The following is a 60443-nucleotide window of genomic DNA, read 5'->3' as shown; positions in this document are numbered from 1 at the left end:
ATCATCATTACATGTAAACGCTCAGAAGACTCGTGTTGGCTCTCTGGTGGTTCTGGATAGTAGATAAAGTGGCTGTATCTGTGTTGTAGACATGGTGACGTCTGGTTCCCATCACCACCACTGTAAAGACATCTCAGTAAGTTTCTCTACAGTGAACCGTTTCACACCAAACCACCCTGAATGACTTTGTTTGCAAAAATAAAAAAAACTTCCCCTTTTATACCCAGTGGTTCCTCGATCTATGGATGCCGTATTTTTAATAAATAAATAAAAAGAAAGTCTGAAGGGCAGCTGTGCACATATGTTCAGGCTGAGAGCATTTTGCACATAGTGACACATGCTCATGCATTTAACTGGGACATCTGCCCTATAGTCTCTCTCTCTCTCCATCTGTCTCTCTCTCTCTCTCTCTCTATCTCTCTGCTCGACTCCAGGCATGACATCACATGCCCCAGATGGCAGGATGACCAAATTAAAAAACAGAAGAGAGAAAAGCTGAGCTGATCTGTGACACGCATAAACCAATCTTATATTAAATCTATTTACTATTTATTTACTTTATTAACTACTTTTATTTACTGTTATCTGTTTATTTGCTCACAGACCACAGACGTTGATATATATATTTCCAAAACTACAGTTATTCTACACTGAAAAAACAGAACTCCTAACAACCACCTGGAAGAGCTGACAGACACCAACACTGCCCCCATCAGATAAACAGCACGTAAAGCTTTCCTCTCTGAGAGAGAGGAGAAGATCAAGCTCCACTCTGGATTCAGATCTGAAAACATCCACAGGAGCTTCTGTCCATCCTTCCACTGAGAGACACTCAGCACTATGAGTCTGAAAGGATGTGGAGCTGTTAAGAAGCTCTTACTGAGAAAAGGAGATGCATCAAACAGAGAAGCTGAACAATGGACTGACCACCCCAGAGTCCAGACCTCAGCATCACTGAATGTGGTTGGAATTATTTGGATGGTGAGAAGAAGAAAATGTTAAACCAGCTTCTAAGACTGAACATTGGAGGTGTGAAGAATATATAACTGAAGAATCATTCCTTTATGTATGTTATTGTGTTTGGAATGATGCTGACCTACATTCGGTTTGTACTGTCACCATCGTTAAAAACACGACGATCTGAAGTCGGCCTACCAGAGCAGGTCTGACCTGTTTAACTCGTGCGCCACTCACGCACAGCTAACACAGGCAAGCCAACATATTCACAAGTTCATCGCCAGAGCTGTGTAGCCGTACCCCAGCATTAGACTCCACTTAGTCTGATGAAATTACAAGGACCTTTACAGTAAAAGTAGCAGGACAAAATGATCAGTTTAAAAACTGCTGAAGTTCTGTGTAAAAGCTGTGGATCTTCCTCCTGCCTTCAGTATCTATCATTAGTAGAAAGGAAGTTTGTTAGACTCTTCTGTTCTTCTAGTTCTTCTGTTTTTGGATCCTTTTGGTCTAAAATAAAACATTCAAAGTCAAAGGCATGATCTGTAACGAAGCAGTGCTTATGCTGTCACCAACATAATGATATACAACCCAAAGAAGGAAACGCTGTTTAAGAGCATGGTTATAAAACACACTGGGCCTCATTCACCAATATCTTCCTAGGTTTTTGCTTAAGTGCATTCTTGACAAATGTCCTATAAAAAGTCTGTCAGATTCATGACGCAATCTTAAAGCACAGAGTGTGTGGATTCTGTTCTTACCTAAGACAAAATCCCAAGTAACAAAACACTGGTGGATGTCAGAGTCTTCGGGAAAACCAAACAAGTCGGCTTGAAGAAGAAATTCGTCGCTGTCCAAAGAAAAGCAAGAGTCTCCATTTTCATCGATTGTGTTTTCTACATCATTTGAGCGCGGCAGCCGTCCTTCACACTGAGTGAAAATTTCAGGCTTATTGGACCAATAGAAATGCTCTGGGAATAAAATACCTTTACTTTAACTTACATTAAAAGGTAAGATAAGTTTTTGCCTTCTCCTGTAAAGTTACACTTTGGTACTGTTTGGACAGTAACTAATGTCTTCATTAAAACAGTTTGTAGGGCTCCCGAGTGGCGTAACCGTCTAAGCGTTGGCCGTGTCATTAGGAGATCACGAGTTCAATCCCTGGTGATGCTACAGTCGTCCGTAGCCGGGATTCCAAGAGAGCACAATTGTCCTCGCTCTCTTTGGGTGGGTAGGATGGCCCCTCCTTCTCCCCCCATCACTTAACATGATGCTAGTCAGCACAGGTGTCTGTTAGCTGACGTAGCAGATCTGGCGGTTGGCGCTTTCCTCCGAGCGTGTTCGGCTGTCCCGTGGCGTTGTGTTCTTTAAGGTTTCCTATAATTACTACTTAGTATTAGACAGTGTTACAAGTTTGGCTGTTCAGTAGCAGGAATGACGTCAGCTGGCCGGCCAAGTGTTTGAGAAATGGAAACTGAAAGTAAAAAGTAGATTCCTTGCCTTACTAATATACTTTACCAGAAATATTACCATTTTAAAATGCAACATGAAATAATCAAAATGTTTCAAAATGTGCACCCAAAACAGAGTAAACCGAACTACTGTTCAAAAGTTAATTTTTAAAATAATATAAATATTTAATAATATAAATTTAACCTGTTTGCAGACAAATGTACAACATCATAATTAATAATATGCTTCTTTTGTGCCAGAAATGTTGGATTGTATCCAGAACGATGAACAGACCTGTAGTCGATTCTAAAATGAAAAAAAGCTGTATAAAATATAGAGAATGAGGTTCTAATAACACGCATATCAAGAATGAATGATTTTTGAAAAGCGGGGATCAAATAGTGGAGATTAAATCTTGAGGCAGATTTTATTATTTAATGAAATGACTATAAACACACAATTACAGTACATTAAATACTACTGTACACTAAAGATTGAAGTAATACACATCATAATACCATTTGCTAGTTTATTGCATTTAAATCTGCACTGTATTTTTCTATTTCTATGTACATTATATAACAAGTTTACTTATGTTTATATTTTATCTTTGTTACATATATAGTAGTATGAAAAAAAAACAGACAAAAGACGTTTTGTTCATTTTCAGTGAAAATAAGTTACACATCCTCTACAGAGAACGCACTACTGCACATTTTAATACACAATTAGTTTGTTTACTGAATTTAACATACAAACAAAATTAAAAATGTTTTATTTTGAATGTTCAATGTGCAGAAAAATGCGGTTTTTAAGGGGATTTCCGTCATTTTTTCAACCTTTTTGCATAATTCCGTTATTGAGATGTAAACATTCAGAGTCATTAGAGTAGTTTGCCATAAATTGTCAGTCGCAGAAAAAATTACATACTCAGATTTCTTCACAGTGGTGGTGATGGGAACCAGGCGTCGCCACGTCTACAACAGAAATGTAGGCATTTTATTTACTATCCAAAACCACCCGTGAACCTACACGTGTCTTCTGAGTGTTTATATGCAATGTTAATAATGGCAAAATAGTGGAAAATCTGAGAAAATATGTTTTCTTTCGGGACTATTTTGCCTTGCAACTCCCTGCATGTACCCTTCCACCACAAATGGGTTAAAATAAACCGATTAACAAGACGTTTTAGGCCAAAGCTGTATCATTAAACTATTCAGATGTTTACATCTTAACCATTTAATTATGTGGAACTTTAGAAAAATTGGTTTCCCTTTAGGTTGCTCTCTGTAGAGGACCTGTTTTCACTTTGTGTTTACTTGTTTTCTTTTGAGCAGGGGCTCCCAAACTTCTGTACACGACTGGGCATGCCTGTATGTTTTTAGTGAAAACTTGGGACCACTAGGGGGCGAGAGGCACCAGCTAAGCGGCCAGTAACACCTGTCAGGACAGGTAAAAGGTCGGCTGGCCAGAACATATTGTTCCTACTATGAGTTCCAAGAACACAAAACATCTAGCCTTGAATCTGTTTGTCTTGCCAAATAAACTGAACAGTAAACACTGACAAACAGTAAATAGAAATGAATAGAGGCACCAAAAGTGGCAAACACTGGCAAGAATTCACATTTAGCCTAATGAAGAAACCGTAGCCCACCTCTTTTTTTACATAGCCAAACTTAGAGTTTGTAATGAATAATAAATTATATGTATTTTGAGTGCATGCGAACACCATTATAATAAATATATAATCAGATTATATTATAGATTAAATTATAATAAATCAGATGCGTATTGTTTGTTGTGCAGCTGAGCTAACATTAGCATGGCGGCAAATTCAACCTCATGTTGTCGTTTCCAGCCTACATGGTTTTGATCCCATCCGACATTTACTGCTATTTGTGTTGACTTTAGATGTAAAAACTTTTAGATGAGTTTAGATGTAAAAACTGATTTGAAAAAGGAAACGTCAGCGTTTTTTGGTATCAGTCTGGTAGTTTTAAATAGCTCCTTAACTTTTTACCTGTGTCATCTAATATTACGATATAACACAACCTCGTATCTCCAAAAACCGTAACTTTACAGGAGAAGGAAAAAACCTGCTTTACTTTTAATGTAAGTCAGTGGAACCAGACGTTTTTCCAGGTCACTCTGGGCCAGTTGTTTTAGTTCATTCATCATGAAATTTACCACACAACGAAAAACGTAACAGGCGTTTTCAAATTATGTCAAAAATTGAAAAACGTGAAAAATGAAGACACAAGGTTTTATTCTTACGACAACAGTGATTTGTTAATGTTATATGCTCTATGTAGCATTACATATTAGCTTACATTAGCATTATTAGCAGCGCCTGAAAACGGCTGCCGTTGTGCCAGATCACTACAAACATTCAAAATGTGATGTAAGATAAAACGAGAGCTTATGAGCTTTTAAAGAAAGTATCAGTTCATGATCAACAAGCCAACTGCCTTATGGAGAAAAGCCTCATTATATATTAGCCTACATTAGCATTATTAGCCTCGGTTATGTCTAAAGATTCCTGGCTAATACTCGCGTTAGATCACTACAAACATCCAAAATCTCATATTGGATAAAATCATGAGATTATAAGCTATTAAGCACAGAATTAATTCATAATTAAAAGCTTCTTTGCCTGATAGGTAAAAGCCCTTTGCCTGCGTTATATATTAGCCTACATTAGCATCATTAGCAACAATTATTTCTATTAAAAAAAAAGGCTTGCAGATCACGACAGATTTTCAAAATGTAGCTCATATAAGACAGTATGAGATAATGATAAAAATCCTTTGCTACCCAGATGAAGACAAGCTGGAGGTTGTGCATGACTAAGTATTTAAACCTTGTGATCCTGATGTTTCTTATTGAGCCGTGGTGCAGATACAGAGTTGTTTTAGTGCAGTAAACTGAATGAATCTCTGTGAAACTGAATGTGTTGTTGATGCTGAAGATGTGGAAAGATCTATAGAAAGTAAATATGTAGGAACTACTTCTCCTTCGGCTGAGACACTGACTGAATATCAATAAACCGCGTGGAGTTATTTCACTCCCGCGAACAGGCTTTATTTAAGAACCGAATACTGATTTGAAGGCTGCCAGAGACCCTTTTGCTGCCCACATATCCTGGGAAATAACACTGAATTCCCCCTTATATAGCTGTAGCATCGGCTGTTCCTCCTGCACAGTAGCAAAGTACCACTCAGTGAGTGGTATAGAGGTGGTCCTCTATAAGAAACCTTGAGACGTTAGCATCCAAGAGAGGTCTGCCCTTGACTCTGAGGCCGATTCTGCCTTTCTGACTCTCTTTTGTTCATCCTACCATCCCCCCCATGCCCTCCATATCTGTTCATTTCCACTCTGTCTTCACTTTTGCCCCCCCACAGTGTGGCAGACCCCACTTTCCAGACCCCCCCAAACAGCTGTCACTGATGACCCCTGTCCTTTTGTTACTCAGCAACCGAGAACAAATAAAGCCACGCGTAGGCAAGTGTGCAGACACCCATCCACACTCCTGCATTGTTGTTGACCCTGACCTCTCCGCAGACCCCGCACTAAACACCTGCCTCTTTGTGTGAACGTCAGCATGCCGGCCCGAGAGAACCGAGACGAAGCATTCTTGACTTTTGAATGCTGACACTTGCGGCCGTGTGCAAAAGTTTTGGTTAAATTTTATTTATTTTTTATTTTTTTGTTAACACATGTTTCACAGGGAACAACCTGGAATATGGCATTTTCGGCTAATTTTAGTCCAGAATTTCTAATACATTTAAGTTATTGGGAAAAAAAAAACAGAAAACATGAACATAAAATGTGCCATTACTTTTTTCACAGGCTACATTTATAAATGTTTTACCCCTCAGTATGTTATATTCAGTAAATTAAGGGCAATTCTCTACTGTGTGGGCTGTGTTCACTTACCTAGAACCTAGAAAACCCAGAACCAAAAAAAAACTAACAAAAACCTAGAAAAGCAACAAAACATCATTTGACCAGGGGCACCTAAACTTTTGCATACGACTGTATATGTGCTGCAGACTTGTTCAGATGTTTTGTGCCTCACTGCACACTTTAGAACTGCTAGTTCTCTGCATATTTACGCATTACAGCCATGAACAAATGTTACGCAGTGCCATGGCGTTGGCTCCGACTCCTGGAGATCATGTGGATGGAGTTTCTAGAACGTCCTGTCTTCAGTTTGATTCTTTAGGGCGCCTAATGGATTGTGATTTCTCTGATCTCCATCCATTTTGTTGCTCATCATCCTCTTCCTCCCTTTACCTTTAACCATTCCAAGCATAGAGGTCATTTCCAGTTGTTTTTTCTGATAATATGGCCAAAATAATTATAGGCTAGACAGAAATATCTGGTCTGAGAGTTGAGGCCTGATTTGGTGAATGATACATTTGCTTGTTTTCTTTGCTGTGGAAGACTTTCTCCACCAATCTAATCCAAACTTGGGATTATCATCCTCCTGCCCTCCAACCCTTCAGCTTCTTTTATTATATATTCAGCATACAGGTTAAACAGCTGTGGTGATAGTGGATATCCTTGCCAATGTGGAACCGGTCTGTTTATTCTGTCATCTATCATGCCTGTGGCTTGTTTATCAGCCCTCATTAGCACTATATGAAGTATACTCACTTTCGTGAGCACTTTCCATAGGTTTACATGACCGACACAGCTGAAGGCCTTGCTGTAGTCGATGAAGCTCTTTACATCCTTCTTGAATTTCTCAGCTTTTTCAATGATCCACTGTACATTAGCAGTGATTTCTATTGTTTCCCTGCCTTTCCTAAACCCAGCTTGCGCATCAGGTTGTTCTCTGTCAGCATTTGGCTCTCAATTGGGGTCAGAGATTGACAGACCTGCACTTTAACTTTTGAAGTTCAAATGAGCTCCCAGGAGCATTCACTTAACCAACTAAACCTTTTATTCTGTGAATGAGGAGATTCAGATGGGAGCTCGTACTGTAGCAGCTGTGATGACCCAATGACGGCAATGATGTTTGCACCCTCTAGTGGTCAAACGAGCAAATGACTCAAACCAGGCAAGACTGTGTAAATAGACCTCCACTGTTACAACCTGCCCCAATTTCAACCCTGTAGCTCACTTACAATGAAACTGGGCGTATAAAAACTTAATACATGTTGCAACCTTACTCGGTCCCCACTGTACATAATAAAGATTTAAAAAAACAGTGGTTTCTTTGGGGTGATGCAACAGAATAACAGTTTACATCCATATATATTACATATTGCACTACCAGTTTGTTAATGCATCCATAAATATTCCATATTGCACAATTGTTAACATGTTATCGTTTACAGTGTTTAATCACTCTGTGGGCGTGACTTACACCACTGCATTGCCACCTGCTTAATATTTATGTGACTTATTCATGTACTGTACATTATATTTTATGGTCGTTTTAGTTTATTTTATTATACACTGCTCAAAAAAATAAAGGGAACACAATATAACTCCAAGTAAATCAAACTTCTGTGAAATCAAACTGTCCACTTAGGAAGCAACACTGATTGACAATCAGTTTCACAGCTGTTGTGCAAATGGAACAGACAACAGGTGGAAATTATTGGCAATTAGCAAGACACACTCAATAAAGGAGTGGTTCTGCAGGTGGGGACCACAGACCACTTCTCAGTACCTTTCTGCTTTCTGGCTGATGTTTTGGTCACTTTTGAATGTTGGTGGTGCTTTCACACTCGTGGTAGCCTGAGACGGACTCTACAACCCACACAAGTGCAGCTCATCCAGGATGGCACATCAATGCGAGCTGTGGCTACCAGGAGACGTGGAGGAGGCCATAGGACAACAACCCAGCAGCAGGACCGCTACCTCCGCCTTTGTGTAAGGAGGAACAGGAGGAGCACTGCCAGAGCCCTGCAAAATGACCTCCAGCAGGCCACAAATGTGCATGTGTCTGCACAATCGGTTAGAAACCGACTCCATGAGGATGGTATGAGGGCCGGACGTCCACAGATGGAGGTTGTGCTCACAGCCCAACACCGTGCAGGATGCATGGCATTTGCCAGAGAACACCAGGGTATGCAAATTCACCACTGGCGCCCTGTGATCTTCACAGATGAAAGCAGGTTCACACTGAGCACATGTGACAGACATGACAGAGTCTGGAGACGCCGTGGAGAGCGATCTGCTGCCTGCAACATCCTTCAGCAGACCGGTTTGGCAGTGGGTCAGTAATGGTGTGGGGTGGCATTTCTTTGAAGGGCCGCAAAGCCCTCCATGTGCTTGCCAGAGGTAGCCTGACTGCCATTAGTTACCGAGATGAGATCCTCAGACCCCTTGTGAGACTATATGCTGGTGCGGTTGGCCCTGGGTTCCTCCTAATGCAGGACGATGCTAGACCTCTCGCTCCATCCACCAATGCCATGTTGCACCACAGACTATCCAGGAGTTGGCAGATGCTTTAGTCCAGGTCTGGGAGGAGATCCCTCAAGAGACCATCCGCCACCTCATCAGGAGCTGCCCAGGCGTTGTAGGGAGGTCATACAGGCACGTGGAGGCCACACACAATACTGAGCCTCATTTTGACTTGTTTTAAGGACATCACATCAAATTTGGATCAGCCTGTCGTGTGTTTTTCCACTTTAATTTTGTGTGTGACTCCAAATCCAGGCCTCCATTGGTTAATAAATTTGATTTCCATTGATTTTTGTGTGATTTTGTTGTCAGCACATTCAACTTTGCACAGAACAAAGTATTCAATGAGAATATTTCATTCAATCAGATCTAGGATGTGTTATTTGAGTGTTCCCTTTATTTTTTTGAGCAGTGTACATCTTTACCTCTATTTATATACCACAGTACATTTGCTTGTTTTGTTCTTTACTAGTTTGTGTTACTCTAATAGACAAATTTCCCTCTGGGATTTATAATCTATCTGTATTCCTTAGATATTTCAGTGGATGGTTCCTTACTTTTAAGGTTGCTTGTATGTATATACTATTTGCAAAAGCTGTTGTCGATTTGTGAAAATAAGTTGACACACCAAGGATAAATATGGCATTTCCTGCTAATTTAAGTGCACAATTGTCATTAGCTATTTTTTTTTTTTATTTCTGATTTATTTAAAGTGCCACACATTGTGAAAGCCACTGTGTTTTTTTTTTTTTTCCAATCTATTAAATTTAGCAAATAAAACAGTAAATGTGCTTTGAAGTGTGCAGAAAAGGACATTCAATTTTATTTTTATATATATCCTTTACAACAAACCACACGCTGTGTCCCTCCAGGGCTGGAAACAAACGCCCCACATGCACCAAACACATGACAAGCATCCAGTTAAAAGCATTTTTATTAAACATTTCCATTATATTATTACGTAGGCGAGAACACTATCCAAAAAAGGCCAAAAAATAGAGGAACCAGCAGGGTTCCCTGACAAAATGAAATATTGAAGCGAGTTTATTTCAGCTTACCGACCCATCATCATGTCATTCGTTCAGACCACTTTGTTTGCCTCTCAGATCGAGTTTTCTTTTATTTATATATGCATCACCTCATCTACACGCTGTTCAGGTGGATCCTGTACCGCTGCTTCTGTGAAATGACTGATGTGGACAGCACCTAAAACAAAATGTATATTTTCACGAAAAAAAAACAAGGAATATGTTCACTGAAGTTGTACATTAAAGGCACACTAAGGAAAACTTTAGCATCCCTTGAAAGGTTTTATTGAACAATACAGACAAACTTCATTTGGGAAGATGACATCTGCACCATAATGTATGAAGTACAGTATGTAAGGCAGGTCCATGAAGAAACTAATTTACCACCATCAGTGAGCGAAATCCACGTTATGGCTTTGTGCTCACATCACTAAACTCCCCAAGATAAGGCGGATGCATATGAAGGACTTCAGACATACAAGCTTTGAGTTTTGAGGAGTGTTGTTTACAGAGAAATAGCTGAATGGATAAAAGGTTTCATTGGAGGCATTACTGCTGTACAGTGGACGTTGGATGTTTCCAACCCAACCATAAGGTCCCTACGGCTAATCCACATTTACTGCCCAACTCTCTGCCCATATAGACCGTGTTTCCCTTTTAATCAGGTAAATCACATCTAGAGCAGGTGTGCGGAGAGCTGGACAACTGTCTGGATCAGCCAGGGTGGTCAAGTGGACCGTGTTGAAAACGTTTCCCAGCTTGGAGTGCATCTCACAAAGCAGGATCTCAGTTAGCCAGATAACTTAAGCCTGTCCACTAAGAGAAGAGCTAGGGACACTTCTGTGCTGAAAGTGAGGATTGTCCAGTAGAAGAGTGCTCTGGCATTTGGTTTTTTTTCAGTCTAATTTTTGCCTGCAGGATCTGTAGTGTATGGTCAGTTACAATAGACAATTACTTCAACACATTACCCTATACTTAAAAAAAAAAAAAAAGTACAGACTCATATTGGCAGCTGCTGGATGGTACGAATACATGTTCATGCATTTCTGAAGATCTTGTGTCAAATGTATTTGTAAACTTGGCAGCGAATCAGTATAATTTGTCGCTAGTGGCGTCTCTTACTAGTGAAATCTGATTAAACCATTTTATTTTTTACACTGAAATTACTGTGTGTGGTAACTGACCATATGCTACAGATGTGGCAGATGGAGATTAGGTTTAAAAAGTGCTAGCTAACAGAAGAATATTAATTTATGAGACACCCACTGTTTTCCATGGTCTCGCAAGTTAATCGGCAAGGTCTTTGAGTAATGAAATGACACTACTCTGCAGTGTAGGGGTCCAGGAATGGGACTGGGAAACATTTCTACACAATCCAGAGGACAGAACATAAAGGCCTCCCATACACTGACCATGAGGAACCCCCCCCCCCCCACAAAAAAAATAAAACAAACACACACACACACTCACGCGCACACAAACAAACCAAGAACAACCAAAACCAGAAATCCAACCTTCTGAATGAGACACCACAGCAGCTGCAAGGAGAGAAAACAAAGAGATGTCGTCGTAGCAACGAGAAATAATGGCTCCATTATGACATCACGGAATCCCGCCATTATGACATCACTGCATTCTGCTCTCCATGCCCAGCTGTAGCAGCGTAGATGGTCGGCGCTGCTCCACGAGTCTTTTCTCCGTTCGTTTCGAAGGATCTACCTACGTCAGTTGGGCTTCTTGGTAGCTTCTCACAATCTGGAGGAACTCATAGACCTATTTAACATGGGTGGCGTAACTGTCTATTTACTGAATTTGAAGCTCAAGACTGTTGGAAACGTTTAGTCTGGCCATGCAGCTTCGTGCATGCATGATACATTAGGCAATGTTTAGTTTATAACCCTTCAAAGCTCACACTGTCACCCTCTCCATAAGGTACGTACACACATACAAACACAAACACACACACACGCACACACACACTCCTCTTTTCCTTCCTTGTCCTTCTGCTTAGGCATATGGTAGTAGGGAACATCTCAGCCGTTTGTTTGTTTGGGTGCAGTCGTAAGGTCTCAGCAGCAACCCCCAGTGGAGGTTTTCACAGGCGTGCTCTGGATTTTGACGTTAGATTTCTCAGAGCCGCCGGCATTGGCCCCTGTCCCCATCCTCTTTTTAATCTCCGCCGCCATGGTCATGAAGGCCTGCTCCACATTAGTGGCATTTTTCGCACTGGCCTCCAGGAACGGAATTCCTAGAGAGTCTGCAAACTCCTGAAAGACAGAGAAAAATGTATTTGTATAGAGATATACTACAGTAAAAATAACATTAGCGATGATAACAATTTCGCATTATGTACTAATAACAAAGTCATCTGTGGGATATCAGAGCATAAACTTCGTCTTCTCTGCAGACCAATTTCTGCTCCCATCATGTTGAACGGTATAAACTTTCACTATGACGGGACACACATGCAGAACAGACTTAAACTTTCCGATAAAGAATGTAAGCAGATACAGGCGTTTACCTGGATATTGTTCTTCAATTTAACGGATTATTTACAGGATTACCCACCTCAATCAGTCAGACAGAAATTGTATTTCAAATGGCCTAGACTATTATCGCACTAATAGGACTAGACTATTTCATCTGAGGTGGAAAATTCGTAGATTGTTTTAGAATTACCACTATTTTGCCATCATATAACATTACATATAAAAACTCAGAAGACTACATGTAGATTTGCTGGTGGTTTTGGATAGTAAATAAAATGGCGGTATTTATGGTGTTGTCATGGTGACCCCTGGTTCCCATCACCACCACTGTAAAGAAATCTGAGACTGTAAGTTTCTCTACAGTGAACAATTTAATGTCAGACCAGTCCGAATGACTGTTCACATCTGAGCAACTGAATTATGCAGCTGTCTAACCTTTGCTGTCGTGTAGTCCACCACTTTCTTGGTGGTCAGGTCACACTTGTTCCCCACCAGAAGCTTGTTGACGTTCTCACTGGCATAGCGGTCTATCTCCTGCAGCCACTGCTTCACATTGTTAAAGGACTCCTGAGGAAAGAAATGGAGGAGCAGCATAGTAATCAGAGCTTAAAGCAACAGTTTGGTGAAAAATCTAATCTACTCAATATTCCCTCTGACCCCAAATGTGGTCAATGTGGTAGTCTCTAATAGATATGAATACGTGGTTTGACACTGTATGATATATTCGGATGTAAATACTCAGTTATCTGATTATTGAAATATTCATATAAACAGAACACTGATTTCTTAGATGGCAGTAAGGTCTAGAAATCCAATTAAGAAATCTAATAAAGAGGCTGGGTTTTAGCTCAGTAATCAGATTTCTTAGTGCATGTAAACTCTTAGTCTGATTTCTTTCAGATTTCTCAATCTGTGCATGAGTGAAAACAGACCGGAGTACCAGAAATAAGCGAGCGGTGCTGTTCTTCATCTTCTAGATGACGTATATTCATATTTTCAGGTAAAGTGGGGCGAAGTTTAAAAAATAAATTAACTAATTAATTAATTAAAAAACAAAGACGCATCACAAAGTTTGAGTTTTACATTCTGTTTACGTCACGTCTTCTGTGAGTTTACTGGCTGTTTGTAAAGCAGAAATCCAATTACTGCCTGACTCCTGTAGTCAAAAATCAGATTTTCTGCAGGTATCCGATATTAAGTGCATGTAAACTCAGTTTCAGTATGCCAACCTCCTGGTCAGATTAGGATACTCTGCATTACATGTTGAGAACAATGACAAAAGGTGGGTCCTGCCATTAAGACGTATGTTTATCACTGAAAACTGACTTATTTGAAAATATGATTTATCAGTTAAATTGATAAGAGAACCAAAATACTAAGCTCTGGACACTTCAGTGAAAAGAAAAAAAATGTGCTCTGTGCGAATACAAATGACCGTATCAGACAACTTGCAGCAGAGCGGTACAAAAAAAATTGTCCCTCAGATTTAAAACTATTTTACCATCATGAATATTACATATAAAAACTCACATGTAGGTTCTCTGGTGGTTCTGGATAGTAAATAAAATGTCTATATTTGTGTTGTAGAAATTAAGACCCCTGGTTCGCATCACCACCACTGCAAAGACATCTGAGTCTCTACAATCAACTTTGCTTACATCCAAATGATTGAACTATACTATAAGTGGAAGAAACAAGAAAAATAATTTTGTCCATAAGAACTGTCCACGAGAGCACCTGCTCCAGAGAAACACCTGGGCTTTCTCTTCATTAGAAATTGATAGGACTGAAATCCAAGTTTCCCCTGGGAAGGAAGAGGATGCGTGAATGGGCCCAGAGATCAAAGCTGTAGCCATTAGTAACCGAACAGAATGCAACAGAGCAGCACCGTCATGGTAACGGAACAGTTGGCCCACCTGGTCTGTGACATCATAAACGACGATGATTCCGTGGGCTCCTCTGTAGTAGCTGGACGTGATGGTGCGAAATCTCTCCTGACCTGCAGTGTCCCACTGAGAACCAACAACACACAGCAAATCAAAAGGGCTGCACATCTCTGACACAGATGTAAAGACCTAGATGACATTTTGGGTCCAGCCCAGCACATCACAGGCGCCGCCGTTTTGGGGCCGTCAACATCGGTGCTGGACTGCATTCAGTACCATTACAGAGCGGCAGTTTAAGAAAGATACTGCCCAAAACTATAACAAAACAAATTTGGTGAAAATCAGTTGCGTAATAAGGAAGTTGTGGCCGGTTTAATCCTAAGAACACATCGTCTCTCAGTACAAGTAGATCTGTTCACAAGCGGATCTTGACTGCTCCAACATCCACGTGCAGACGTTTCGCCTCAGATCGAGAACAACAGACAACACGGCATCTAGGTGTGAATGTCTATGACCTGTGACCTTACAGTTACATGATTTCAGAAGATTCTGAATTTCTGCCAAGTTTAAGCCTCATTTAAACCGAGTTTGGGCTCAAAGTTTGGACCCTGGTTTAATCCTTTTTTTTTTTTTTTTTTTTAAATTGCCCTCACCCACTTCAACTCACCAATGAGACGTGTCACACCTACGTTACACTAGTGTGCACTCACAGCAGAAGCGAAGGAGGCGGCAGTGAGGAGCAGATTATTCAAATGGATGCGTGCACCCTCAGCAGCTTAGCCTCAGTGAGCTAATCAGATAGCCATGCAAAGCGTTTTCTAAGAAGTGTGAGCCTACCGTACGCAACGTGAGTGATTGCTCTGTCTGGCTGTAAACTTGGGGCAGAGCTGTGCTGCGATGCCTTTCTTTTTGCTCGTTAGTCATGTAGCCTTTAGCTTGCTAATGTGCCAGCTGGCAGAGAAAAGTGACAAAGTTCCATCAGCGGTTTAACAAATGAAGTAATTCATACCTGAATTACCCCTCCGAGGGCTCATCTAACACCTTTCACTTGAGTTAATAAGTAATGGAACAGCCCTTAAGATGGTGCTGGAGATTCCTCTGAGATGAAATGATAAGGCCAAGTGGCTAAACAGCCACTAAACGGGGAGGGTTTGTGCAGGAATCACTAGCAGTCTGCTATAAACAGTGTATTACGCAGTGTATTACGCAGTGTATTACGCAGTGTATTACGCAGTGTGTTACTATGTACAGCACTGTGCAAAAAAATTCATTTTAAAAAGCTATTTATCCAGGAAATAAGAGTTTAACCATTTCCAAAACTTCCCTCAAAGACGTCCAGTATTATTTGTACTTTTCATCCAGGTTTGGCTCGATCAGAGCTTCTTTCAGTTAAATGTAGGTGTGCTGGTGGAATCTAACAAATCTATGTGACGTCTGAGGCCATCAAGGAGAAATCTGGAAGGAAACTTCTACGCCATGAACTATGTAAACAAGCACCTCCTGTGACCCTTTACTGCATTCATGTTTATTTATATTTGTTCTGAAGTTAAGAGTCTACAAGCTCAAACACACTTAATAGTTTTACTCAATGTGCCTAAACCTTTCGTAGAGTAGCTGGAGATCATAATGTAAGGTTTTCATTACATCACTCTTCAGACCAGTACAACCAGTAAAAGGGCCATTTTAACAAATATTCACAAATTCGTGGGCCAGTAAAGAGCTGTAGAGGAACAAATAGATGGAGTTGTAGAAGGATAGATAGATAGATAGATAGATAGATAGATAGATAGATAGATAGATAGATAGATAGATAGATAGATAGATAGATAGATAGATAGATAGATAGATAGATAGATAGATAGATAGATAGATAGATAGATAGATAGATAGATAGATAGATAGATAGATAGATAAGCTGCAGATCACTGTTAAACCTCTATAAATGTCCCTGATGTATAGCAGGCTTCTTAAAACTGCCCATTCGCCTGAACTGGACACCTGACACCTTTTTTGGTTTATTTTTATGGTGCAGTCCCATAGATCATTGTTGGGGGGAGAGGATTGGAACACATTGCACTGCAGTGCAAGCTGGGAACTGTAGTGCAGCTCATGGTGAAATGGGCCAATATTAACAGAATATTAAAATGATTTTGCAGGCCGAACAGGACCGTGTCGCGGACCGTGACTCGGCCCACAGGCCTTGTGTTTGACACAGGGGCTTTAGACTGTGGCTTCTGGAAATGTTTTAAGGCTTAGTTTTAAGACTACCCTCTGCTTCACTCCCCAATCCACCCACCTTCACCTCCGCATCATTTAAAAGTTTTAATTTCTTGTTTTCTCATAATCCTTTATCAAAATGTGTTGATTTTGCCCCTCCTCTAAAACACCTCATCATCATTACATCATCGTGCACCAGCAGGCGAAGAAAAATAACACACTTACAATCTGTAGTTTGATGGTCTTGCCATCCAGCTCTATTGTTCTGATTTTGAAGTCGACGCCGATTGTGCTGATGTAGCTCTCGGTGTACGTGTCGTCCTGTGAACGGAGATAAAGAGAGAGAGCGAGAGAGGGAAAAATGAGGGGATAGTGAGACTATAAAACCGTACAGGATGGCTGAACAGGCTCTCTTTGATGGCCAGCTTGGCTGAACATCCGTGACAGAACAGCCACTGTCTCACAGAGTGATAAGCAGTTCATGAAGGTGAACAAGTCAGCAAAACCACCAGCCTACATAACCACAAATACCCTCTATAAAGCCCAAGCCATGTGACCACTCACTGCAAAACGGAGGAGAAGGCAGGATTTCCCAACCCCAGAGTCTCCAATCAGCAGCAGTTTGAACAGGTAGTCACTGAAACAGAAAACACATCAAACACACCACATGAATCAAACACGATAAGAATGAGGTCCGGCTCTGGACCGCTGCAGCAATTTGTCTTGGCAGTGCGTCACGATCCAGTAACACAGAGAGTAAATAAAAGAGTGGAACAGAGGAGAAAGTATAATAAAGTACTGGATACTGAGAATGTCTGACTCTCACTTTCGCAGTTTGTAGGCTTCACATTAAGCCACATATACAAAACGCAATAACCATAACACATTGACTGAAATGAAAATATAACAGAAATATAGCGATATAATGGAAACTGAAGCTTGCAGAGGATTTTAATGCTTTTAATCCTCATACTAAACACCCGAGCTTGAAAAAGTAGCACAAACTCAAATATATAGGAGGCATAAAAGTTACAGCTGTTGAAGCTCCCTCGAAAAAAAATGTTGGGATTGTAAACCAATGGAATTCACTGCCTTGGAAGAGCCGCTAATTGATTTCTTATTTATTTTATTTATTATTTATTTATTTTATTATATTTAGTTTATTCATTGTCAGCTTTTTTCCCCAGTTTTGGGCTCTGATTTTGGGCCAAGTGAGTCCTGAATTTTGGCTACAAAGTATACCGGTTATAATAATAATAAATTATTATTATTATTATTATTAGTGATGGCACAATCCCACTTTCTTTTCTGATACCGATATAGAAACTTGAGTACTGGGCCGATACAATCTAATATTTCTTCTTTACAAGCTGCTTAAGCTCTAAAGTTATCTTCACTTAAGATGAACACACGCTACATTCATTTTTATTTCTGTATGTGTAATCCAGCATTTTCTGCTGACATCAAGTCAGTGACATCTCTAACAACAACAACAACAATAATAATAATACATTCTCTTTAAGTGACATCTTCCTAAAGCTCAGGTTCACTATTGAACATGTGATCAATAATAACGTTGAAGATAATAATAAGTGAATAAAGCGGGATTCATTTCAGATTGCTGCAATTGCTGCTTCCAGCTAAGACCACTTACAGACTGACTACCAGCATCACAACCAGCTGCTGCCACAACTGACTGAAAATGAAAGTGAGCGTGATCAGTCAGTGTTGATAAGAGAGACGGACGGCACAGATAAGCTTCCGATCTGAAGCATCCCAACATAAACACAGTCATACAGCCAGCACAGTCACGTCCCCCTCCACTCACATCACTGATCGCTGCTCAACACTGACCAGAAGGATGTTACTAGAAATCAGGTCACCCAGATGTGACTCAAAGCGTTGCAGTAAGACTGAAAATGAAACAATGAACGGTGGAAAAACGTTGACAAATGCTTTTAATGAAAAAAATAAAAATAAGTAAACAAAACATCTTTGTTGAGCCTCTTTAGCTTTAGGAATTCATTTAGAAACACAAGCAGCTCAAACATTCCCAGAAAACAGAGCCTTATTCACTAGGGCTGTGGACAACAGCACCGACATGGCTTTATTTTTGTAGAGAAATGAGTGAAAGCACAGCAAAACACTGACATTAGGCTGAAAACGACTTTATACTGAGGCCTAGCAAGAAACACCCGGCCACAAGACAGCAGGCCTCAGTGACTGAACACATTGTAAACACTGTTTTATTCGTGTTCAAGTTGGACACTTCGGCTCAGAGACCCTGTTTACTGCTAGGCTGCATTTAGGCTCCTGTTCCCCTGCTTTTTGTTGGAATTGACCCGATCCACCTTAAACGGTGCGGCATTTAAGGTGGAACTGGAAAACTGTTCTAAGAAGCTGACCGGCGTCGTCTGTTTACTGTGGCAGGGAGCCGGCTAAAGCTAACGACGTGGCACATTTTCAAGCCAAAGGTCTGACAGAAACTGACTATTAAAGCTCGGGTTGGACCGACTTAAGCAACAGAAACTTAAAATACATTTTATTTCAACCGATATTACGCAGAAAAAAACGGGGTTTTGGGGGTGGAAAGTTAGTTAGTTAGCTAGGTTATATAGCAAGCTAGCGCTAGCCGGATTGCTAACAGCTGCCACCTCAAGTGAACTTATAGAGACACTGAAATGCCAGGTAGTTTAAACTGCTGTCTTAAGACCTTAAGACGTTTTTATGAGCTTTTATAAGCTAGAACATCTGTTCTTAGACCTCAGCTACTCCGAAAGCGTAGCCTTCGTATGTTTACTCTCATTCTTATCATTATTATTCAGAGATAACTTGGTTATTTAGTGAGAAACCACGAAATGGCTAAGATGTTCCCCACATATCGCTGCTGTCACAGCAAAAACCTCGCATCTCGATTTTTTCGGCTTTTGACATAATTTGAAAATAACCGTGGTCCTTTACATCGTGTGTGAATTTCATGATGAATGGACCACAAGAAACTACTTAAAATGACTTGCAAAGACGTCTGGTTCCATTGAGTTACATTCAAAGTAAAGCAGGTTTTTTTTCTCCTTCTCCTGTAAAGTTACCAATTTGGAGATGCGAGATTTTGATCTGACAACAGCGATGTCATGGTGTGAACATCTCACTTCTCTTTTCCCAGAACCAAAGCCCATGTTCTCCAGGAAAAAGGAACCCATCCAGCTCTCACTGGTGGGGCCATGGTTAACCTTGGTTAAAGGAGAATTCCACCCATTTTTCCAAATTTGTGCACAGTTAAATGGCTTGGCAATAAACAGAGTCACTCAGAGCGGTTTGGTGTGAAACGCCCTGTACTAGAGAAATCTAGAACGTCAGAACTGTTCACAGTGGTGGTGATAGGAACCAGACGTCTTGATGACCAGACGAGTTTAATGCCTCTGCAAGCTCCCTCGCTGAAAGATATCACCTGAAACGGTTGTGATACTTTGTTCTATGACAGTTTTGCGATAAAATTCTTGCCTTAGACGTCATTTTTTCAAACCGTTCACGGTGGAGAGATACATGCAGGACGATTTAAGGCAGAACAGTCCCCAGAGAAAACTTACTTTGTCAGATTAACCACTATTTTACCATCATCATCACATTTAAAACCCAGAAGACTCATTTTTTGGCTCTCTGGTGGTTCTGGATAGTATATAAAGTGGCTGTATCTGTGTTGTAGACATGGTGACGTCTGGTTCCCATCATTTACATTACATTTACATTAACAGCATTTAGCAGACGCTCTTATCCAGAGCGACTTACAAGAAGTGCTTTGTCAATCTAGAGAAAGTATCTTTGCTAGTTACCATCACCACCACTGTAAAGAGATCTGAGTCAGCACGTTTCTCTACAGCGAACCGTTTCACACCAAACCGCTCCGAAAGACTGTTTACATCTCAGAGATGGATTTATGCAGAACGTCTGGAAAATCTGTGGGATTCCCCCTCTAAGGTGATAGGAGCTGCACTGTAGGGTCTCCACTTTGGACAAAAATTGACCTTTGACATCTTTAAGCGTGTTACTCACTAGTAGCCATATCAACACGGGCTTCAAAAAGAGTGCTATAAGCCCTTTATCTTCCAGCACGTGAACTTATTATGAACAGAGCTGATGATAGCTGATGGGTGCTGTATTTACATCAGGAACGTAACCTAGCAACCCGTCACTTTTGTGGTTGCCTAGGTAACCCCTGGTCCTTCTCCGTCCGTCCATCTATCTGTCTAACTCTAGAAGCTCTTCAGCCCCAGGAGGACGTCACTTTATCAGGAGTGAAACGTTAAAATATGCAGTGCAGGTGAAGAAACCAGGTTTCGGTGCTCTTACACGGTCACTTTAACCTCCTTCACCACTTGTTCACTAGTTTGGGTGGGCACCGAGTGTGAACACTAAATTCTAGTGTCCTGTTTTTCCTGCTCCAACACACCCGATTCATCTCCAGAAGGACCTGATTATTAGCTAATGATGTGGCTCATGGATGATGGACAAGGCTGAACACGCGGCTCTCAGATCCACACACACCTCAGTCTTAAAGGGGAACTCCACCAATTTTTCAAAAACTCTACATAATTAACAGGGCGAGATGTAAGCACGGCATTCGGAGCGGTTTGGCGTGAAATGCTACGTTCTGGAGAAACCTGTCGTATCAAGATTGTTCACAGCAGTGGTGAAGGGAACCAGACATCTGAAGAGTTTAACGCCTCTAAAAGCTCCAACACAGAAAGTTAGCGGTTATGAATGCACAGACAACTGAGCCTGTGAGTGCCTCCACACTCAACCATCTAACGTCAAACCACTCCGAATAACTCTTCACTTCTGTTTTTGTGAATTATCAAGACAATTTTGAAAATTCTGGTGGAATTCCCCTTCAAGTAGCCTTAGTTCTACAGTGGCGAGCGGAAGAGATTCACCGCAACACTTATTAACCTGCGAGGGCGACGTTTTATCTGCCCTTACAGGTCAAAATACCAGCCACAAAACACCTACTCAGGTGTTCCCCACCTGCACTGGACAGGGTTGGGTTCTTCTACAAGTCCACGCCTGATTTTGCTTGATATAGACCAGATCATCAGCTAGAACACCTGCCCGAGCAGAGCAGGTGGGCTACCAGACTGGAAGTGGGAAAACTGAGGACAGAGCAAAGCTGCCGTCAGCGGTTCTAGCTAAAGTTAGTTTCCTACATACTAAGCATGGTTCTTCAAGGGTTCTTCAGGAAAGGCAATGGTTATATATAGAATGAAAAGTTGTACAAAGAACCATTTGACACTTAAATGGTTCTTTGCCTGGTGAAATGGTTCTTCAGACTGATTGGGAACATGCTGTATACGGCACTATATAGAACCTTTTCGAACATAGTTCTATTTAGCCCCAAAAACCGGTTCTTCTACTGTTACAAGCTTGAACTTCCTAACAACAGAACACTTTTGAAGAACACAATTTAAAGAACTTGAAGAACCATTTAAGCATGAAACGGTTCTATACAGAACCCACGGTTCTAAACAGAACGATTCCCTTTACTAAAGAACCCCAGAGGAACCACCTTTTTTCCTTTTTCATTACAGAACCAGAAAGGGTTCTTCTATTGTTAGAACGTCAAGCATGTAACAACAGAAGAACCCTTTCTGGTGTGTGTGTAGAACCATTTTCAAAAAAAGTTCTACATACAACTCGTTCTCAATCAATCTGAAGACTTGACTTGAAGAACCATTTAGGCGTGAAATGGTTCTACGCCGAACCAATGGTTCTAAACAGAACCATTCCCTTTAGTAAAGAACCCACAGAGAACCCTGTTTTTCAGGGTGTATCTAGTCAGCGTGTTGACTCCGATCAGCTGAAGTGTGTCTGGTCAGAGAGCCAAGGTTCTCCGGGTTCTCTGTCCGGCTGTTCTGGGAGCTTCGCGGCTCCGATACTCACTATTCGGGGTTCATGGCTGTTGAAGTCGGACTCCCCGCCGCTGCTCAGACCGGCGGTTTCCTCTCCGCGGAAGGGAAGGTCGGCGTTATCGGGGGATTTCGGGATTTCGTGGGAACCGAAAGGTTCGGCTGTGTGTGAACAGAGAAACGGCTCTCCGACCGTGAAGGTCTCCACAGTGGAAACGACCGGAGTCCGTATTTTAACGGACCTGTCAAAATAAGAGGCCCCAACAAAACGAGCTGTGTTCATAAAGTAGTACAAGGAAAAAGAATTAAATTATTATTTATTATTGCTGTTATTATTATTTAGGTTGTGCAGAACATGCTATTTCATGTTAATGTGTTATTATATTATCCCTCAGAAATAATCAATAATAATAATAATAATAACTACTGTCAATTAAATACATGTTTAAAAATGCACATTTATACATGGGTTTTAAAAATGCTGTGCTATTTCTCTAAAAATCTTACATTTATTTCTAAAGTACACTTTATTCAGTTCCTATATGCAGCGGTGTAAAATTCAGGTCCAGAAAGTAAAAATCCTTCCCAGGATTTTGTTCCAACCGCCGGAACAGCGCTGCTGCTGGTTTGGTCTAACGAGAGAAGCCAGCTCTTTGGAACAAAATCCTGGGAAGGAGTTTTACTTTCTGGACCTGAATTTTACGCCTCTGCCTGAGTGTATGTAATATACGTTATTTAAGAAAATTCACACTGATATGTAATTAATAATATGCCATGACGTAATTTTTCGCATTTAATTTACACTTAGATATTCATAGTGCCATTTAATAGCCCATTTAAAATTTATCAAATCATTTTATAATAATACAATATTTTTATATCTTTGTTGTTTTCAAAATTATTTAGTATATGTCATATTTCATGCACATTTTAGAGGTCGTATGTAATTTTATCTTCTTCAGCCGCATTTTCAGAGACAGTTTTATCGGGGTGGTCGCGGGGGTCGCGCGAACACAGCTTCTGTCAGGAAAGTGCTCTTGCGCTACAGCAGAGATGATACATGACGCCCAGAGCCGCCATTTCATAATGTCTCTGGGAACCAGGTGAGGTTGACTTCGGCTGACACGGGGTTCTCCGTTCCTCTGAAGGTGATCACACGACGAGCTCTGCCAGCAGGGCTTCCGGTGACTTTTAAAGGTTACGGGCAGCTCGTGAGTGACAGTCTGCTTTAATCAGACCAGAGACAGAAAGTGAACACTGAACTGCGCTATACTTCATCTGCTGTGCTTCATCTGCTGTACCTCACATGCTGTGCTTCATCTGCTGTGCTTCATCTGCTGTGCTTCATCTGCTGTGCTTCATCTGCTGTAACTCATCTGCTGTGCTTCATCTGCTGTGCTTCATCTGCTGTACCTCATCTGCTGTACCTCATCTGCTGTGCATCATCTGCTGTGCGTCATCTGCTGTACCTCATCTGCTGTGCTTCATCTGCTGTGCTTCATCTGCTGTGCCTCATCTGCTGTACCTCATCTGCTGTGCTTCATCTGCTGTGCTTCATCTGCTGTGCTTCATCTGCTATACTTCATCTGCTGTACCTCATCTGCTGTACCTCATCTGCTGTGCTTCATCTGCTGTACCTCCTCTGCTGTACCTCATCTGCTGTGCTTCATCTGCTGTGTTTCATCTGCTGTACCTCATCTGCTGCTGTGCTTCATCTGCTGTGCTTCATCTGCTGTACCTCATCTACTGTGCTTCATCTGCTGTGCTTCATCTGCTATATGTCATCTGCTGTGCTTTATTTGCTGTATGTCATCTGCTGTGCTTCATCTGCTGTACCTCATCTGCTGTACCTTATCTGCTGTGCTTCATCTGCTGTACCTCATCTGCTGTACCTCATCTGCTGTGCTTCATCTGCTGTACCTCATCTGATGTGCTTCATCTGCTGTGCTTCATCTGCTATACCTCATCTGCTGTACCTCCTCTGCTGTGCTTCATCTGCTGTGCTTCATCTGCTGTACCTCATCTGCTGCTGTGCTTCATCTGCTGTACCTCATCTGCTGTGCTTCATCTGCTGTGCTTCAACTGCTGTACCTCATCTCCTGTGCTTCATCTGCTGTACCTCATCTCCTGTACCTCATCTGCTGTGCTTCATTTGCTGTGCTTCATCTGCTGTACCTCATCTGCTGTGCTTCATCTGCTGTGCTTCATCTGCTGTAACTCATCTGCTGTGCTTCATCTGCTGTGCCTCATCTGCTGTACCTCATCTGCTGTACCTCATCTGCTGTGCTTCATCTGCTGTGCGTCATCTGCTGTACCTCATCTGCTGTGCTTCATCTGCTGTGCTTCATCTGCTGTGCCTCATCTGCTGTACCTCATCTGCTGTGCTTCATCTGCTGTGCTTCATCTGCTGTGCTTCATCTGCTATACTTCATCTGCTGTACCTCATCTGCTGTGCTTCATCTGCTGTACCTCCTCTGCTGTACCTCATCTGCTGTGCTTCATCTGCTGTGTTTCATCTGCTGTACCTCATCTGCTGCTGTGCTTCATCTGCTGTGCTTCATCTGCTGTACCTCATCTACTGTGCTTCATCTGCTGTGCTTCATCTGCTATATGTCATCTGCTGTGCTTTATTTGCTGTATGTCATCTGCTGTGCTTCATCTGCTGTACCTCATCTGCTGTACCTTATCTGCTGTGCTTCATCTGCTGTACCTCATCTGCTGTACCTCATCTGCTGTGCTTCATCTGCTGTACCTCATCTGATGTGCTTCATCTGCTGTGCTTCATCTGCTATACCTCATCTGCTGTACCTCCTCTGCTGTGCTTCATCTGCTGTGCTTCATCTGCTGTACCTCATCTGCTGCTGTGCTTCATCTGCTGTACCTCATCTGCTGTGCTTCATCTGCTGTGCTTCAACTGCTGTACCTCATCTCCTGTGCTTCATCTGCTGTACCTCATCTCCTGTACCTCATCTGCTGTGCTTCATTTGCTGTGCTTCATCTGCTGTACCTCATCTGCTGTGCTTCATCTGCTGTACGTCATCTGCTGTGCTTCATCTGTTGTACTTCATCTGCTGTACCTCATCTGCTGTACCTCATCTGCTGTGCTTCATCTGCTGTGCTTCATCTGCTATACTTCATCTGCTGTACCTCCTCTGCTGTGCTTCATCTGCTGTGCTTCATCTGCTGTACCTCCTCTGCTGTGCTTCATCTGCTGTGCTTCATCTGCTGTACCTCCTCTGCTGTACCTCATCTGCTGCTGTGCTTCATCTGCTGTGCTTCATCTGCTGTACCTCATCTGCTGTGCTTTATCTGCTGTGCTTCATCTGCTATACTTCATCTGCTGTACCTCATCTGCTGCTGTGCTTCATCTGCTGTGCTTCATCTGCTATACTTCATCTGGTGTACCTCCTCTGCTGTACCTCATCTGCTGTGCTTCATCTGCTGTGCTTCATCTGCTGTACCTCATCTGCTGTGCGTCATCTGCTGTAGCTCATCTGCTGTGCTTCATCTGCTGTACCTCATCTGCTGTACCTCATCTGCTGTGCTTCATCTGCTGTGCTTCATCTGCTGTACCTCATCTGCTGTGCATCATCTGCTGTAGCTCATCTGCTGTGCTTCATCTGCTGTACCTCATCTGCTGTACCTCATCTGCTGTGCTTCATCTGCTGTGCTTCATCTGCTGTACCTCATCTGCTGTGCTTCATCTGCTGTACATCATCTGCTGTGCTTCATCTGCTTTACTTCATCTGCTGTACCTCATCTGCTGTTCCTCATCTGCTGTGCCTCATCTGCTGTACCTCATCTGCTGTGCTTCATCTGCTGTGCTTCAACTGCTGTACCTCATCTGCTGTACCTCATCTGCTGTACCTCATCTGCTGTGCTTCATCTGCTGTGCTTCATCTGCTATACTTCATCTGCTATGCTTCATCTGCTGTACCTCATCTGCTGTGCTTCATCTGCTGTACCTCATCTGCTGTACCTCATCTGCTGTGCTTCATCTGCTGTGCTTCATCTGCTGTACCTCATCTGCTGTGCTTCATCTGCTGTACGTCATCTGCTGTGCTTCATCTGCTGTACTTCATCTGCTGTACCTCATCTTCTGTGCTTCATCTGCTGTGCTTCATCTGCTATACTTCATCTGCTGTACCTCCTCTGCTGTGCTTCATCTGCTGTGCTTCATCTGCTGTACCTCCTCTGCTGTACCTCATCTGCTGTGCTTCATCTGCTGTGTTTCATCTGCTGTACCTCATCTGCTGCTGTGCTTCATCTGCTGTGCTTCATCTGCTGTACCTCATCTGCTGTGCTTTATCTGCTGTGCTTCATCTGCTATACTTCATCTGCTGTACCTCATCTGCTGCTGTGCTTCATCTGCTGTGCTTCATCTGCTGTACTTCATCTGGTGTACCTCCTCTGCTGTACCTCATCTGCTGTGCTTCATCTGCTGTGCTTCATCTGCTGTGCTTCATCTGCTGTGCGTCATCTGCTGTGCTTCATCTGCTTTACTTCATCTGCTGTACCTCATCTGCTGTTCCTCATCTGCTGTGCCTCATCTGCTGTACCTCATCTGCTGTGCTTCATCTGCTGTGCTTCAACTGCTGTACCTCATCTGCTGTACCTCATCTGCTGTGCTTCATCTGCTGTGCTTCATCTGCTATACTTCATCTGCTATGCTTCATCTGCTGTACCTCATCTGCTGTGCTTCATCTGCTGTACCTCATCTGCTGTACCTCATCTGCTGTGCTTCATCTGCTGTGCTTCATCTGCTGTACCTCATCTGCTGTGCTTCATCTGCTGTACGTCATCTGCTGTACGTCATCTGCTGTGCTTCATCTGCTGTACTTCATCTGCTGTACCTCATCTTCTGTGCTTCATCTGCTGTGCTTCATCTACTATACTTCATCTGCTGTACCTCCTCTGCTGTGCTTCATCTGCTGTGCTTCATCTGCTGTTCCTCCTCTGCTGTACCTCATCTGCTGTGCTTCATCTGCTGTGTTTCAGCTGCTGTACCTCATCTGCTGCTGTGCTTCATCTGCTGTGCTTCATCTGCTGTACCTCATCTGCTGTGCTTTATCTGCTGTGCTTCATCTGCTATACTTCATCTGCTGTACCTCATCTGCTGCTGTGCTTCATCTGCTGTGCTTCATCTGCTGTGCGTCATCTGCTGTAGCTCAACTGCTGTAGCTCAACTGCTGTACCTCATCTCCTGTGCTTCATCTGCTGTACCTCATTTCCTGTACCTCATCTGCTGTGCTTCATTTGCTGTGCTTCATCTGCTGTACCTCATCTGCTGTGCTTCATCTGCTGTACGTCATCTGCTGTGCTTCATCTGTTGTACTTCATCTGCTGTACCTCATCTGCTGTACCTCATCTGCTGTGCTTCATCTGCTGTGCTTCATCTGCTATACTTCATCTGCTGTACCTCCTCTGCTGTGCTTCATCTGCTGTGCTTCATCTGCTGTACCACCTCTGCTGCTGTGCTTCATCTGCTGTGCTTCATCTGCTATACTTCATCTGGTGTACCTCCTCTGCTGTACCTCATCTGCTGTGCTTCATCTGCTGTACCTCATCTGCTGTGCGTCATCTGCTGTAGCTCATCTGCTGTGCTTCATCTGCTGTACCTCATCTGCTGTACCTCATCTGCTGTGCTTCATCTGCTGTGCTTCATCTGCTGTACCTCATCTGCTGTGCTTCATCTGCTGTGCTTCATCTGCTGTACCTCCTCTGGTGTACCTCATCTGCTGTGCTTCATCTGCTGTGCTTCATCTGCTGTACCTCATCTGCTGTGCGTCATCTGCTGTAGCTCATCTGCTGTGCTTCATCTGCTGTACCTCATCTGCTGTACCTCATCTGCTGTGCTTCATCTGCTGTGCTTCATCTGCTGTACCTCATCTGCTGTGCATCATCTGCTGTAGCTCATCTGCTGTGCTTCATCTGCTGTACCTCATCTGCTGTACCTCATCTGCTGTGCTTCATCTGCTGTGCTTCATCTGCTGTGCCTCATCTGCTGTGCTTCATCTGCTGTACATCATCTGCTGTGCTTCATCTGCTTTACTTCATCTGCTGTACCTCATCTGCTGTTCCTCATCTGCTGTGCCTCATCTGCTGTACCTCATCTGCTGTGCTTCATCTGCTGTGCTTCAACTGCTGTACCTCATCTGCTGTACCTCATCTGCTGTACCTCATCTGCTGTGCTTCATCTGCTGTGCTTCATCTGCTATACTTCATCTGCTATGCTTCATCTGCTGTACCTCATCTGCTGTGCTTCATCTGCTGTACCTCATCTGCTGTACCTCATCTGCTGTGCTTCATCTGCTGTGCTTCATCTGCTGTACCTCATCTGCTGTGCTTCATCTGCTGTACGTCATCTGCTGTGCTTCATCTGCTGTACTTCATCTGCTGTACCTCATCTTCTGTGCTTCATCTGCTGTGCTTCATCTGCTATACTTCATCTGCTGTACCTCCTCTGCTGTGCTTCATCTGCTGTGCTTCATCTGCTGTACCTCCTCTGCTGTACCTCATCTGCTGTGCTTCATCTGCTGTGTTTCATCTGCTGTACCTCATCTGCTGCTGTGCTTCATCTGCTGTGCTTCATCTGCTGTACCTCATCTGCTGTGCTTTATCTGCTGTGCTTCATCTGCTATACCTCATCTGCTGTACCTCATCTGCTGCTGTGCTTCATCTGCTGTGCTTCATCTGCTGTACTTCATCTGGTGTACCTCCTCTGCTGTACCTCATCTGCTGTGCTTCATCTGCTGTGCTTCATCTGCTGTGCGTCATCTGCTGTGCTTCATCTGCTTTACTTCATCTGCTGTACCTCATCTGCTGTTCCTCATCTGCTGTGCCTCATCTGCTGTACCTCATCTGCTGTGCTTCATCTGCTGTGCTTCAACTGCTGTACCTCATCTGCTGTACCTCATCTGCTGTGCTTCATCTGCTGTGCTTCATCTGCTATACTTCATCTGCTATGCTTCATCTGCTGTACCTCATCTGCTGTGCTTCATCTGCTGTACCTCATCTGCTGTACCTCATCTGCTGTGCTTCATCTGCTGTGCTTCATCTGCTGTACCTCATCTGCTGTGCTTCATCTGCTGTACGTCATCTGCTGTGCTTCATCTGCTGTACTTCATCTGCTGTACCTCATCTTCTGTGCTTCATCTGCTGTGCTTCATCTACTATACTTCATCTGCTGTACCTCCTCTGCTGTGCTTCATCTGCTGTGCTTCATCTGCTGTACCTCCTCTGCTGTACCTCATCTGCTGTGCTTCATCTGCTGTGTTTCAGCTGCTGTACCTCATCTGCTGCTGTGCTTCATCTGCTGTGCTTCATCTGCTGTACCTCATCTGCTGTGCTTTATCTGCTGTGCTTCATCTGCTATACTTCATCTGCTGTACCTCATCTGCTGCTGTGCTTCATCTGCTGTGCTTCATCTGCTGTACTTCATCTGGTGTACCTCCTCTGCTGTACCTCATCTGCTGTGCTTCATCTGCTGTACCTCATCTGCTGTGCGTCATCTGCTGTAGCTCATCTGCTGTGCTTCATCTGCTGTACCTCATCTGCTATACCTCATCTGCTGTGCTTCATCTGCTGTACCTCATCTGCTGTGCGTCATCTGCTGTAGCTCATCTGCTGTGCTTCATCTGCTGTACCTCATCTGCTGTGCCTCATCTGCTGTGCTTCATCTGCTGTGCTTCATCTGCTGTACGTCATCTGCTGTGCTTCATCTGCTGTGCTTCATCTGCTGTACGTCATCTGCTGTGCTTCATCTGCTGTGCTTCATCTGCTATACCTCATCTGCTGTGCTTCATCTGCTGTACGTCATCTGCTGTGCTTCATCTGCTTTACTTCATCTGCTGTACCTCATCTGCTGTTCCTCATCTGCTGTGCCTCATCTGCTGTACCTCATCTGCTGTGCTTCATCTGCTGTGCTTCATCTGCTGTACCTCATCTGCTGTACCTCATCTGCTGTGCTTCATCTGCTGTAAGAGCAGCACTGCAATGTGCTGCCATCACTTTCATGTTGTTTCCACTAGAGGGCGACACAATGCAGTGTACGAGAGTGAGAGAGAGGTGTGTGAGAGGGAGAGTGTGTGTCTGAGAGAGAGAGAGAGAGAGAGAGAGAGAGAGAGAGGTGTCTGAGAGAGAGAGTGTGTGTGTGTTTGTGTGTTTAGCCCAGAGTCGGGTTATGAGGAGCCTGACCACTTCCTATTTCCCCCGTTATATCAAAACAGGCCTGCTGAACAGCAGAGGGCGCCCCCGAGCGAGTCCTCGATGAATGGGAGTGAATGGAGCTCTCTCGCCCAGAATGTTTCTTTAATGTCAGAAAGCAGAAGGATGTATTTCACTCTTTCTACAGCAGGAGGCGGGCTTTACTGCTAGAGCGTGGTGATTGATTGGCGAGCGGAGCAGCTGATTGGCTGTTCGCACTCACTGACGTCATGAACGTACATGAGGCGCCGTTTTAAACTCCTACAGCTCTTAAAGATATAACAGAAGTGTGAAAGTGTTTTATGCTGCTCTGTGTCAGGAATTTTTTACATTATGTTTAAGCATTTATAAACTGTGATTTTGCTTAAAGGCTCCATATAAACCCATTCATTCTGGACTCGATCGGGAGCGCCCCCTAGCGTTGGAGGAAACCGAAAGACGCTGCAGTGTGATGACTCTCCTCTCTAGATAGATAGATAGATAGATAGATAGATAGATAGATAGATAGATAGATAGATAGAAAGACAGACAGACAGATAGGTTGACACATAGATAGATAGATAGATAGATAGATAGATAGATAGATAGATAGATAGATAGATAGATAGATAGACACATAGACAGACAGACAGACAAATAGATAGACAGACAGATATATAGATATCTTATATATTTTTTTGTGATCAAAATGAAAGCCGTTTTCATTCTTTTTCATTCTTGCATTTAAAATCACTTCGCCAAGGCAGGTGGCACGCCTCAAAGTAGGACCCCCAAATGTTCAGAAATGGCCCTGCGGCGGCGAACGTACAGCCCCGTTTGGATGAAGGTCTGGCTGGCGAGGCCGAGCCGTCACTATCATAAACACTGGAGTGGCAGGAACGTTAAACAGGAAGGTGGCTGAGCTCGGCCCTCACTGAGAGGCTAATACGGTTCCTGTGTGGGTTGATTATTGTTTTTTGTCGTTTTTTGTTTTCCCCCTGGTCGTTACGCAGGACTATCTGGATTACACTGATTACTGAGAAGTTCATTCAGGAAATGAGAACACAGATCAAGAAAAAAACTGGCAGAAACTCTTCACAAACACTGCGCTACACTGGCGCTGCAGGAATGTCTGTAGTGCTGCGTAAACTTCCATAATAAAGTTTAACATTTCCTCCTCTGTATAAATGATGCAGTGCTGTTTAACAGTATATGTAACGTGGCACACTGTGAATATTAGTGCCATATCATTAATAACATTAGCTGCATAAGAAATCCCATTGGGGCGCAAGCTGAAATTAGCAATGATGTAGTCTCTTGTTTTTCCCTCCTTTTTTTGACCTAGTTTTGGGATGTATGGCCCAAAACGAAGTTCAGCTCCTACAGTCATGGTTTACCACTGAAATTACTATAGTCTACCACAGAATATCAGCATTATACATTAATATAAAACAGCACGACAGTAGTGAAGAGAGCTAGGGCTGCTGGTAGAATGCCAACGATAAGCTAACGGAATTTGTTGGTCATTCTAGATTAAACATGGACATTTAAAGCTTGTATAAGACTTCCATGTGTTTTATCTCAAGCTTGTAACAGACATGACCGTATATTTGACCTTGTTTTCAGCAGTTTAGCACAGAGTCCTGTTTCCAATCCTAATAGCTAACTGAAATCTGGCTAAGATAACGTCAGAGCACCATATTCCGTACACTTCAGTATTCCGTACACTTCAGTTATGCGTACACTTCAGTATTCCGTACACTTCAGTTATGCGTACACTTCAGTTATGCGTACACTTCAGTATTCCGTACACTTCAGTAATCCATACACTTCAGTATTCCATGCACTTTAGTAATCTGTACACTTCAGTATTCCATGCGCTTCAGTATTCCATACACTTCAGTAATCAAAATCAGGCCAAAGAGGAAAAGGACTGTCCGGATTGTTATCAGCACAAAGCTCAAAAGCCAGCATCTCTGATGGTGTGGGGGTGTGTTAGTGCCCATGACATTGGTAACTTGCACATCTGTGAAGGCACCATTAATGCTGAAAGGTACATACAGGTTTTGGAGCAACATCTGCTGCCATCCAAGCAACGTCTTTTTCAGGGACGTCCTGCTTATTTCAGCAAGACGATGCCAAGCCACATTCTGCATGAGTTACAACAGCGTGGCTTCGTAGTAAAAGAGTGCGGGTACTAGACTGTCCTGCCTGCAGTCCAGACCGTCTCCCATTGAACATGTGTGGCACATTATGTGCAAATTACGACAACGGAGACCCCGGACTGTTGATCAACTGAAGTTGTACATCAAGCAAGAATGAGAAAGAATTCCACCTACAAAGCTTCAACAATTAGTGTCCTCAGTTCCCAAACGCTTATTGAGTGTAGTTAAAAGGAAAGGTGATGTAACACAGTGGTAAACACGCCCCTGTCCCAACTTCTTTGGAACATGTTGCAGGCATCAAATTCAAAATGAGTGAATATTTGCAAAAAACAATAAAGTTTATCTGTTTGAACATTAAATATCTTGTCTTTGTAGTGTATTCAATTGAATATGGGTTGAAAAGGATTTGCAAATCATCGTATTCTGTTTTTATTTATGTTCTACACAACGTCCCAACTTCATTGGAATTGGGGTTGTATATACACACTTTACTTTTAATGTAAGTCAGTGGAACCAGCATTTCCATTTCTTTTGGTCCAATCATCATGAAATTTGCACACAAAGTAAAGGCCAAAGAATATTTTCAAATTAGGTCTAAAACTGAAAAATGACAAAAATGGAGATACGAGGTTTTATTTTGACAGCAACGATATGAGTGATATGAGTGTACACATGTACACACACACACACAGACACACATATGTATATATAGTGATCATTTCTGTATGTACATATATATAAAATACATAAAGAAGAATAAAGAAAATAGAAAAACTAACAAACAAACAAGCAAACTCTCCCACACCCTGATGTGTAGGTGTAGTGTAGTGTCGTCTCTGCACGTACGCACTCAGTCTATCTGTGTTATCACTGAGCCTTCATCAGTCCCGCAATCAGCAGAGACGCCATTCAAACACATGACCTGCCTCTCTCTCTCTCTTTCTCTCTCTCTCTCCATCTCTCTCTCTCTCCTTCTCTCTCTCCTTTCTCTCTGACTGTCTCTCTCTCTCTCCATCTCTCTCTCTCTCTCTCCTTCTCTCTCTCCTCTCTCTCTGACTGTCTCTCTCTCTCTCTCCATCTCTCTCTCTCTCTCTCTCTCCTTCTCTCTCTCCTCTCTCTCTGTCTCTGAATGTGGGGTGGGGGTCAGAAAGGTGGGGGTATGTGGGGTGGGGGTCAGAAAGGTGGAAGAATGTGGGGTGGGGGTTAGAAAGGTGGTGGTCAGAAACCAGTACGGATTACTGAAGTGTACGGAATACTGAAGTGTACGGAATACTGAAGTGTACGGAATACTGAAGACAGAGAGATGTTTGTTATTGTCATTGTTTTGTTATAGCTACTGTTGTAATGCCTCGCCGGTACTTGAAACAGTCATGCTAATAAAACTGAACTGAACTTAACTGAACTGAGAAAGTGAGGATGAGAGACAGAGAGAGAGAGAGATAAAGAGACAGAGAGATAGAGACAGAGAGAGAGAGAGAGAGAGAGAGAGAGAGAGAGAGACAGAGAGAGAGAGAGAGACAGAGAGAGATAGAGAGAGAGAGGCAGGTCATGTGTTTGAATGGCGTCTCTGCTGATTTATATTCAAATTATATTTATGATTTAGTTGAAATCTTACATTTGATAAATTTGAGTATCAATCAAAATATTTCTTTCCCCAAAGACAAAAAATACTTTCAAACTAAGTAAAAAGATTATTTGTCATTAAGAACATTTTTTAAAGAACCGTTTTTCACTTTGTTACAACTAATCTTTTTATTAAGGAAAAACCTAATATTTACTATTACATCCAAGTGTAGTTTTTACTTTAGAATAAAGTGATTAAAATGCTCCAGTTTGTTACAGGTAATTCTATTCATTTTTCTCAAGTTAATTTTCTGATTCAGTATAAACAAAATTTCTAATTGTTCCTTTAATCAATGTATTTTATTTAGTCACAAGCATAAAACTTAGTAAATAATTTTTTTTTCTTGAGACTTTTTTCACTTTAGATAAAACTAAAACAAGTGTGCTAGTCACTGTTTGATTTACAACAAATGAAGACAATTCTATTCTCTTCAAAAGACCGTAATGATTGTTTTGATCTTTTAAAACGCCTTTTCTGTAGATATAAAAAAGAAAACACCAGTAAAATTCTAGTGAATAAATAAAATATTAATACCATAAGAAAAAATGAATATTTAAGCCAGTATGTGTTTCATCAACACAGAAACAAAACATACTAAATATGAGATGAAGTAAATTATGGCCGATTCAGTGTTTTTTCTTTTAAACTTTTTCTACACGACTGGCCATTTCACTAAAACCTCCTCCTTGGTTCTACATTCATTGTCCATTTTATCAGCTCCACTTACTGTATACACTCACCAATTGCTTGTTAACACAACTAGCCAATCAGCCAATCACACGGCTGCAACTCAGTGCATTGAGGCCTGTAGAGGTGGTCAAGACAACTTGCTGAAGTGCAGCCCGAACATCAGAACGGGGAAGAAAGGGGATTTAAGGGGCTTTGAACGTGGCGTGGTTGTTGGTGCCAGACGGGCTGGTCTGAGTATTTCAGAAACTGCTGATCTGCTGGGATTTTCACACACAACCATCTCTAGGGTTTACAGAGAACGGTCCGGAAAAGAGGAAATATCCAGTGAGCGGTCAGTCGTGTGGACGAAAATGCCTTGTTGATGTGAGAGGTCAGAGGAGAATGGGCAGACTGGTTCCAGATGATAGAAAGGCAACAGTAACTCAAATAACCAACCAGAATCTCTGAGGAACATTTCCAACACCTTGTTAAAAGTCTGCCACGAAGAATTAAGGCAGTTCTGAAGGCAAAAGATGGTCCAAACTTTTACTAGCAAGGTGTACCTAATAAAGGGGCTGGTGAGTGTAGAAGTGCAGTTTGAAGCTGGAATATTGTTGTTGTGTAATATTTAGAGAGAGTGAGATTAAGAGAGTGATGGCTTGTGGGAAGAAGTTTTCAGTTTTCATTTTTTTTTCTTGGGAATGTTATTTGCTTTCAGGCAAACTGAATGTAGCATATGTAACGCAGTCTAACTCACAGTCTGTATTATTCCTTATACCACAGTAGTGTTCACTATGAGGAACATGTCAACCATAGATGCACTCATGTATTTATTTACAAAGATGATGTGACCTCCTATTCCTGGGTGTGTGCAATAAAATAAATAAATAAAACAGAATAAAACATTACAGAGCAGGGGCGTAAGTGAGTTATCTCAGACCAATGAGCCACATTCAGATTCACAAATAATAACTCGCTGGATTATTGGCAAAATGCACAAATGCAAAAAAACACCAAAACTAAAGTAGCGCCCGTCTGCAGCAGTCAACTCAGATTCAGGAGAAAAACAATGAGGTACTCAACTCAGCTTAACAGTGTGTGTGTAGACACGGACCAATATGTAATATTATCATGCAACCTTACATTTCAATGATTCCTTCTTATTTCATTACCGTTTTTGGAGATACAGATTTCTTATTTACAAAAGTGATTAAATATATTTCTTTATCATGTATTTATCAATTATTATGTGCATCTTTATCATATATTTCTTTCATATCATTAATCATGCTTCTAAGTGCATTCTGCAGTTTTTGTCCTTGTGAGGTCACCAGGGACACGCATATGCATGCATATCTGCAGACATGCATATATGCACGTAAACTCACACACACACACACACACACACACACACACACACACACACACACACACACAGCCATGAAGGCATGCATGCACGTACGCTCAAACTCTCAACAGGAATATCACACCGCGAAGAACAATAATGTCTGACACTAACTATTATTAATAGATCAGTCTGCTGACTGACCACACACACACACACACACACACACACAGAAAGAGGGGAACATGAATTATAGAGAGATGCCTTTTTTATGTTTAATAAAACAGATCTTTTATTGTTCTGTTGCTGTATTCCAGCCCTATTTATCTTAATTATTTGTTGCTTTGGTAAAAATATGTAAATGGTAATATTCATACACATGAAGCACTGCAATAACTAGAGTTTATATATATATATATTTTTTTTTTTTTTTAAAGAAATGAATCATGCAATAATGCTTTGTATAAAGAAACAATAAACTGATCCATTTTATTTTCAACCTAACAAATAATGCTGTTAAATTATATTCATTATTGTTCCTTGTGGATTTAGTTTCAAGTAGAAAATTACAGTCACAACATTCTGCAGTGTGTGTGTGTGTGTGTGTGCGTGCGTGTGTGCATGTCTCTCAGTTACCATTTTGCTCTGTCATTGTTTATCTTTTTAACGTACTGAAACGTTTATGAGAAAGGAATAAAGGCATTGAGGAATGAAATAAACGTCATCAAACCCAACTGATCACCATCCAAACTCATCTCAGAGAATCACCAGCTTAAATCTAAAACCACTGAACCCTAGCAACAAACATGAGGGCTGCCAAGCGAGTCTGAGCAGGACAGAACAGCTGGCACTGAAATATTACTGCATTACTTATAGAGTACACTAATACCAAATGATGAACTGTTATTACTGTATAATCACTGTTTTATTACCAAACAATACTGTAATGTTACTGTACTATTACATCACCATTACTGTACTGTTACTCTAGCATTATCTTACCATTATTATACTATTACTGTACTATTATATCACCATTACTGTAGTATTACTGTGTGAAGATGCTTCAGCGAACTCTGTGAGGAGACACGAAGTCACCAGGTAGGTTGTAGCTGAGTGGGTATGAGGAATGCAGATGCAGGTTGAAGATGGACCGACTCGGAATGATTCTTTGCGAACGGCATGATTTATTTACAAAAGTGAAAACACAAGACAACTGTAGAAACACCAAATAAACGATGGTTAAAATGTTGACCTGACTCAACAGCAGCACAGGTAAGTATAGGTAGTCTTAGGCCACATAGGACTAAACTGTCAAGCATTGCTCTACTCCTTTCTCCTCAGTCTCCTCACGATCTGAGGTGAGTATCTCTGAGCTAGCCTACTCCCGGAACCTTTCCCCCACTTCTTATAGGGTTAGCCCCGCCCCTGCATTACCTGAGCTCTTCCATTCCCTTCTGCAGTGGTATTGCTGTCCCACAAGAGTGGATTAAAAACAAGGATAAATAAAAGCATAACTGATATCACAAGGCCTTAAGATCCCATTACCGGTAAAGTGTCTAGCTGCAGTGTGCACATTTGCTACCCTGTCTTACTCTGTTTTCTGTGACCGAGGTTACAAACATCAGCCCTCTCCTGAGAGGCCCTTCAGCACATTCATGAATGAGCTCTTTCTGCTCTGCCTCCCTTTTGTTGCCTCTACAAGGTAACTGTCAACAGGTGAGTATCACAGGTAGGTGTTCATGTAAGTATTGCACACACACAGTCTCTGGTGATGGGCAACGCATCTGCCTCATTACATACTGTACTATTATATTATCATTATTGTGCTATTAATGTACTTTTACTGTACCATTGCATCACCATTACTGTACTATTATATCATCATTAATGTACTATTAGTGTACTATTATATCATCATTACTGTGCTATTACATCACCATTACTGTACTATTACTTACTATTATATCACCATTACTGTACTATTGCTGTGCTATTACTGTACTATTATATCACCATTACTGTACTATTACATCACCATTACTGTACTATTATATCATCATTAATGTACTATTAGTGTACTATTATATCATCATTACTGTACTATTACTTACTATTATATCACCATTACTGTACTATTGCTGTGCTATTACTGTACTATTATATCACCATTACTGTACTATTGCATCACCATTACTGTACTATTACTGTACTATTATATCACCATTACTGTACTATTACATCACCATTAGTGTACTATTACTGTACTATTATATCACCATTACTGTTCTATTACATCATCATTAGTGTACTATTACTGTACTATTATATCACCATTACTGTGCTATTACTGTACTTTTACTGTACCATTGCATCACCATTACTGTACTATTATATCATCATTAATGTACTATTAGTGTACTATTATATCATCATTACTGTGCTATTACATCACCATTACTGTACTATTACTTACTATTATATCACCATTACTGTACTATTGCTGTGCTATTACTGTACTATTATATCACCATTACTGTACTATTATATCATCATTAATGTACTATTAGTGTACTATTATATCATCATTACTGTACTATTACTTACTATTATATCACCATTACTGTACTATTGCTGTGCTATTACTGTACTATTATATCACCATTACTGTACTATTACATCACCATTACTGTACTATTACTGTACTATTATATCACCATTACTGTACTATTACATCACCATTAGTGTACTATTACTGTACTATTATATCACCATTACTGTTCTATTACATCATCATTAGTGTACTATTACTGTACTATTATATCACCATTACTGTGCTATTACTGTACTATTACATCACCATTACTGTACTATGACTGTACCATTATATCACCATTACTGTACCATTGCTGTGCTATTACTGTACTATTGTATCACTATTACTGTGCTATTACTGTATTATTACATCTCATTTTATGTATTATTACTGTGCTATTACTTACTATTATATTACTTTTACTGTACTCTTGCATCACCATTACTGTACTATTACTGTACTATTACTGAGAGACAGAGAGCATGTGGCATGTGTGAGAGAGAGTGAGAGTGTGAGAGTGAGAGTGTGAGAGTGAGAGTGTGATACAGAAGAATGAAAGAGTAAGAAAAGGAGAGAGTGCATGTGCATATTTGATTGAGAGAGTGATACAGAAGAATGAAAGAGTAAGAAAAGGAGAGAGTGCATGTGCATATTTGATTGAGAGAGTGATACAGAAAGAATGAAAGAGTAAGAAAAGGAGAGAGTGCATGTGCATATTTGATTGAGAGAGTGATACAGAAAGAATGAAAGAGTAAGAAAAGGAGAGAGTGCATGTGCATATTTGATTGAGAGAGTGATACAGAAAGAATGAAAGAGTAAGAAAAGGAGAGAGTGCATGTGCATATTTGATTGAGAGAGTGATACAGAAAGAATGAAAGAGTAAGAAAAGGAGAGAGTGCATGTGCATATTTGAGAGAGAGAGAGAGAGAGAGAGAGAGTGTGTGAGTGATACAGAAAGAGAATGAGAGAGAGAAAAAGAGAGATCAGAGTGAGAGTCAGAGAATGAGAGGGTGAGTGAGTGAGTGACCCAGAAAGAGAATGTAAGGGAGTGTGTGTGTGAGAGAGAGAGAGAGAGGGAGAGAGAGAGAGAGAGAGGTGGAGGATAATAAAAAGTGGGCGGGGTTTAATACGCTAATAAGTAAAGAGGGAATGTTTGATTGACATGTGAGGGGAGCTGACGTCATTGGTGGCTGGTATAAAAAGTAAAAGTCAGAATCGGTGACATTGTGGAGTCGGTCTGGAGACACAGTCACTCACACACACTCGCCTGAGAGAATCCTGAGGTAAAGTACCCGTGTGTGTGTGTGTGTGTGTGTGTGTGTGTGTGTGTGTGTGTGTGTGTGTGTGATGCTGTTGTTCTGCAGGAGCTCAGATTCACTTTAAGGCTCAGACTGGACAGAGCTCAGTAACAGTTTTCAGAGCTGCACCTGCTGCTGTTAGTGCTGATTAATTATGCTGGTTTGTAAGTTTGAGTTAAACAAATTGTGAAAGTTAAAAAAATAAATAATTGCATGTTAATGAATAACTGGTGTGTAATTAATGATCCACTGATTTTACTGTGATTACTGGAGCAGTAAATTAAAAAAAATCAGCATAATATTGTCCCAGGGCGTCAATTCGTGTGTCTGACTATGTGACTACGCTTCCAGTTAGTGCGACATGGACCAGCGGAGATACAGTAACTCAGCTCTCTCCTCTGAATCCTCAAGGTCATTCAACTTCTGAGGAAGTTTTGTTCTGGGCAGAGAAAAACTTCTATAACTTTTTAAACATGCTTTTTAAATATATGTGACTGTATTATGATGCACTGTAGCACAAAAACAGTCCTTGTCCGTAATTTGACTCTAGGGGAAGTTTTCTTTTGGACAGACAAAGAATTATAAAACTTTTATAATTCGCTTTCTAATATAACTCTTATGCACAACAGCAGAAAGACTGTATTACGATGCGTTACAGCACAAAAAACAGTCATTTATCATTTAGTTCAGTGCATTAAAGTTATGCTGTTTCGGCAGACGTTTTTTTGTTAATGGCTACATCTTAAAAACATAATATTCTTTTATGTTTAATAGTAAATTCAACGTATGCCAGGTATATAAGTGTAATTAACAGCGTGCACTATCATTCAAATATTTTCAACTCTGCATTTATACCGATATGAAACCAATTTGAGCAGATAAATGTGTAAAATGACAATGTATTCATCCTGTGTAACTGCGCAGCTAAACAACTAACTGTAAATTAAAATTTATGAATATTTGATGCATCCATATCAGCTAAGTTGCAATAAACTATAACGGCTAAGTTCTAATAAACTTTCCGTCCATAATTCATCATATTCCAGATGTTTCTGATCAAATGCTCACGGCAGTTACACATAAAAAAGTAAATTGTTGATTTGCTTCGTCAAATATTATATAAAAAAACCTACAAAAACCTTTGAGTAAAAAGTTTAGCACTTAAATCCACATCCAAGGCAGTGTTGCATGAGCTAATACTATTATGAGTAATTACCAGTGATAAACGAGCGTGTGAATGTTGTGGTTTACAGTAGAAGTACAGTAAGACATGCCACCACTCTGGCAGACGTGTTGTGACATTATCTGCCCTCCATCGTCTTCCTGTGGGTCATTAAAGTCGTGCGTACGTGTGCATCCACACACACGCTCGCATGCACTATCAATAGTGCGCGTCATTCATGACTGAGATGTATATATAAAGAGGTATGCACTGTAAAGAAATGCTGCCGATATTATAATTATACTATATAATATTATATAATATTAATATTATTATATACAGAGGTGAGAATGCCTGTATATACGGATTGAGGCAGTGTGACTAACATTTTCTCGTCTCTGTGTGCAGACGATGGCTGATTTCGACGCAATTCTGAAGATTTGGGGCAAAGTGGAGGCCGATTATACCGGATATGGAGGACAGGTTCTGGGCCGGTCAGTAACACAGTGGACAAAGCCTCACCAAGACAGAGTATACTACAGCATAATTCATCATAGCACAAATAGAGGCGACGCACTGTTTAATGCATTACAGTACAAAGATACTCACATACTGGAATACGTATTAGTACAAATATTTTCATATACTAGAGCACAATACAATACATCATCTACTGTATTTAAATGTGTATTTACCACAGTAATGAAATGTGTTATATCAAATAAACAGAAAATATTTGGATATATTGTAGTATAATGTAGAACAAGTATAGCCATATATATTGTGTTATAATGCAATATAGAGCAAGTATAGCCATTTATGCTGTATTATAATGCAATATAGGACAAGTTTAGCCATTTAGATTGTGTTATAATGCAATATAGAACAAGTTAGGCCATTTATATTGTGTTATAATGCAATATAGAACAAATACTGCCAAATATACTGTATATGTCCACTGTATATACTTCATACATGCTCTGCGGCTTCAACACAGCAAGATTTGCTTTATTATAATGCAATGTTGCATAAGTACACCCACATATACTGTAGTACATCTATAAACTTTATAAATCATATCATTTCAAATCATATTAAAATCATTATTTTATTCAGCGATAATCTTAGATATTCAAGTTTTACTAAAAAATTTGTGCCGCATCGAGATTTTATGGCATTATTAAATATGAGCAATTCTACATATTAGCTTGATCATAGCTTTATTCTGCAGTATTGTATGAATCATCAAATCCAGTAGATGAGCCCGTATCACCGTCTCCAGTAGGTGATACAATCTCAACACTGTGAGCGCTTTTGCGAATTTCAATGATCTCCATCAAAACTCAAACCAGTCTGAACTGGACTGGGCTGTTCTGAGGAAGGAGGGATGCGGCCAATGGAAATCAGCCCATCTACCTGCCTCTCTCACTCTGAGGTAACAGGAGGTAACAGGATGCTGATGCAGGCTGAGCTCATTGCTCGGACAATACTTTCTTTCATTTCCCTCGTTTTTCCCCTCCACTCTCTCTCACCCTCTCTACCTGCTCTCTGAGGAGCTCCGACTATTAGAAAGCTTAGATCACTGTCTCGATAACAAAGCTTTTACGACTCTGACTCTCTCTCTCTTTCTCTGTGTTCTCGCTCTATTCAGCTTAGTCTATTCAATTTCTGATGAAAAAAGCCTTTGTCTGTTTTAAAAAATTTATCCCTACTTAAATTTTACGTTGCAGCTCTTCATAAATCAAAAATCGTTTTTTTACAGTGGTTAAAAAAGCCCGCTGATCTTTTTGAACATTTTGTAATGAAAGGACCAATTGAAATGACCCAAAATGGCCTAAGATAAAATCTCGCTACATTAACGTTCACTAACACGAGGAACCTTTTTTCACGTTCTTCTGCAAAGTTTACGTTTCGGACAGTAACAACTTAATATTATTGTAACATTGTTTTCCTTTCTCTCCGTAGTCTGTTCGTGGAGCATCCTGATACCCTGAAGTACTTCCCCAAGTTTGCGGGTATCTCTCCAAGTGAGGCCATCTCAAACTCTGATGTCGCGGCCCATGGCGTGACTGTCCTGAAGAAACTGGCAGACCTGGTGAAGGCCAAGGGCAACCATGCAACAATCCTCAAACCACTTGCCACAACTCACGCCAAACAGCACAAGATCCCCATCAACAACTTCAGGGTAAAGCTCCAAACTACTTTATCTCTCTCAGACACTCTCCACAGTCTACCCTCAATATCTGAATGTACACAACACACAGCTTCCAGTGGCTCAGCACTACAGTGACACCTACAGAACCACAGTTCAAATAGGCAGCTCCGTTACAACGAAGCTTATAGACAATGCACAAAAAACTCAGGGGTCGCCAACATGAGGCACCTGTGGCTGCTTGTCACCATAGCAACGCAGATAATAGTCTCATTTAGTGTCAGTAGCAACGAAAAGACACAGAGGTGAACATCAATAATTTGGAAACAAATGGACTTATTTGCATTTATAATCTCATTTATAACCATTTATAATTGTGTCTCCCAAAGTGGTTTGATTTTTGTTAAAAGGACAAAATGTCTCTTCTTAACATTTGGGTTTCCGACCCTGACGTAGCTTATAAATAGTAGAAAAAACAAACTGAAAACTGAAAAGTTACTGAAAGGTTTGATGAAGTAGATGTTTTTGAGCGCACTGTAAGCCAACCTCTCTCTCTCTCTCTCAGCTGATCAGTGAGATCTTGGTGAAGGTTCTGGCCGAGAAGGCAGGGCTTGATGCCGCCGGTCAGGACTCTCTGAGAAGAGTGCTGAACATCGTCATCAATGACATCGATGGCTACTACAAGGAGTTGGGCTTCGCCGGTTAAGTGGCTCCTGACCTCTCGGGCCCCACTACCCAAGACTTCCCCGGGGCCAACGAGCGAGCGTTTATATAGACAATGGGAGCACTCTATAATCTAAGCACTTATCATTGTTACTGTCTTTTTCAGCAGGGGATCCCTATTAAGGTGGACCCGGCTGCGTTATAGCATGCAGTTTAACTGTGGAACGCTGTGCAAAAATCAACTTCCACCTTAAAGATCACAGCAGCAGCGACGAAGCCAAAAGATGAAGCGTAATGAAGGGCCACTGAAGTAACTGAAATGATTCGTTTAGGCCTGAATGTTATGTTTCTGCGTAATTTTATAAAATGACATGTGTCAATGTGTGGAGTTTGATGTTGATGGTTTCGGAACACTGGAAGTTGTGTCCTGTTGATGATGTCAAAGCTTTGGTCCTGTTAGGGTCTCAGGATGGCCAAAATAATGGAAACACACACATACACCAAAAAAATAAAAAATAAAAAATCCCACAAAATTGTTCACTGACACCAGCTGTTAAGGTCTGTGGGGTTTTACTGCGACAGTGTAAGGAATGTACTGAGGAGTGAAGCTCATCACTGCCATGATCAATATTCAACTCATTCATTCTGAAAAAGTTGCTGAAATTAAAACGTAGAGGATGTGAAATGGGGAAAACAATTGGAAACGACGAGCCGTAAGATCAGAGTCCGAAAGCTCAGTCCTGCTGTTCTGCGTGTGTCTCTGTCCATTTGATTCACCTCACTGTCTTTAACCTGCTTTAGAGCGCTAATCGCTTCTGTTGATTGTTTCTGCATATTAATCACCGATCATTAATAAAACTTTCTCTCTCGACCCAGACTGCCTCGTGTCCCTTCTTTCCCAATCAGGCGCACTCGTCATCCACTTCCTACAAGGATGAGAAACATTCATTCATAAATACAGGATTGTTCCATAAGCTGGTCCACTGTTTCTTTCTACTGGACTCGCAGTTTATTAAGTCAATAAAAATAAAAAAATGAGCAAATCATCAAAGAGGCACAGCATCCCACAAGGATAAGTGGCTTAGAAGGTGGATGGATGGATGAATGGATGGGGAGTCATTCACATCTGTGAAATGTGTGTGTGCAAAAGTTTTGGCTTAAACGACACGTTTGTTTTCTAAGCGAAACTAAGTCGACGCGGCTGCAACAGAAAACTCATTTTAGCACACAGTTACTGTCTGTTTGCTCAGTAAAATGTGGCGTGCGCAAAAGTCACAGCGCATCTCGCATTTTATGCTTCCGTTTGTTTTTAGCGTAGAAGATGTTTCATCTTATTTGCACTTGACGGAACACACAACTGAAACCGAAATAGGATTTGTGCATTTTAGGAAGCTAAAGAGTCAAAAAGGCCATGAAACAGATTTTTTTTTTTAGCTCAGCTTCAAACGTTCCATGCAGAAATGAATAATTCATAGATACACTAGAAACGCACCTTCACCTGCAAGCATTTTAGAGGCACCGCCCCTGCAGAACTGAAGACTTGACTTAATAATTCATAGATACACTAAAACGTATGAACACTGATCTTTATGATAATCTAACTGCAGTGCAGACTGTCTGTGCTTGTTTTAGAGTGTAGGTTGTATTCTTATGTTCTGTTTACATATTTTCAGAACCTGCAGTGATGCTGTATTTTCATTACAGTAAGCGGAATCACTCCAGTCAACAACTGCAGGCCTTTTTGTGGACGGGGACTCAAAAATACCTGTAGGTAAAAGTGCAAAGAGGGGAAGTGTGTGCAGAGATATAGGCCAGTTATCAGTGGTGGACAGTAACTGAGTAACTGAGTAAATGTAATTAGTTTCTGTACTTAAGTATTTTTTGGTGTATCTGTACTGAAGTTTCTCTTCTGGGCGACTTTCTCCTTTCACTCCACTACATTTCAGAGTCTAATATCCGACTTTTTCCTCCTACATTTTGAGAAATCTGTCGTTCCTTTTGGTTTCTGTGTGTATAAAAACGTAACATGTCAAAACGAAAGAAGCGCAAAGCCAGAGCACCAATCAGGGCCCAGCGGTCACTTTGTTTAGAGCTGGTTTTGACCTGTTGGTCATACCGACCCAGTGCAGCACGCGGTTCAACGTCAGCGCAGCAGCGTAAAACTTTGGGAGAGTCTGTTCAACATAAATGATGAACTAACCTAACTTTGTGTAAATAGAGCTCAATATAGAAATATGTCCACATATGCAGTCGAGACTGACGCGGCTTTGTTCTGAATTTCTACAAACACCATTTCATTTTATAGTAAATGAGTTTGGGCTGGTTTATGTTTATGAACAGAGGCTACAGATCAACATAGTAAAGGAGCTCATCTGTGATCCTGAGTTTAAAGCCAGTTTTTATTCAACTTAAACTTGGAACTAAGTTGTAAATAAATCTGAAACTGAAACTTTGCTTGTGTGTAAAAAGTGATTTCAGAGCCACTCGGTTCTCCCTGATGGAAACTGTTTACCTTCAGTGTTTTGTGCTTCTGATCATTTTAATAGACGTCAGCGTCACTAATTAATGACGTTCTATTAAAAGACTGGTTTACCAAGAGAGACGCTGGAGGACTTTCACCTGAAATGAGTTCATGAAGCCAGTCTGGTTATAAAAATGATAACAGGACCAGATCAGAGCCAGAATTACTCTTTTAGTACTTTTACTTTATACTTAAGTACATTTGAAGGTAAATACATTAGTACTTTTACTCAAGTGGAGGTCTAAAGGGAGGAACTTCTACTTTTACTGGAGGAATATTTTACCTTGGGGGTCTCGACTTTAACTCAAGTACATGATTTGTGTACTTCATCCACCTCTGCCAGTTATGAGCCCCACTGCAGCCTTTTATTATATTGACTTTATTGTTTTTAAGCCTAAAATAATAATGCAATGACATTTTTATCCCCATTATATCTCCCATTTAGGGTTAAATCTCATTGAGTGACACGATCGATTATGTATCTGTAATCTGATTGGTTGTCACGGTTTCATTTGCACATCTGATCTGCTATGTCAGTTGCATGTATGCACTGCTGTCTCTTGACTGATTATTGTGTGTTATGGCACATTCTGTTTGATGTAAGTGATTAAAAAATGCAATGAAAAAAGACAAACCATATTGCATGATGTCATCCTTCACAACTCATATATCGCTGCAGTCAGAACAAAACCTCATATCTGCAAAATTACAACTTTTCAGGAGAAGGAAAAAGTCTATGGAACATCTATGGAACCAGACGTCTTTCCAAGTCATTTTGGGAAGTTTCTTTTGGTGGGTACATCATGAAATTTACACACAATGTAAAGGGCAACAGGCATTTTCAAATTATGACAAACTTCATGTAAATTTCACCGTTAACTCAAAACACCTTCTTGCATATTCTTGTATTTTTGTTTTCTTTCTTTCTATGTCTTAGAATTAAACAGGCTATGTTTGCTACTGTGCCTTTAAGACTGACATATGTAAATGATCTCTGGTCTCATTGGCTGTCTTGGATCATTCCTCATTAAAATAGCAGTCTGGGCTGAAACACTCCTTATAACTTCAGAGTGAGTGGGCGGGGCTAACCTGAAGGCTGAATAGGTGGATGTCAATTAGGTTAGTGAATTAAAAACAGGTTGTTTATGCAGTTTAGCTTTAATATATGGACTGTACGGACTGTGACTGAGTGGTATTGAGTTTAATAGCATTAACATACTACACCAAAACCTCTTTTATTGGAGAAATTCACATACTGGCTATTTAGAGTGAAATCATCACTGCCATCCAGTCAGCCTGTGCTTTGTCTCCTGTTTAGTCTAGCTCCACCCCTGCATCATTGTCTTCACCTGTGTTTAGTTTATGACCCTTCCCGTTAATTATTGCCCCCAACTGTGTCTCGTTTCCCATCTGTATGTTTACAGCCCCTATTATCCGTTTGTTTCATTGCTTTGCAAAGCTGTTGGTTCCTTGTGTTCATTCACTTTGATGTTGATCTGCCACTGATAGGAGGAACAAAGCTTTCTGAAGCTTTGAACCACTTCAACCAATCGATTCACTGTTTTGAACTGAGCAACACACACTGGTGTCACCTGCTGGTCAAACGTGTGTAAATGCATTATCAAAACCCCCCAAAACACCTAAAACCCAACAAATCGGAAGTTACAGTGGGTGGCCAAAATAACACAACGACCACACAAAATATTGATACTCATCGGCCACTAGAGGTAAAACAGCACAACTGAGCAAACAAAGGCTCCCAAATAACTGCATAAGCTCAGTGGCTAGGAAATGCTCTATTGGGCTATTAAAAATGGGACAGTCCTAGAATGCCACATAAAGGACGAAAGTCCAAATAGGCAGCTTTGTTACATGGTAGCTTACGCGAAAATAGTTACGAACATTTCTAAGTTAAAGTTTAAGGCATTTGTTGAGTACAGATAAATTATTACGGTTAATTAATACGTTTATTGAGGTGAGCTGATCTTGGCTTAATCATAAAGTATGGGAGATTTGGATTGTTGACCCCTCTGTTGCTCTTTGCAATCACTAAACTGTCACATGCTGATGAGGGCATTAATAGTGATTGTGGAGAGGTGAGTTCCTAGAGTTTTACCAAGAAAGCCAGAAGCTTGACCTCCAAACAAACCTGCTGCACTCTGTTTAATGTAGGAAGCCACAGGAAGGACATTTGCTGTTCATTCTGCATTTAAAGCACCTTAGTAAAACTGCAGCGCCATTTAAAGTGAAACATAAAATTCAAATTCAAAGCTGGTGAATAATCAGCTTTACATAGATGTGTACGAGTTTACTATTTAAGAGCTCTGGCAGCCACTTGTATTTGTTTTTTGTAAAATCTCACAGATATGAAGACTATATGGGTCCAGTACACCAATCAAGCTGGTTTTCTCCTTTTCTGGAGTAACATCTAAAACATCCACATATGTTTTCATGTTTTTAATGGTCATTTTGGTCTATTTTGGTTGTAGCTGCAGTAACAGTGATGGGATGAGTGCACAGTCAGAGTTACAGCTTTCCTGCCAACACGGCAGTGTAGTTTTCTCAATGACGCAATCGAATTCTTCCAAAATTCATAAACGGCCTCTGATGTGAACGACCAGCATCACCACAAGAACTGTGAGTCAGGAGCTTCATGAAATTTCATGGTCAAGCAGCTGCACATAATCCTATCCTCAGCCGGTGTGGTGTAAAACATGCCACCACCAGATCCTGGAGCAGTGGGAACATGCTCTTGGAGTGATGAATCACGCTTCACTATCTGGAAGTCGACCGCTGGGATAGGCTCCAGCACCCCCCCGCGACCCTGAGGGAGAAGCGGCTTAGAAAATGTGTGTGTGTGTGTGTGTGTGTGTGTGTATCTGGAAGTCCGAAAGATGAATCTGGGTTTGATGGATGCCAGGAGAACACTACATACTGGAATCTATAGTGCCACAGTAAAGTTTGGTGGAGGAGGGATAATGGGCTTCCATACATGGAAGACTGTTTTGAGTTTGGTGCTTTAGCTCCGCCTACTCACACTGAAGATGCAAGGAGTATTTCAACGTGGACTACCTTTTTGAATGAGGCACAATACAGGGAAGCCAATCATAACATAGCTCATTTACATATTTCAGTCTTAAAGATACAGACTGCTTAATTCTAAGGGATAAAGAGAGATCAGATCATGTAAAAATGAATTATGACTGTTTTTGATGTATCATAAGTGGCCCTCAGGGAAAATAATAAAATACATGAAAAATCTAGGATATGGGCTTTTTTTAACATCGATATTTAGCACAAAACACAAATTATATGATGGGCCAGGTGGAATGAGCACTGACCCCCACCGCCCAGTGGAAATGAAATGCCACTGGCTCAATCCAACTGTTTTTGGCATTAAGTATGGGAGATTTGCATTGTTGACCCTCCTGTTGCTCTTTGCAATCACTGAACTGTCACATGCTGATGAAGGCATTAAGAGTACGTGTGGAGAGGTGAGTCCCTGGAGTTTTACCAAGACAGCCAGAACCTTGAACTCCAAACAAACCTGCTGCACTCTGTTTCATGCAGCTTCAGTGTAACCTGATCTGATCACCTCAGAAACCCCACGATCCGACTTTACTGTATGAAAATAAACACTGAGAGTTTTCACAGTGAATCCACTCAAGACACACAAACACTGATAAGAAAAGACCCTGTGGCTACTGTGCTGCGCTGTGAGATGTTCACAGGTGAACCGTAGTCTCTCCTAGACAACAACAAGATCAACTGCAAAGATGAAGGAGACTCTCCTTCTTCTCAGATGTTTCTCCTGAGCAAAAGAGCCCAGTAATATGTTTGGTGATCTCTTAAGTCACACATTGTGCTCAGATTTACAGAGATACTAACACTCGTCTTCATCTGCTAAATAAAGACAGGAGGCACCAAATCATTTTTTTCTCTCACGTCTCCTCTTTAATGTTTTAATAGGCTTTCAGTTAGGGCAATAAATATCAAAACCCTGTCAAAAAGACCTTTTTAATAATGCTTATTTCTGCATTTATTAGCAGTGTGTTAGCGCTAAGCTAACTGTGCTTCACGTTGATTTTTTGTAAGAGACACTTCAAGCTTGTAAAAGACATTCCCTTTGTTTTAGTTCAAGCTTGTAATAGTCATTAACACAAATATTTGAGCTTGTATTTATCAGTTTTACAGTGACTCTTTCAGTAAAGAGTACTGACATAACGCTGTCGCTGTTTTCCTTTTTCTAATAACTAACTGAAAGCTGGTAAGACTTTGCCTCAGGCCAGCTAATGAATAGACATCCGGTTAACCACAGAGTGTCCAAAATGGACTTAAGGGTAACACATATTAGGTAGACTCTTTTAGATGATACACTATACTATGACTGAGGTGTCCTTGAGCAAGACACCTAACCCCCAATTGCTCCCCAGGCACCGTGGATAGGGCTGCCCACCGCTCTGGGCAAATGTGCTCAAATAAAACATATTTATTCAGATTTACACTAGTTTACATCATCAACATTACATATAAAACTGAAGGTACATGTACGGTCACTGGTTTTGGATAAATAAAGAAATGGCTATATTTGTGTTTTATACATGGTGACCCCTGGTTCCCATCACCACCACTATAAAGAAATCGGAGTCTGTATGTAGATATATATAGAACAATTTCACACCAAACCACCCTGAATGACTCATTTTACATCTCAAAGCACTGGATTATGCAGAAAATAATACTTAAACAAAAACTGGCAGAATTCCCCTTTTAAATCCAGTGGTGCCTCTATCCATGGACCCAGACCTGAAGGAACTTCAGCTGTCTTCAGGACAGCTGTGTGATGCACATGTTCACACAGTGACAAAAAAAAATCACAAGTAAAGAGTAAAGTTAAAAGTTAAAAATGACATCCATTTTTTTTAAAATAGGCAAATTCTAACTAAGCTAATGCAGGACACGCCACTGTCACGACAGTGTGACACACCACGGTCGGTCCTACAATATAAATCTAATCCATAATCCCACCTCCTTCAATGAAAACATGTGAAAGAACCGAGCCGAGATATTTTTCCGAAACCTTGTTTTTGCCAGTTTGAGATCAGCATCAGTTCAGTATCAGGGTCTTTGGCCCCTGCTTAGTTCAGAAGTAGTGGAAAAATGCACATGCAAGCTATCTGAACGAATCAATACAACGAATAGCAAGAACTACATTAGTCTGAGAGGCATTCGGTCTTCAGTTGGTGCTTAGAGTTTCACTACAGTTGATTTACAATTCAGAGTCTGTAAAAGTGAGTCTGTTATGTAATCAGACAATAATCAGACCATAATCAGATTTCTGCAGTTTTCTGATTATTCAAATGGTCATGTAAACAGCACACTATACTGGGCTCCCGGGCGGCGTAATGGTCTAAGCGTTGGCCCTATCATCGTGAGTTCAATCCCTGGTGATGCTACAGCCGTCTGTAGCCGGGAGACAGCACAACTGGCCTCGCTCTCTCTGGGTGGGTAGGATGGCCCCCCTTTCCCCCCCATCACTCAGTGTGATGCTAGTCAGTGCAGGTGTCTGTTAGCTGATGTAACAGGTCTGGCGGTTGGCGCTTTCCTCCGAGCGCGTTCGGCTGTCCCGTGACGTTGCGTGAGCGGCAGCTCGAAAAGAAGCGTTGGCTGGTTTTACAGGTCTCAGAGGAAGCCTGTGCTAGCCCCACCCTCTTACCGTTGGTGGCATCGTTTGATTGGGGGAGTCCTAAGTAGCAGGTGGAATTGGAAACTACTAAAATTAGGGAGAAAATCGGGTAAAAATTAAAGGAAAATAAACAGCACGCTATACTAAGGTCTAGAAATCCGATTTCTTTTGGGTTTCTCAGTCTGCGCATGTGTGAAAACAGACCGCGGTACCAGAAATAAGTGAGCAGCATCGCTGCGAGACGCAACCAAACACTTTCGGAATGACACTGAGACAAACTACAAACAAAGGATTTAAATATTCTTCATCTTCTGGATGATCTGTGTTCACATTTTCAGCTAAAGTGGCGCAATGTTTCTTTTTAAAAAGCCGCAGTATGAAGTTTGAGTTTTACATTATGTTTACGTCACGTCTTCTTCTGTGAGTTTATTGGCTGGTTGTGAAGCAGAAATCTGATTATTGTCTGACTCATGTAGAGTCCAGAGTTTCCCCATCATCTGATCACTCAAGTGCATGTAACAGCCATTGTCTGTTAGCTAATGGCTACTGCTTGTCCCTAAAGCCATCAACCCAGCTTGTTTGAGCTTTTGATGAAATTAAACCTGTCATTTTCTGGATTAAATGGTGTGACTTAGTTCCAAGTTTAAGTTCCTTTACTATGTTGATCTGTAGGCCTCTGTTCATAAACATAAACCAGCCCAAACTAATTTACTATAAAATGAAATGGTGTTTGTAGAAATTCAGAAAAAAGCCGCGTCAGTCTCGACTGCATATGTGGACATATTTCTATATTGTGCTCTATTTACACAAAGTTAGGTTAGTTCATCATTTATGTTGAACAGACTCTCCCAAAGTTTTACGCTGCTGCGCTGACGTTGAACCGCGAGCTGCACTGGGTCGGTATGACCAACAGGTCAAAACCAGCTCTAAACAAAGTGACCGCTGGGCCCTGATTGGTGCTCTGGCTTTGCGCTTCTTTCGTTTTGACATGTTAAATTTTTATACACACAGAAACCAAAAGGAACGACAGATTTCTCAAAACGTAGGAGGAAAAAGTCGGATATTAGACTCTGAAATGTGGTGGAGTGAAAGGAGAAAGTCGCCCAGAAGAGAAACTTCAGTACAGATACACCAAAAAATGCTTAAGTACAGAAACTAATTACATTTACTCAGTTACTCAGTTACACAGTTACTGTCCACCACTGCTATTTAAGTCTTTATCTGGAGGCATTTTAGGACAATCACCAAAAAGTTTATCAAACAGCAACATTTGTGCAATAAAATCGTCCTCTGGGGAAAGACATGACCCTGCTGCCCTGTCAGCTACAAGCTTATTACCATGGAGAAACACTTTGGGTAAAGTCCAAAACCGACTACTGCTGCCTCTCTCCCCCTTTCTCTCTCTCTCTCTTTCTCTCTCTCTCTCTCTCTCTCTCCCCCTTTCTCTCTCTCTCTCTTTCTCTCTCTCTCTCTCTCCCCCTTTCTCTCTCTCTCTCTTTCTCTCTCTCTCTCTCTCTCCACACAGTGTGCTGTTTTCCTTCTTTCCGGACTCCTTATCACTGTTGCGGACGTGACTGTATCCACAGCAGCACTAAATTATTTTTTTGGCCTAGACTCTCTACCCCTCCCACCTCCTCTCCTCACCGCCTGACCTACAGCTACTGCTCTGGACCCCCTCAAAGGCCAGGCAGTGTCCACTGTTCCTGTTCCAGTGCATACCTGCACTCTCTGTGACCATCACCATTACCCCAATCTGCATTCTGGACCAATCACAAACCCTTTTTCCACACTGCTGACCAATCATGTTATAACTGACCATTTGTGGATGCTGGACAGCACTGTCGCCGAGGCGGTTACAGCCGTGGCTCAGCCACAAACAAAAAGCCAAATTTAAACGAAATGTTGTCCATCAGCCAAAACGGGTTTGGTGCCTGAAGTTTGCTTCCTTGGTTTTAGCACCGGGTGGCTAAATGTGGTTAGCAACTAATGGAAGCATATCTATTATCATTATTATCATTATCATTATTATTATTATTATTAATAGTATTAAGAGTCCTGGTGACCGTATGGGGAGTGATTCTCTAGAATGTCTGCACTTCTGTTTGGGTCCTCAGGATTCTTAATGCTTCATGATTCTTCTGATGCCCTGTAACTGCTGTCAAGATAAGTTGTGCAATACAATATAACCTATGTCTAAAGAGTATATGCCATAGTGGAACCAATATTCTTGTATCATAGATGTGGGTTGGACTCTTTATGTTGACGTACGCTTTGCATTACCTGAGAACTTGTAGAGACTAGAATCATCACTCTGTATTGTCTTCCTTGTTTCTCAAACACTAGGGGGCGCTCCTGAGTGAGTCCAAAACCAATGAGAGCAAAATCATAGTTTATAAATATTTAAATACTTTTAATGTAAAAGAATGCAATCATTCCCTGAACACAGAACAGCATAAAACATTTTAACACCTCTGTTATATTTTAAAAGCTTTTAAACTCAAGTTATAGGACTTTAAAACCTTCATGATGTCTGTGAGGGTGAACAGCCAATGAGCTGCTCCATTTGCCAGCCAGTCAACACTCAGCAACACTAATGTCCCGCTGCCTTAAACCCATTTGCTGTCGAAAAAGGAAACAAACAGGTAAATTTTCTTTGTTTTTTAGTGAAATTAGAAACTATTTTAATTTTTCGTTTTTAGCCATTTGGCTCCATTCGCTCTCATTCACTGAGGACTCGTGGGCGCCCTCTGCTGTTTTGCAGTCCTGTTTTTGATAGAACAGGGGAAATAGGAAGTGGCCTGGCTCCTCATAAGCCGGCTCTTACCATTCAAAGCAGAGCACATGTTAAGCTTTAGGAATAGGTTTTAAGTCATGTTGCTGTATAGTGCGGTTCATGAAGATTGGACTAAGTAAAGACTTGTAAAAGCTTAAAGTTTTCACTCTTTCTCACTTTAATGTGGCCAAGAAGGTAGAGGACATTGCATGTATGTTTCCACATTATGTTTATAGATATTATAATATAGGTTAGCCTATAGCTAGAATGCTATAGAACGTGATGGCACATCTACATTTCCATGAATGTTCAACAACCTATTTATCCAAGTTTAATGACCTAGAGCCTTTGGTTTAATATATTATGTGAGCTCTATTTGTGTTGTGAGATCTGTTTTTTAATGTTTGTTTTCTATCTGAATGTTGCTGAATTCAACTAGACTCATTGTATGTTGTGTGCTTATTGATCTAGTTTTCACAGCTTTTTTGATGGCACAGGGATGCAGATTAAATGCTTATAACTCAAGGAACGCCTTGTGTTTGTGGTTTAACTGGAGCTACAGCAATTATATATCCATCTTGTTGCTGGCTGTGCTCTTCATCTTTTACCTTCAAGCAAAATTGACTTTTCTGAAAAATTCGCATTATATGTCCAGCTTTGGTTTAGCTATCTAGGCTTCTACTGAGAGGTAAAGCTTGATTTAATCAAGAGTGCACTGTTTTCTGGCCATCCAAGGTACTCTCAAACGTCTGCTCCAAAACTAAGGTTATATAATACAGTAGAAAATAATATTCTATTGTTTTGATCTTAAATTTTTGTAAATTTATTGCACATTGTACCGAGTATGTGTTTGTTTGCTTTTTAGATTAATATCTTTTGCACTGTTGTCTGCATGAAATATGTCTATCCCAGGAGTCTAAGCACAGCCCATGATACAAAATGCTCTTCATGTAATTACACATTTCCACCAGAGAGGTCTCCAAATCCCTGAATCTGACTTAGTGCAGCTTAAAGTAATCTCAAATAGAACTGCTCTGTTAAAAATTTCATATTTCATTAGCTATGCTAAAGTACCTTTATATATTGCTGCTGTTGGAACAAAACCTCGTATCTCCAAAATGCTAACTTACAGGAGAAGGAAAAAAGAAAGGAGGAACCAGAAATTTTTCCAAGTAATTTTGGACCATTTCTTTTGGTCCATCCACCATGAAATTTACACACAATGTAAAGAACAATAAGTACCTTCAAATTAAGTGAAAAGGTGAAAAATGGAAATACAAGGTTTTTGCTCTGACAGCAGCGATATGTTCATATAAATGTGTGTATGTTTTATATATACTTTTATACATGCTTCTATAGCAGCAGGGAGCAAAAAAAATAAGTTTCAGATTTCTTAACGACTCGAGGCAGACTATCATCACTTAGTCACGCACCCATTATTTGTTAGCTACATCAGCATCACAGCTTCAGTTCTGAAATGAAGGAAACTTCAGATGGCAAACATGTCTTGGCCGATCCGCTATGTTCAGCGTAAGTCGGGTGTGGAGGGCGACCGGAATACATTTGACTGTTGGCTGAACTGTAGCTTTAAGCTCAGTAGTGATAGTGAAGTGGAAAGGTGAGTGTGTCCGTTAAACACATGCCCGCATACACACTCGCACGCACACGCACACACACATGCACTCAAATGCCTTTGCAGACGTGACGCCACTCACACCCTCTTCATGAGGACGCCAACCCTCCCTCTCTCTCCATCCCCTCCTCTTACTCTTTCTCTCTGTAACAGTGCTGGCCTGTTTCCAGGGGTCAAAGCCCCAGAGTCCTTCACAGCTTTCTGTCTGTGAACTCCACAGCTGCTAAAGATCTATTAGTGTGGATTACCGCGTTCATCAGTGAACACCCGGCTGGCACTGCAGGGGCACGCCACTTCACACCAAACCACATAATACTAAGGCCTATAAATATTTGTATTACCGCATTCAGGCTTCCCTTCTAAGGGTCATTTAAGTCGTTAATCATCATGCCCCTCTGAACCCACTACTTTTTATATACTCTTCTACAGAGGCAGGCAGCAAAAAAAGGCTACACTTACTTGAACCATTGACGTTGACGTAACCACGCCACAATCATGTCATGGTAGGTCATATGTCACATGCTGTCATCAGCTGTTATACCAGATTTTGATAGTGTTATAACAGTATCATCTTACACTGGAAAACAACTGGCAAATGTCTGGCAGCACAAGGTACAAAACTTTGTTCTTTTCATTCAATAGGATTAACTGGAACATTTTCCACCGCTGCAGTGCTAACACAGGCCCTGTTGGAGCATATTCCACCGCTGCAGTGCTAACACAGGCCCTGTTGGAGCATATTCCACCGCTGCAGTGCTAACACAGGCCCTGTTGGAGCATATTCCACCGCTGCAGTGCTAACACAGGCTCTGTTGGAGCATATTCCACTGCTGCAGTACTAACACAGGCTCTGTTGGAGCATATTCCACTGCTGCAGTGCTAACACAGGCCCTGTTGGAGCATATTCCACTGCTGCAGTGCTAACACAGGCCCAGTTGGAGCATATTCCACTGCTGCAGTGCTAACACAGGCTCTGTTGGAGCATATTCCACTGCTGCAGTGCTAACACAGGCCCTGTTGGAGCATATTCCACTGCTGCAGTGCTAACACAGGCCCTGTTGGAGCATATTCCACTGCTGCAGTGCTAACACAGGCTCTGTTGGAACATATTCCACTGCTGCAGTGCTAACACAGGCTCTGTTGGAGCATATTCCACCGCTGCAGTACTAACACAGGCCCTGTTGGAGCATATTCCACTGCTGCAGTGCTAACACAGGCTCTGTTGGAGCATATTCCACCGCTGCAGTGCTAACACAGGCCCTGTTGGAGCATATTCCACTGCTGCAGTGCTAACACAGGCCCTGTTGGAGCATATTCCACCGCTGCAGTGCTAACACAGGCCCTGTTGGAGCATATTCCACTGCTGCAGTGCTAACACAGGCCCTGTTGGAGCATATTCCACTGCTGCAGTACTAACACAGGCCCTGTTGGAGCATATTCCACTGCTGCAGTGCTAACACAGGCCCTGTTGGAGCATATTCCACTGCTGCAGTGCTAACACAGGCCCTGTTGGAGCATATTCCACTGCTGCAGTACTAACACAGGCTATGTTGGAGCATATTCCACCGCTGCAGTGCTAACACAGGCCCTGTTGGAGCATATTCCACCGCTGCAGTGCTAACACAGGCTCTGTTGGAGCATATTCCACTGCTGCAGTACTAACACAGGCTTTGTTGGAACATATTCCACTGCTGCAGTGCTAACACAGGCTCTGTTGGAACATATTCCACTGCTGCAGTACTAACACAGGCTCTGTTGGAGCATATTCCACTGCTGCAGTGCTAACACAGGCCCTGTTGGAGCATATTCCACTGCTGCAGTGCTAACACAGGCCCTGTTGGAGCATATTCCACTGCTGCAGTGCTAACACAGGCTCTGTTGGAGCATATTCCACCGCTGCAGTGCTAACACAGGCCCTGTTGGAGCATATTCCACTGCTGCAGTGCTAACACAGGCTCTGTTGGAGCATATTCCACCGCTGCAGTGCTAACACAGGCCCTGTTGGAGCATATTCCACCGCTGCAGTGCTAACACAGGCCCTGTTGGAGCATATTCCACTGCTGCAGTGCTAACACAGGCCCTGTTGGAGCATATTCCACTGCTGCAGTGCTAACACAGGCCCTGTTGGAGCATATTCCACTGCTGCAGTGCTAACACAGGCCCTGTTGGAGCATATTCCACTGCTGCAGTACTAACACAGGCTTTGTTGGAACATATTCCACTGCTGCAGTGCTAACACAGGCTCTGTTGGAACATATTCCACTGCTGCAGTACTAACACAGGCTCTGTTGGAACATATTCCACTGCTGCAGTGCTAACACAGGCTCTGTTGGAACATATTCCACTGCTGCAGTACTAACACAGGCTCTGTTGGAGCATATTCCACCGCTGCAGTACTAACACAGGCTATGTTGGAACATATTCCACTGCTGCAGTGCTAACACAGGCTCTGTTGGAGCATATTCCACTGCTGCAGTGCTAACACAGGCTCTGTTGGAACATATTCCACTGCTGCAGTACTAACACAGGCTCTGTTGGAACATATTCTACCGCTGCAGTGCTAACACAGGCTCTGTTGGAACATATTCCACCGCTGCAGTGCTAACACAGGCTCTGTTGGAGCATATTCCACCACTGCAGTGGTAACACAGGCTCTGTTGGAACATATTCCACCGCTGCAGTGCTAACACAGGCTCTGTTGGAACATATTCCACTGCTGCAGTACTAACACAGGCTCTGTTGGAACATATTCCACTGCTGCAGTACTAACACAGGCTCTGTTGGAACATATTCCACTGCTGCAGTGCTAACACAGGCTCTGTTGGAGCATATTCCACTGCTGCAGTGCTAACACAGGCTCTGTTGGAGCATATTCCACTGCTGCAGTGCTAACACAGGCTCTGTTGGAACATATTCCACTGCTGCAGTACTAACACAGGCTCTGTTGGAACATATTCCACTGCTGCAGTGCTAACACAGGCTCTGTTGGAGCATATTCCACTGCTGCAGTACTAACACAGGCTCTGTTGGAACATATTCCACTGCTGCAGTACTAACACAGGCTCTGTTGGAACATATTCCACTGCTGCAGTGCTAACACAGGCTCTGTTGGAGCATATTCCACTGCTGCAGTGGTAACACAGGCTATGTTGGAGCATATTCCACTGCTGCAGTGCTAACATTTATTGTACCCTGTGACAGCTATGTCACGTGCCACTAACCACTGTTGGCACTGGCAGTATTCCAACTCACTATCTCCTGATGCTGGGGTGATTTCGTAGATGGCCATGAGCCTGTTTTGTTTTTTTTTATTCCACCATTATGCTACCTTTACAGGGTCATACTGGTTTGTAAAAATATTTATTCATTCAGTAATTTTATTTGAACTACAAAGCATGATTACAATGTAAAAATTTACTAGACATAATTTAAACCCTTTAAAAGGCCATGGGGCTGCCAGGAGGCCCTAAGTTTTATTACTTACTTCTATAACCTATGAATAGCCCAATCAGTTTGCATTGGAGTCTCTGTCGTTACTGAATAATAAGCCTTAGTCTGTAATAAACCTGGGTTTTTAAGAGGTTAACTGTGGGAAAAAAAAATGTAATTATTTGCACAAATATTTT

The 60443-nt window shown here is 41.5% G+C and overlaps 2 protein-coding genes across 2 annotated transcripts; one reads left to right on the top strand and one right to left on the bottom strand.

Annotated features, from left to right (window-relative positions):
- Positions 1–10111: 10111 nt before the first annotated feature.
- Positions 10112–22572, bottom strand: rab1aa (RAB1A, member RAS oncogene family a). Its single transcript, XM_017712804.2, has 6 exons — positions 22381–22572; positions 17011–17083; positions 16672–16767; positions 14260–14355; positions 12779–12910; positions 10112–12121 (listed from the first exon to the last, which is right to left on the bottom strand). Exons 1-6 carry the CDS (start codon positions 22392–22394, stop codon positions 11924–11926), a joined length of 609 nt encoding a protein of 202 aa, XP_017568293.1. The 5' UTR covers positions 22395–22572; the 3' UTR covers positions 10112–11923.
- Positions 22573–40063: 17491 nt separating this feature from the next.
- Positions 40064–45076, top strand: mb (myoglobin). Its single transcript, XM_017712805.2, has 4 exons — positions 40064–40212; positions 41798–41883; positions 43355–43574; positions 44107–45076. The coding sequence occupies exons 2-4, from the start codon at positions 41801–41803 to the stop codon at positions 44245–44247; spliced, it is 444 nt and encodes a 147-aa protein (XP_017568294.1). The 5' UTR covers positions 40064–40212; positions 41798–41800; the 3' UTR covers positions 44248–45076.
- Positions 45077–60443: the final 15367 nt, after the last annotated feature.

The sequence above is a fragment of the Pygocentrus nattereri genome, chromosome 12, assembly GCF_015220715.1.
Source record: "Pygocentrus nattereri isolate fPygNat1 chromosome 12, fPygNat1.pri, whole genome shotgun sequence".
NCBI classification, from domain to species: Eukaryota; Metazoa; Chordata; class Actinopteri; order Characiformes; family Serrasalmidae; genus Pygocentrus; species Pygocentrus nattereri.
This window is presented reverse-complemented; position numbering and strand designations above follow the sequence as displayed.

What these genes read in the sequence shown, in the direction of transcription:
- rab1aa (XM_017712804.2), bottom strand. An exon ending in TTTATGATGTCACAGACCAG is followed by an intron (nt 12,911 to 14,259) that starts GTGGGCCAACTG and finishes TTCTTTCCTCAG; the next exon opens with GAGTCCTTTAACAATGTGAA. An exon ending in TGGACTACACGACAGCAAAG is followed by an intron (nt 12,122 to 12,778) that starts GTTAGACAGCTG and finishes TCTGTCTTTCAG; the next exon opens with GAGTTTGCAGACTCTCTAGG.
- mb (XM_017712805.2), top strand. Translation starts at nt 41,801, where the DNA reads ATGGCTGATTTCGACGCAATTCTGAAGATTTGGGGCAAAGTGGAGGCC. An exon ending in GGAGGACAGGTTCTGGGCCG is followed by an intron (nt 41,884 to 43,354) that starts GTCAGTAACACA and finishes TTCTCTCCGTAG; the next exon opens with TCTGTTCGTGGAGCATCCTG. An exon ending in TCCCCATCAACAACTTCAGG is followed by an intron (nt 43,575 to 44,106) that starts GTAAAGCTCCAA and finishes TCTCTCTCTCAG; the next exon opens with CTGATCAGTGAGATCTTGGT.